This window comes from Coenobita brevimanus, chromosome 1, assembly GCF_032717465.1.
Source record: "Coenobita brevimanus isolate Jiangsu-jjx chromosome 1, ASM3271746v2, whole genome shotgun sequence".
NCBI classification, from domain to species: Eukaryota; Metazoa; Arthropoda; class Malacostraca; order Decapoda; family Coenobitidae; genus Coenobita; species Coenobita brevimanus.
Genome location: NC_136954.1, coordinates 27,769,583 through 27,841,671, shown reverse-complemented (window position 1 = coordinate 27,841,671; position 72,089 = coordinate 27,769,583). Strand labels below are relative to the sequence as shown.

The window sequence follows — 72,089 nt, the reverse complement described above, 5'->3', positions numbered from 1 at the left end:
GCGTAAAGACAACCATCGAAAGGAACAGAGGAAAAAGAAAGAAAAAAAGACCTTAATGGTAAATCATAAAAAGATCCTTCGATGTAATTTGTCTTCTTTTGGGTGTCTGAAGGATTTATTGGAAATTTTTTGAAAAGTTATGCCTGAAAAATCCACTGGCCTTCATTTCCCTCTGCCTTTCTTCTTTCTTCCCCTCTCCTCCACTTTTTCCCTTCCTCCATCCTTTCTTCCTCACTTTACTTATCAGCATTCTTTTTTTCCTTTATTCTGTTCTTTCTTTCCCCCTCCCTCCCTCCCTCCATCCTTCCTTTCCGCATCCCTTCCTTCAATCTTCATTTCTTCCTTCATTCTTCCCCATCTCTCCCGCTCCTTCCTTCTGTCTTTCATCCTTCTGTTCTCCTTCCTTCCATCCTTAGTTTCTTCCATTTTTCTTTACTTCTTTTTTTTTCTCTCCCTGTCCTCCTTCCTTCCTTCTTTCTCTCGGTCATCCCTCCCTCTATCTTAAGCTTCTTTCCTCCTCCTTCATTCTCCCTCTCCTCTCCTTTTCCTTTTTTCTTTCTTCCTATCTCTGTTGTCCTTCCTTCTCTTTATTCTCCCTGCTTTACTCCCAATCTCTCTTTCTCTCATCCATAATAACTCTACTTTTTCCTTAACACTTCCATGCCTTCTTTCCTTTCTCCCTACCTCCTTCGTATCTTTCTTCTTTCATTTCTTCCTCCCTCCCTCCCTCATTTCCTCACGTCCTTCCTTCCTCCCTCGTGTCCTGTCTTCTTTTCATCCTTCCTTTCATCCTCCCTTCCTCCCTTCCCCACTTCCTTCCTTTATCCGACGCTCTCATCCTTCCTTCTTTTCTTTCTTCCTTTCATTCTTCTCTCCCTTTCTTCCACCTTCATCGTAATCTTCTCAAAAAAAATTTCAAGAAAACCCAAACATTTTTCTGTCCAGTCGATCCTACATATGGGATGAGGAAAAGCATAATGTTAATACTATACGCAAAAATAATAATAATAATAATTATAATAATAATAATAATAAAAATACTAGTAAGTCGTAGTAGTAGCAGCAGTAGTAGTAGTAGTAGTAGTAGTAGTAGTAGTAGTAGTAGTAGTAGTAGTAGTAGTAGTAGTAGTAGTAGTAGCTGTTGTTGTTGTTGTTGTATAAGCAGCAGCAGTAACAACTAAAACAACAACAACAATAATACAAATAATAATAATAATAATAAAAATAAGAATGTTAAATATCTATCTACTGCCAGACGCCATAATCCCTTAAGAGGTGGCCATTTGACTTTGAGTTATTTGTTTTACGGGGAGGGGCACTAACCCTCCACCAACCCACTTGCTGACACGTAGGGAGCACGTATGATTTGGTTATATGGTTACCACCCAGCGTTGTAAATGGTTTCTTGGCTTACAGGAAACCATTTGGCTTGTCACTCAATGTAAAGCCACCTGTAAAGGAAAGAAAAGCAATAAGTGACAAGAGAGATTGGAGAAATAGGAAGAGAGGACGACAGGCACAGAAAAAGAATGATAAAGGCTAAGGAAGAAGTAGGCAGCACTACATCAAGTAAGTGGATGATGGTCGCCACCACCTGTTAACTATCATTACGATAAATCTAACCAATGCTTCTCACACATAAAGTGGGCTAGACGGGATGCAGAAACTGAAATAAAGATTTATATGAAGAAAATTGCTAGCATATCCTTATAACCTCGTGTGTGTGTGTGTGTGTGTGTGTGTGTGTGTGTGTGTGTGTGTGTGTGTGTGTGTGTGTGTGTGTGTGTGTGTGTGTGTGTGTGTGTGTGTGTGTGTGTGTGTGTGTGTGTGTGTGTGTGTGTGTGTGTGTGTGTGTGTGTGTGTGTGTGTGTGTGTGTGTGTGTGTGTGTGTGTGTGTGTGTGTGTGTGTGGAGCAATATTGGCTTCTTTATGACGTGGTGGTGCTGGCGGGGGGGGGGGAGACAAAGATGGTAGAAGAGAGAGAGATGTGGATGGGAAAATCGAAGGGGAGGGGAAGGGAGGGGAGGATAGGGAAAAATAAGAAAAGGGAATGGGAAGGAGAGAGCTGGGAGACACTGTGAGAGAGAGAGAGAGGGGGGGAGGGGGGTAAAAGCAAACAAGAGGAAGGAAGGAAGGGAAGAGGGAGAAGTAGAGACAGAAAAAAAAAAAAAAAGAGAGAAGATAGAAAAGAGGAGACAGAAAGGAGAAGGGGGGGGGGAGGGATCTGTGGCTCTATCCTATCACAGGTAAAAAAAAATAAGTCCCAGGCCCAAAGGAAAACATATCAGCGATTTTTCAATATACAGTACAGTATACTGTATAGGACCCATAAAATTTTTCACATTTTTTCCACATAACATTCCAACATTTTTTCCTATACTTTCATTCATGTCTTTCATACAGTTTCCTTATACTTAGTCTTACAATTTTTTTTCACTCATTTTCGTATTTAGTTTTTCATTTATTTTATATACATTTCCATATATTTCTTGGTATACTCTACAGTTTTAGATACATTATTCAAATACACTTTTCCATGCATTTTAATGTAGTTTTTTTTTTTTTTTTTTTTTTTGTCATTTTTTCGTAAGCAGGTAGTCACTGTTTTCATATGTGTCTATAAATTATTTCTATCAAGATACCTGTGTTGAATATAATTTCCAGTAATTTTTTTTTAATCTATCGTTGTCAGTAAATGTCCATAGGTTATCTTTTCCATGTATTTATTTCATATAATATTTTTCAGTATATAAACATGGCTTTCCATTCCTCGTTATAGGTTTAGATCTCATAAAAAACTGAGGTCCAATGACACACACACACATACACACACACACACACACACACACACAATCATCATCATCATCATCATCGTCATCACCAGCATTAAAACCCCAATTCCTACTATAAGTATTTAAACATTAAACTTTTTAAATAAAACGAGTATTAGTCAAATGCTAACGTATTCTCAATTTCCAGTAGACTTGTTTATCATCAGTAGAAAGCTTGATAGACTCTGGATAAGACTGAGAAAAAAATCAAAGGAGCAGATAAAAATTGGACAAAATGCTTAAGACATACATTAGATATAAGTTCATGTTAAAAGACTGGGAGACAAAGTAAGCGGTAACAGCCTATCCAATATTACCCTATCCATTTGCGTAGGTCCTGAGGCTAGGCTATGATGCTGTGGTCCAAGACTCGTATATATAAAGAATCCTGGCCATTCAATAGGATATAATCAGTCACCATAACAGTTCGATATTTTTAGTCAATCTTTTTTTTTTCCTATTTTGTCACTAATATTCACACGTACGGTAAATGGACTGCAAAGTACAGTATTTCGTACCTTCATTAAATATAAGGGTGAAGGAGTAAGTGTAAGGGTGAGAGGACAGGTGTAGGGGTGAAGGAGAGAGTGTAGGGGTGAAGGAATAAGTCCAGGGGTGAGAAGGAAGGTGTAGAGGTGAAAGAGTAAGTGCAGGGGTGAGAGGGCAGGTGTAAGGGTGAAGAAGCAAGTGTAGGGGTGAGAGGGCAGGTGTAGGGGTGAAGGAGTAAGTGTAGGGGTGAGAGGGCAGGTGTAGAGGTGATGCTGTAAGTGTAGCGATGAGAAAGCAGGTGTAAGTGTGAAGGAGTGTGTGGGGGTGAAGAAGCAAGTGTAGGGGTGAAGCAGCATGTGTAGGGGTCAAGGAGCAAGCGTAGGGACGAAGGAACAAGTGTAGGAGAGACAGGACAGGCGTAGGGATGACAGGGCAGGTGTAAGGGTGCTAGAAAAGTGTTGGGCAAATTATGGAGGTGAAGAGACAAGTATACGAGTAAAAGAGGAAGGCTACGATGGGTACGGATGCATGGGAGTGAGACGAAAAATCGCTAGAAAGTGCAAGAGCAAGGGCAAAAAGAAATAATTAAATAAATAAAGCGAGGAGACTGGGCACATTCAACAACGTCTCACATAATAACCAAAGTACACAATATACCGAGAAGAGCGAGACCGAGAAGAGAAAGCCCGGGACGAACGAGACCTAAAACATACATGAAGTCTGCCAATATTTCGTAACTCCAAGATGGTCAACACCCCAAGCTTCTCAAACTTTGGGGAGAAGCAGGAGTTTCTGCCAAGAAGTTTTCCACGATCACTCCGATGCGGCGACTTTTTTAATGGATGGAAATGATGGATATTCTCTCTCTCTCTCTCTCTCTCTCTCTCCACCCAAAGCCCATTACGGTATCACAGGGTCCAGATCACCCCATAAGCGTTGTATAAGAGTCCCAGCGCTGTGACAGACCCTCGCTGAAAACTGCAGGAGTAACTATGACTTGTACCTCTTTCCCCACCCCTTTCACACACACACACACACACACACACACACACACACACACATTTTAGGAGCTGAATAAAATCGTCCGTCGTTCAGGTGGAATAACATGTGGAGTTCATAAAGAAAATTATATTAATCGTGATGGCCTGTAACACATCTGGCAGGCGAGATTTTTTGTGAACACTAAAATCTGGCATTAGTTGAAGGACAAATGTTAGAAATTTGCATCTGTAAGGCTATTCTCTGCACAAAGTTCGTTTTTAAAGCAATAAGTGTCGATATTAATAAAACAACTACACTGTTTTCAAACTGGCCTAAAACTGCCATCTCTTCATATGCAGAGCTGCAACAATGGATAAACATTATAGTATGTTAGTCAAAAAGAAGTGCTTTTTAATAATGAACAGTAGAGCCACAGTACTTTCTTTTTCTGCCACGCGGCTATACAAAATAAGCTGCCAAAAGACGAAAATCCGGATCAAGTTACAGTAAAAAGGTAAGACATGGAAGAAAATCACTAGGTGTGGTATACAAAATAAATCGATAAATGAAACTCTTCTCATATAAATGTGCTTATTCTGATGATAACAACAGTTTCGGCCCGACTTGGACCCTCTCAAGGTTGTAGAGAGACGGGACATATATGAGTATTTACACAAAAACGTGAGAGTAAAAAGAGAGAGAGAGAGAGAGAGAGAGAGAGTGTGTGTGTGTGTGTGTGTGTGTGTGTGTGTGTGTGTGTGTGTGTGTGTGTGTGTGTGTGTGTGTGTGTGTGTGTGTGTGTGTTGATAGACTGATTTGATGGTGTAATGGGGATCTTTTACATAGTATGATTCTCTCTCTCTCTCTCTCTCTCTCTCTCTCTCTCTCTCTCTCTCTCAGGAACGAACTCTGTTAAATTCTTCAGTACCAAGACGTCTTTCGTTTGTTATTCTCATTACCGTCTGATATTTTAATACAATTTTGAAAGCCCTGTGGCAGTCAATGCGTTATTATATTTTTATCCATACTACCAGACGGGTTACAGTATTTTTATATCATTATCTTTTTATGCAGATTTTGAGACCTGTGCTTCGGTAGGGAATTACTATATTTAGTGTCATTCCATTCATACCTCACCAGACTGTTTCGTTTGATGAAGGAGTTAATTGTTGTCTTGTATTTTGCTTAAGGCGATCTTTGCTTGTGAAGGTGTTACTGTATTACCTGTGTTGTTGTTGTTGTTGTTGTTGTTGGTGGTGGTGGTGGTGGTGGTTGTGGTTGTGGATGTAGTAGTGATGGTGGATGTAGTGGTGGTGGTGATGGCGGTGATGGTGAATATAGTGGCGGTGGACGTGGTGGTGGTGGATGTAGTGGCGGTGGTGGTGAAAGTAATAGTGTTGGTGGTAGTGGTGGTGGATGTAGTGATGGTGGGGGATGTAGTGGTGGTGATGGGGGTTATAGTGGTAGTGGTGGTGGTTGGGGGGAAATAGGTGTGGTGGTGGATGTAGTGGGGGTGGAGGATGTAATGGTGGTGTTGGCGGATGTAATGGGGGTGGTGGTGGATGTGGTGGTGGTGGATGTAATGGGGGTGGTGGTGGATGTGGTGGTGGTGGATGTAATGGGGGTGGTGGTGGATGTGGTGGTGGTGGATGTTGTAGTTGTGGTGGTGGTGGTGGATGTAGTAGTTGTGGTGGTGTGGTGGGGTTGGTTATAGTTGTGGTGGTGGATGTGGCACATGTTGTTGTGGTGGTGGTGGATGAAGTGGCGGTGGTGGTGGATGCAGTGGTGATGGTGGTGGTGGTGGTGGATGTAGTGGTGCTGGTAGTGATGGTTTTGGTGCATGTGGTGGTGATGGTGGTTGTAGTGGTGGTGGTGGATGTAGTAGTGGTGGTAATGGATGCATTAGTGGTAGTGGTGGTGGATGTAGTGATAAAGGTAGCAGTGGCGTTGGTGGTGGTGGTGAATGAGATGGTGTAAAATCAATACTCCTTATTACAATCTCTTACAGCCAGACGATTTTACTAAGTTTATTAAGTCACACGATTTTACTTGGCTAATGAAGATTAATTATTTTGTGGTCTATATGAGGATCTTTATTTTAGAGTCCATTTTATTTTTACTTTTATTTTCGCACGTTATGCAAGTTAAATTTTTGCTGCCTGTGCTGATGAGTTTGTTGTTGTTGTAGTTGTTGTTTATCAGTAGCCATTAATTTTCTGTTACCGTACCTGATATGAAAACTTAATTATCGTATTTTGTTGCGGCTGATGGCATTGTTGTTGTTACTGTTGTTATTTATACCGACTATTATTTATACACACTGTCCATTCTTTCTACATTATTTACCGCCCTGTATATGCATTTAAATTGTAGCTATTATTATTATTACTGCTATTCATCATCATCATCATATTATTATTATTATTTTTATTATTATTATTGGTTATTATTATTGTTGTTGTTGCTGTTGGTGGTGGTGGTGATTCCCTTGTGTTCACTTTTATCATTTACGTTCAATATCTACAATTAATTATACTCCTAATTATTGCCTCACGTGTACTGATAAGCTACTGTTGATATATTGGTTGACGGTGTTGCAGGACGTCAGGACAACAGTTTTGCATAGTGGATGAACGAGCTCTCTGGCAGGGGTATGTGAGGTGCATCTATCAAGAAAAGAAACTGTACAAGTGATTAGGTTCATGAAATGGAGCCAGGATTCTGGGGGGTTGAATGAGCGATCTTTCATTTTCATTATTATTATTATTTAATCTGGATCCTCACTTGATGTAGTGCTGCCAACTTCTTCCTTCACCTTTATCATTCCCTTTCTCTGTCTGCTCCCCTCTCTTCCTATTTCTCAAATCATTCTTGTCACTTCTTATTACTCCTCTTTCCACTGCGAGTGGCTCTACACTGCGTGACAAGCCTAATGGTTTCCTGTAACCCACTAAACCATTTACAACATTGGCTGGTAACCATATATCCAAATAACGGAGCCTACAATGGTGCTCTTGTTAACTGGGTGGAGGCACAAATGCGGCGTCCATCCGGGAACCAAACCTCCACATGCATCCCCGCGCTCTTCTGTTGCGAGGCGCTGTCTATCGCAAAGAAACACTGATTCACTGAACCGGACGAGTCTGCAGGGGCGATTGCTTGCCTGCGGTGGATGGGTCCGCTCGGCCGGACAGACCTGTGTTACTTTTCAATAACAGTCTCACCTTATCCTTAGGTGAGAAAATGGCCAAGATAGTGAATTTCGTTTCAGCCGTTGTCGTAGGTTTTTGTTGTTTTTGATGTTATTGCCGTTTTTTGTTGTTTTTGATGTTGCTGTTTTTGATGTTGCTGCTTTTGATGTTGTAGCTGTTGTTGTTGTTGTTGTTGTTGTAGCTGTTGTTGTTGTTGTTGTTGTTGTAGCTGTTGTTGTTGTTGTTGTTGTTGTAGCTGTTGTTGTTGTTGTTGTTGTTGTAGCTGTTGTTGTTGTTGTTGTTGTTGTAGCTGTTGTTGTTGTTGTTGTTGGTGGTGGTGGTGGTGGTGGTGGTGGTGGTGGTGGTGGTGGCTGTGAGTGTGTGCGCGCTGCTGACTCTGCATCAATAACTTTCTGCACAACAACCCTAGATCAGTTTTCATAAATGTTGAACGCGTTTTTACGGGTGGGTCATTTGTGTTAGGAGGGTGATATGTGTTCTCATTAACGCCACGGTGTTATGTGTATCACCTGTATCACCCTGCGCCAGTATCATAAGGACCGTACTGACTGCGCCCTATCTATCTATCTATCTATCTATCTATTGCCAGACGCCTTAATCCCGTAAGGGGTGGCCACAAACAAATCGTCTCCATGTCGCCCTGTCCGCCGCCATTTCACTGTCCCGCTCCCAGCTCACACCCTTCCTCGCTCATATACCTCTCCACTACATCCCTCCATCTCGTCCTCGGCCTCCCCCTCCCTCTCCCCCCCTCCATCTCACTCACATACACTCTCCTCGTCAGTCCCTCACTCTCACTGCGCCCTAAATTGGTTTATAGTTATGAAAATACAGGACATTTAAAAGGCACGAGGCAGGGCCTAATTTGCAGCTACCAGTATAGATATTACCTCCAGGGGCAATATAGATTTCATTAAGCTACTTGGCTTTTTAATTAACACAGGTATATCAGTAAATTAGATGTACTATTGCGGCCAGGAGTTCTTAGCCACCCTCGTCCAGCCAACCCGTGTATGTGGCAGAGTCGCATTCACGAGCACAGAAGTTACCTTCGATGCATTTCTGTCGAAAAATATCTCTCCAGCTTTGGGCTTGTATTAATGGATAAAGGAATAGTAATATTTACTTTGAAGGTTTGACTCTGATAACACGAATATATCATATTCATTATTTAATAACTTATTTCTCGTATAGAGCCAAGCAAGTGACAAATATGTATATTTGGTTCCACTCCACGACCTCCTGTAGGATTGAACCAGCGAACACAGAGTGAACAAGTTCGAATCATTCTTTTGTTAACAGGAGAGAGAGAGAGAGAGTAGCGGGTGTCTGTGAATTGTAGAGGAATGAGGTGGAGAAATGAGGTGCTCAACACAAACAGGGATTTTTCCTTTCTATGCTTAAATTACTAAATGAAGGTAAATTATGAAATATAATAACTGGATGACGAAGTGGTAATAGGGTCGGGCTAATGGTTGTTTGGTCCAAGGTGTGCCGAGGTAAGCCTAATTCCAGGCAACGGTCGCTGTTAAAAGTGGGATATTTTAGGTCCCACTTACTTTAAATATCTCCATGTATATTGTTACGGAACAGAGAAAGATAATGTACACTTTAAGTGAGAATACTAAGAGTCACTACTGTCCCGTAAAGTTCCAGGTTCAAAACAAAAGAGTTAGGTAAAATTACAAGTTAAAGTTTAATGCTCAAACTAACAACAAAACATTCAGAACTCATAAGGATAATGTAATGGCAAATAAACAGGTTAAATATATGGTTAACTGCAATAGCCTCTATTAACACGAAATTAGCAAGAGTAAATTTATCTAAGTCAGCCCTGATAAATGAAAATACACCAGGTAATGCTCAGTTAATGCAAGATAAATTATTACAGATACAAAATATTATTTAAAATGACTGATATAAAACCCAACATTAATCACAAAGACCTCACTAGGCCTAAGAATCAACCCTATGCTACACAGTACAAGAAAAAATGCAACAACAGTTATACTCAAATTACACACAGCTGCTAGATGTTTGGAGATTTCTTGAGCACTCACAATAATAATATCTGTACAGGGGAGGACAGAGATGTGAACAAAATGAGGAGCAGATCTAAGTGGCAATGATGCAGAGACTGAGCTCATTATATAGGGGCCGGCAGAGCTTGATACAACTTGTAAGAAGGACGCGCAAATGAAGCCATGGGGACAAAGAGTTGACAATCCTACTCTGAACTCCAGAAATGACGACTTACTCTACTATAACGGTAGAAGGGGGGGACTGAGGCAGATCACGCTCGTGATCAAACATGCAGCATACTGTGCGTTAAAATTACACAAAGGATGATGAAATCAGAGGCTATGTAACATCTCCCCACAAAGAAAAAAGAAATTTACAAAGGAAATTTCTTATTACTCTAAAACAATCTGTATATGGCATTACAGAACATGCAAAAGTCTTTCCTAATGTTACAAAACATGAGATCTCCCTAGCACGTTCAGTCATAGGTACTTGCCAGTATCCCTTTAACAAATCAAACTTACTTATGTACCTGGCCTTTCCGATCTTGTCTATGCAATCTTCCACGCGAGGGAGAGGGTAAGTGTCTGTTTTGGTGATCTGATTAACACGTCTGTAGTCGATACAAAGCCGCTGTGACCCACCTGGCTTAGGGACTAGAGTGACAGGAGAACTCCACTCGCTCTGACAGGGCTCAATCATCTTGTGGTCCAACAGGTAGCCAAGCTCCTTCTGGATGAGAGGAACTTTCATCGGGTTCACACGGTAAGGAGGCAATTTAATTGGCTTTGCGTCTCCAACATCGACATCATGCATCAACACAGTGGTTCTTCCTGGAGTAGCACGGAACACTTGCGGGTACTCCTGCAGTAATGCCGAAAACTCCTGCCTTTCCTTGGGTGGTAGATGAGAAAGCTTAGTCTGGAGATCATTCATGATATCAGGATTCTTCCCCAAACTATCACTCAGGCTCATACTGCATGGGAGAGCTTCACTTGCAGACTCGGGTGGAACAGCTACAGTGCAGACTGGATTATTTTCGTCCCGCCTGTGATATAACTTTAGCATGTTGATGTGACATAGTTGCTTGTTCTTTCTACGATCTGGTGTGGCGATGACATAGTTGACATCACAGAGTTTCTTCTCCACGAAATAAGGACCACTTAACTTGGCTTGAAGAGGTTGCCCATGAACTGGTAGCAGAATCAAAACCTGATCTCCTGGCTGAAAGTGGCGTAACCTGGACTTCTTATCATACCAAGTCTTCATCTTCTCCTGAGCAGCTCCTAAATTCTCTCTCGCCAGCTGTAAAGCAGTGGACAGCCGTTCTTTGAAATTCATCACATACTCCAGCAGGTTGACGTCATCTTCCTCCGACAGCCAGCATTCCTTGAGTAACTTAAGGGGTCCTCTTACTTCATGGCCAAACAGTAGTTCAAAAGGTGAGAAGCCCAGTGATTCATTTGGAGATTCTCTTGCGGCAAACACAACGAATGGAAGAATTTTATCCCAGTCTTTCTGATGTTCCAAACAGTATTTCTTGAGCATCGATTTGAGTGTTTGATGATATCTCTCCAATGCTCCTTGGGTCTGGGGATGGTAAGCTGAAGACGTGATCTGGGTGATGCCCAACTCTTTCAGAGACTGCTTGAAAACATTCGACATGAAATTACTTCCCCGGTCTGACTGTACCTCCTTGGGCAGACCAAACTTTGTGAAGAACCTAGCATTTCCTTAACCACGTTCTTTGCTGAGATATTTCTAAGTGGAATGGCTTCAGGATAACGAGTAGCCATATCAATCAGGGTCAACACATAAGAAAATCCTGAAGAAGTCTTAGGAAGAGGGCCCACAATATCCACCAACACACGGGTGAAAGGCGCCTCAAAAGGAGGAATGGGAACTAGAGGTGCAACCTTTTCGGTCTGATTACACTTCCCCACAACTTGACAGGTGTGACAAGACTTACAATACCAGGAAACATCCCTGAAGATACCTGGCCAGTAGAAGTGTTTCAAAATGCGTGCCACAGTCTTCCTCACTCCAAGGTGTCCTGCCAAACTGGAATCATGAGCCACTCGAATGATATCCTGCCTACAAACACGAGGGATGACAACTTGATGTACAACCTCCCATTCACAGTCGGCTGATGCTGTTGGGGGTCTCCACTTCCTCATAAGTACTCCTGACTTTATATAATAACAAGTAGAAGCACCGGCTGACTCTTCTTCACTGTAAGCAGAGTTAGCTAGACCTTCAACTCAGGGTCAGCAACCTGCAACTCAACCAACTCTTGACGAGACAAATTATCAACACTACGGGGTACTGCCTCATCTGGTGAGTGGTCCAAATTAGCAAGAAAAGTGTCAGCTAGGATACCATCATCATCATCATTATCCTCTAAATCACCAGTAACTTTAGACTTAGCCCTAGTGACAGCACATGCAGGGAACACATCAGGGACATCACAATCCTGGGACGCAGCCACTGGCTCACTAGACAACTGAGGAGCTGGACACACTTGACTTCCACCAATATCATTTCCAAGTAAGAAAGTTACACCTGACATTGGGAGTGTCTCAACCAACCCAACCATAACGGAACCATTAACAAAACCAGACTCTAAATTCACTCTGCACAGAGGGACAGAGAAGTAATTATTCCCTACACCTTGTAAGCTTACAGTTTCATCAGAGGAATTAACATTAGAGCCTAGAACACTGGTCAGCATAAGGGATTGGCAAGCACCTGTATCACGATATATTTGAACTGATTTCCTGTCATTACTGTCCAGAGGACTGACAAAACCGTCAGACAGGAAATTAGCACATGAACTCTTGAGAGTGTCACCCACGTTACTGCTCAAAAGAGGAGCTCCATCATGAGAATTTAAGTTACCCCTCAAAGCAGGTTCAGTTAACTCAGTTAAAGAATTCTGGGAACTCTCAAGAGTGGACACTAGACCAATTGACTGAATATTTAAAGACTCCTTTTTGTTCACATCACGCTGTCTCCTGAAACATCTCTCCGTAGTATGACCAAGCTTACTACAATAAGTACATTTACTTTTCTGAAATCTAGAGGTGAAGCTGGTATTTACTTCCTGAGAAACATCATCTTTATTCTCTTTCCTGTTACCTGTACTCTGAGTAGAGGCAACGTACTTACTCTCAGCTTTCCCTTTTTCTTTAGAATATCTTTTGTGAGTGAGAACATATTCATCAGCTAAAACTGCAGCATCAGACAAATTATCTATTCTTTTCTCATCAAGATATAGGCTTACATCTTTATAAATACACCTTTTGAAATCCTCCAGCAAAATCATCTGCTTAAATTTACCAAAATCAGAATCCACATTCTTAGAATTTAACCACTGCTCTAACAGATCTTCTTTGATTTTTGCATACTCAACATGGGATTGCTTATCTTGCTTGTAAGTTGTCCTAAATTTTACTCTATAGGCTTCAGGAACAAGCTCATAGGCCTTGAGAATCAAGCTCTTAACTACATCATAATTATCACATTGATCCTGAGGCAAAGATGCATAAGTTACCTGAGCTTTACCGGTGAGAACAGTTTGAAGGAGTACTGGCCAATACTCCTTGGGCCAATTAAAACCTGTAGCTACCCTCTCAAACAACTGAGAATACTTTGTTAAATCAGATTCATTAAAAGGAGGGACAAGTTCAACATTTTTAGTCACATCAAAATCATCAGAGCTAGATGATCCAGTTCCACCTTGTTTCATGCGATACTCATGGTCTGCCTGAATCCTAGCAATTTCAACTTGTGCCTGTATCTGTGCTTCCTGAATACGAGCATTTGCCTGAAATTCAGCCTCCTTAGCTTTTGCCTCCTGCAGGGCTAGCTGTAACTTAGCTAATTTAATCTGCGTTTGCTCATTTGGAGGAGTTACATTAAACAAGCTTTCATTAATCATGTCAACAATTTGATCTTTAGAATGATGAGAGCGAACAGCAATTCCCAATTGTTGAGCAACAAGCTTAAGTTCATTCTTTGTTCTGTTTTCTATATCACACACTGTTTGCACATTTGACAAAAAATCTTTGGCTTCATCAAGTGTAGTAATAGTAGACATCATGAATAAATCACAGTCACAAAATATCAAGCAATATCCTTATGATAATATCCTGAATATCCTGATATGAGGTCGCCAAATTTATGTTACGGAACAGAGAAAGATAATGTACACTTTAAGTGAGAATACTAAGAGTCACTACTGTCCCGTAAAGTTCCAGGTTCAAAACAAAAGAGTTAGGTAAAATTACAAGTTAAAGTTTAATGCTCAAACTAACAACAAAACATTCAGAACTCATAAGGATAATGTAATGGCAAATAAACAGGTTAAATATATGGTTAACTGTAATAGCCTCTATTAACACGAAATTAGCAAGAGTAAATTTATCTAAGTCAGCCCTGATAAATGAAAATACACCGGGTAATGCTCAGTTAATGCAAGATAAATTATTACAGATACAAAATATTATTTAAAATGACTGATATAAAACCCAACATTAATCACAAAGACCTCACTAGGCCTAAGAATCAACCCTATGCTACACTGTACAAGAAAAAATGCAACAACAGTTATATTCAAATTACACACAGCTGCTAGATGTTTGGAGATTTCTTGAGCACTCACAATAATAATATCTGTACAGGGGAGGACAGAGATGTGAACAAAATGAGGAGCAGATCTAAGTGGCAATGATGCAGAGACTGAGCTCATTATATAGGGGCCGACAGAGCTTGATACAACTTGTAAGAAGGACGCGCAAATGAAGCCATGGGGACAAAGAGTTGACAATCCTACTCTGAACTCCAGAAATGACGACTTACTCTACTATAACGGTAGAAGGGGGGGACTGAGGCAGAACACGCTCGTGATCAAACATGCAGCATACTGTGCGTTAAAATTACACAAAGGATGATGAAATCATAGGCTATGTAACAATATTTACAGTACGTGTATGCCCCTATGGACCTATTTTCACCCCATGAATATTTTTATCAATGGACATTTTCACCACTCAGAGCATAATCCCATGTGGACCTATTTTCCTTAATGACTTTTTTTTTTTTCAAAGACGCCTACTTTTCTACGTAACCTATTTTCCCACAAACTAATTTTCCCCATTGATGTATTTTCTCCCCACGGACCAATTTTTCCGTCGACCTTGAATCTCTCCATGGATACAGGTTTCCTTCATGGTCGTATACCCATGGATGTATTTTTCACAATGAACCTATTTTCCCAATAAACCTGTTATCCGACGTGGTTATATCACCCACTGATGCGTGCAGTTGAAACACAGACCTCTTAACCAACAGAAGTATTGCACGATGGACCTGTTGTAACCCACCATATATATTTATACCTACTTCAGCATAATTCCAGAATAATATCTCCTGTGGACCGATTTTCCGCACACTAAACTCTTCCCAACTCGGACATTAACTCAGTTCACCTAATCCCAGTGGCCTGTTTTCCCACAATCCGTCCATCCACCTGTACACCCACCCATCAACGCACATACCCACAACCTTACTCACTACAGAATGTCTCAAAAGTAGGACGACACAAACCCGTCTCTTACCTTGTCCTACATGTAGCCTCACCACCCACCCCACTTAAACAATGCACGAACCCCACTCCACCCCACGGAACCAGCCCAACAACCCTTTCCCTCCCTCTCGCCCACGCACTCCACCTACTCTACCTGTGAAACAACCAGCCTACACTATCCAATCCACCCACACAGTCACCAAACTACCAACCCACATACCATGCTCCACAAGTCAGATGACTTGCAATTCAACACACACACACACACACACACACACACACACACACACACACACACACACACACACACACACACACAGAGGCGGGGTGGATTTCCTTACACGAAAGATGAGTCTCACGGCTTAACTTAGTCTGTCAGTAGACAATAGTACCGGGTACTCTTTACGGGGTTTGCCAGGCCGTAGATAAGGGGCTTCATTCCCGCTACATACACATGATTTTATGCGATACGAGTAAATAACGTGCTCGAGCTAAACAGGGAATTTTTCCTTTGGCTAATGACGAAGGAGTTTAATCCCAGGATAACGTCTCGTCGGACATAATGAAAGATGGGTTTTATTCTGGGTAACGCTAATTGACTTTGTCAGAATATTTGGCAGGCCGCGTAACTATTGTTAAATGCCTTATGTTCGTATTTTTCTCTCTCTCTCTGGTGGTTGGCACCTGGAGATTTTTGGCAAATTCATGAGTATTTTTCTCATTAACTGGATATCTCTCTCTGGACAAAGAGGCAAATTACTTTCTTAAGCACAGTTTTTTGTTAAATCAACAGCATTTATCTCATAATTCATTACTCCAACGAAAGCAATCATAAAAAAAATGTCTATCTATCTATCTCTACATCTATATCTATCTATCTATCTATCTATCTATATATATATATATATATATATATATATATATATATATATATCGCAAAGTAAGGCAAATTCTAGTGACTGATGTAAGAAATATTCACACTGTGGCCTGTTTTCAATGGATCACAGGAATCCAGGGTATCTCATGCCTTGAATTTCCCTGTGCCAGTCTGCATCCACCTCATTATTCCAAAATCACAGGCGCCCACTCTACTCTCTCTCTCTCTCTCTCTTTCTCTCCTGTTAACAAATGAATGTTTCGAACTTGTTCACTCTGTGTTCCCTGGTTCAAACCTACAGGAAGTCGTGGAGTGGAACCAAATATACATATTTGTCACTTGCTTGGCGTTATACGAGAAATAAGTTATTAAATAATCAGTATGATATATTCGTGTTATCAGAGTCAAACCTTCAAAGTAAATATTACTATTGCTTTATCCATTACTACAAGCCCAAAGCTGAAGGGACATTTTTCAACAGAAATGCATTGAAGGCAGCTTCTGTGCTCGTGAAAGCGACGCTGCCACATCTGGACGAGGGTGGCTAAGAACTCCTGGCCGCAATAGTACGCTCGCACCAGAAAATATCGGTGCACTGTGGGTGCGATGCCATCCGGAATGATTCGACCATGCAGCACTGACAGCCCGGTAACACCTGTATATATTATAACATTTACGGCCATTTCCTACACATTATGAAGGACACAAGAGTTATATCTGATATGGCTGTCATCTATCGCCTGGGATGTCTGCGTGTGGGAGGACAGAACCGAAATTTCCAGTTCCCTTTGTTCCGTGTGTCATAATATTTAACACATATTCTGCATCGATACTTTCTGGTGCGAGTGTACAGTCTCATGCAAAAGTTCCGCTCCTACTCCTGACATGCAGTATTACATTGCTTCATATTAGTGTGGGTATAGTTGCACACGTCACTATTATCAGTTTAGTTCGTTAAATACCGTAGTTACTTCCAGCTAAACCTTACTCTTAATTACTAAATCTTACTCTTAATTACGACATGGAGGCGATTTGTTTGTGGCCACCCCTTAAGGGTGCGTCTGGCAATAGACTAATAGAATAACTAGCTATCTATATCCCTAGGCTGCTAATATAATGTAATGAGCTACTGACATAAAGGAAGAGGAACTGAACTTTTGCAGGCACCTGTACAAGAGCACTGGACATGTACAGACAGTACTAACTACAGCATGTACTTTCACATTTCGTACATGATATTAGCACTCAGGCTCCTATGATTCAATCAATGATGAATAAAATCGTCCGGCTATGACTGGCATAGCATACTGGAGTTTTCCCGACAATGAGGGGGTTATATACCCCAGTATTAACACTCTCGGGCTCCTGTGACTCACCTCCACCTGAACTAAGTCGTCTGGAATTAGCTGGAACAAAATACATTGAGGTGGTTTGGACATGCGGAGACGATGGAGAGCGAGAGACTAACGAGAAGAGTGTATGCAAGTGAGGTGGAGGTGGGGAGAGTGAAGGAGAGGCCGAGGATGAGATGTAGGGATAGAGTGAAGAGGTATATGAGATGGGGGGGGGGGAGCTGGGAGCAAGGCAGTGACGTGGCATTGAACACGGCGACATGGAGGCGATCTGTTTGTGGCCACCCCTTACGGGAATGAGTCGTCTGGCATTAGACAGATAGAAAATACGATAAAATACGTGTGTGACAAGGCTAACCTCTTCACTACGATATACGGGGTGGTTCATATATAGAGCTGCACTGGACACTCACCTGGCAGTAGCTATCTCGTGTGTTGCGGGGACGGCTCAGTCTGCCGGTGTGGTATTGGGAACAGGGATTAATCATGATGTAAGTTAAACACTTAACTGTGCCGTCCCCGCAACACACAAGAAATCGCCCGGTTCAGTGTAAGAGTGGCGTTGTATATGGATCACTCTGTATTTTCTTCCCTTTCATTCTAACTACTACAAGACGATTTTCTTAAGATCAGGCAGGGTCTTTGCCACAGAGAGATAAGACCAACTTCTACCCCTCTGTCACCACGAAAATTCTTCTTAAAACCCTTCAATTCGTGAACGTACTTTTGATGTGGGGAGCATCTCTTGGACCGGCCCTGTCCGTCTGTTACTTATTAGCATCTTTTCGGAAACGAGGCACTTCACTCCCACAAACTTTAGCCACTATTGAGAAATCCCATATACTGAGCCCTGAAGTTCCCCCTTCTGTCTAGCATTTTTGTATGTGCTTTGTTTTTATTCTTGCTACCACCAGACGGTTTTATTCAGCGTAAGGGAAGGCCTGTAATTAGTGGAGGGGTTAATGAAGGCTGTATCTAACCCATACAATTCCACAAATCCCCCCTAAACAGAATAATATGCATTGGAGTTAGTAAAACTGAGAGAGAGAGAGGGGGGGGGGACGTCATCGAGATGGAGGGGTTAAACCTATGGTGCGCACCGTTCACAATCAAAAACTGTTCGACGTTCTCGCAAGTTGACACACAGAATATTCCAGAGGTTCTTGGCAAGAAGCCGGTAAGTGAAACGCAGTACGCTGAAGCCCTTTCCCTTATAAAACAAGAGGGGTGTGTGTTCTAGGCAAAATAAAATCAGCTGAATGTAACAAGAATATAGTATTGGTGCAAAAAAGGGCTAATTTAGTTCCTTCACCAAAAGCAGTCTCTTGCCTAGGCAAAGTAGCGTCATCTGGAGGTAACAGGATTTTATTATGAGGGATTAAAAACATATTAGCCTCTTTGCCTCCCATCATCCCGACCGCCTTTCCTGCTTAATGAGCCAAATTTAGATGGAAAATACGCCAGCTTAATTTCTTGAGGAGCTCCAGCCTTCAGGCCTTTTCCAGCCTCCCCCCCCCCCTCTCTCTCTCTCTCTCTCTCTCTCTCTTTCTAAACCTTCCTGCCCACCCTCCCTCCCATTCCCTCCTCCTCCTACTTCTCTCTGCGTTTCCAACTTATTTTTGCCTACCTTACTTCCTCTCCTTCTCCCTTCTTCCTTTTTACCTCCCTCCACCTCCCTCCCCACCTTTCCTCCACCTTTCAGTCTATCTTTCCTCCGCCTCCCTTTTCCTCCCTGACTATCCTCCCTCCACATCCATGTCTGTCTATTTCCTTCCTCCTACTTTTCATCCCATTCTTGCAGCTTCCACTCGATTTTATTCAGCTTTATGACAAACCTTTCGAATTTCAGGGTTAAATGTAGACTTTATAAATCCCTTCACTACAAGACATCACTTCTGAATTGAAAAAAATAATTGTGAGGAGCATTAAAAAAAAATATATATATTCCCTCTTACCTCCTTGCACACTCTCCCTCCCCACAACTCCACACCCTCCCCCTCTCCCTCCTCTTCTTTTCCCCCCTCTCTCCCCCCATCCTCTATTGCCTCCATCTCCCCGCCTACCTCATCCCCCCCTCATCCTTGAGTACCCCTTTCAAGTGAGAGAGGTGAGCAAACAAACAGGAGGCGAGAGTCTACCGTAATTATTTACTGGCATGCTACTCAATTCAACCACACCACACCATACCACACATTACATCACACCGCATCACATTACACCACACCACACATCACATCGCATAACATTATACCATCACACCACACTGAACTGTGCTATACGTACCCACCCGCACCAGGCAACACCACACCACACCAGACAACACACCAAAACATACAGCACACACCACATCCCACTACTACACACCACACCAACACTCTAAGCACACACACACACACACACACACACACACACACACACACACACACACACACACACCGTATAATTCTAGCTACCACGAGCTGGTTTTAATCAGCCGAGGGAACCCCCGCCGCAGCCAGCCCCCCACCCAGCCGTCCTTATCAATATTCACAGCGGCAGTTTTCAGCCTCTCAGCCGGCCACGTAGATCAGCCGCTGCGGGGAATCGGCTGCCGTATTCACAAACTTTCTTAATGGTAACCCCTTCACTACGCCGGCACCGATATGACTGTGTGGCTATACTGTCCGGTTATACACACGTCCCTCATCACCCTCCCTATACCCCGAAAGGAAGATGGATGGCTGCAGGAAAAGACCACCTTCGTCCTGCAGTCCACCGGGTTTACGTTCAAAAGGAGCCTGAGGTTGGAACTACCTCTACTACTACTACTACTACTTCTACTACTACTACTGCTGCTACAACTACTACTACTAAATTATAATATTATTAATAATAATAATAAATAATAATAATGATAACAATAATAATAATAATAATATACCTACTGATGCTAGTACTACTATTACTACTACTACAACTACTAATCATATTAATGACCATGACGATGATGATGATGATGATGATGATGATTATGATGACTGATGATGATAATGATAATAATAATAATAATAATAATAATAATAATAACACACATACTACTACTATTACTACTACTACAGCTAACACCGGTAATAATAATAATTTTAATAATAATAATAATAATACATCTACTTCAACAACTACGACTACTACTATATTGCTGCTGCTGCTGCTGTTCTCCTCCTCCTCCTGCTTCTACTACCATTACTACTACTACTACTACTATTAGTGATGGCTGTTTCTAAGGTCACAAGGCCGAAATATCTCCAAAACAAAAGGAGACTCTTTGGAGACAGCAAAAATATTTGTGTGGTAGGTGGTGGCGACAATCATCCACTCACTTGATGTAGTGCTGCCTACTTCTTCCTTAGCCTTTATCATTCTTTTTCTGTGCCTGCCCTCCTCTCTTCCTATTTCTCCCGTCTTTCCTGTCACTTCTTATTGCGTTTCTTTCCTTTACAGGTGGCTTTACATTGAGTAACATGCCAAATGATATCCTGTAAGCCAAGAAACCATTTACAACGTTGGGTGGTAACCATATAGCCAAATCATACGTGCTCCCTACGTGTCAGCAGGTGGGTTGGTGGAGGATTAGTGCCCCTTCCCGTAAACCAAATATCTCAAAGTCAAATGGACACCCCTTACGGGATTATGGCGTCTGGCAATAGATAGATAGATAGAATAATAAAATACGAACACTTTATCCTACTGAAGAAATTAAACACTATAAATGAGGCGGGAGGGGTTATGTTTCATCCCTGCTGCTGCCAGACGATTTTAGTCAGGTTGGGAGAGACTTCTCCAACTGGAGGGGTTACACACAGCCTTCACTAACCCCTTCACTCTTGGATGTCACTCCTGGCTGTTTATAAAATCGTCTGGTGGTAGTCTGTCGGAAATAAAAGCTGTCTTGGACCCATCTTCTGGCCCGTTATGGAAGTTCCCTAACACATCTTCCTAAGCGACTTATTTGGTTATTACAACTTGCTCTCCTCTTCTTACATAAATTATTCTATTATCACATTAACCTGCATAACGCGAAAAGTTATTTTAACCAGCCATATTAAAAAATAATTCGCTAAGGCAACGGTGCTAGGGAGCCACCATAACCGACAAGAGTACAGATCTTAAGAGTGAACCAGTTAAGAATCTTTATGAATACCTCAGGACGCTCGATATACACACACTCGGGATGGGGTCGAGAGGAGCACCCGACAGGAGGAAAAAATAATATAAACAAAAACTAAATAAATAAATAAATAAAACTAGAATAGCATTCAGCAGAGCGCATACCACCGCCAAGACGTAATCCTCACCTTTGTTATTAAGATACAGCTCTGCAAGTCTGTAGCCCTATTTGTTACTGTACGACAACTGGAAAAAGACTACCCCCCTATAAAAGCATATTTAAATTCGCTAGATCGGAACTTTTATTTGGATCCGCGCCAAACTACACATTCGTAGATACCAACATCCTAAATATGCCTAATATTTTTTATCAAGATCCATACAATATTCACTGAAAAATTTGCGAAAATGTCGAAAAACGTTCTATCTCGCAATGTTAAAGTGAAAAAAAATCCCTGGATCCTCACCTTTATCCGGATCCGCACCAAAATTTAATGGAGTCTATTCTGGGCCAAGGTACATTCTTCTACCACGTTTCGTGGAAATCCGTCCAGTAGTTTTTGTGTAATCTTGCTCACAAACCAACCAAACAACAAAGAAATGGACAGGGGTGAAAACATAACCTCCTTGGCGGAGGTAATAAATATCTAAATAAATAAAAACAACTAAAAGAAACAAACTAACAAATATATAAATAAATAAATAAACAAACAACTAAAACAAAGAAACAAACTAAATAAACAAATAAATAAATAAAAACTATCAATAAAGTAAATAAATATACAAATTAAAAAATAAAAACCTCCTTTACTGAGATGATGTCTTGTTTATTTTCTTCCTGTCTCCTCCAGACGTTATATTTAAAGGAAACGTCTTGCAGTAAAGGGGTCAGTCAAGGTTATATAGGGTCCTCCATCAATAACACTCAACTAGAAACTCAAGCTGGCCTTATCTTGTGTTGCGGGGATGGCTCAGTCTGCTGGTGAGGGCGTAGGTGTGACAGTGAGAGTAGGAAATGAATAAATGATGTAGAATACAAAGGGGTACAAAGGAAAGCAAGCAACAACGGACCTATTGGTGCTTTCGAGGCTGTCTGTTATAGGAAAGGTAATAACTAGTGTATCTGTGGGTCAAAGAAAAGGATTGGAATGCAGGAAGGGTGCTACCGTTGTGCCGTCCCAGAAACACACGAGATAACACCCGGGGGAGTGCGAGAGCAGCGTTATCTACGGACCACCTTGTATATGTCTTGCAGTGCGATGTCTCATAACCTGATAGTGGCATGGATATCAAGAAAATACATCTTATATTAGCAGTTAACCCCTTCATGGTAGGACCTAGTCTACTTTGTATTTTATAATGGGTAATGACGGACGATTTTCCTCAGCTTAGGGCAGACCTCATGGAGTATGTGGGCAGCAAAAATCCTTCAGTGAACCCCTTCGACTTCGGGAATCAACTGTATTTAATTCTGGCTAACTCCACACACCGTTATTCAGCCTGGGAGAACCTCGGGGTGAAAGTGTTAACCATTCATTATATTAGCCTTACTTCCAAAGGTGATCTACATATGGCAGTATTGTACCCTTCCATCCATTCATCTATCACCCAATCCTTTTGGTACCATCAGCAGAGTAGGGACCCAGGGCTAGTCTACTCAATCCAGACATTTAAGGCATGGGTGACCAGCCTCCCTCACCCCGGAGTGGCATTATGTGAGCGACAAACCCCAATCACCCTACAGATGGAAACCTTTACAGGCTACATCCAGTTGCAGCGCCTCAACCCACTAGATCACCAGGCGTCATATGGTTACATGTTTACTACCCAGCTTTTCCTGGGTTACAGGACACCATTTGACTTGTCACTCTGTGTAGAATCACCTGAAGACAACACTACATCGAGTGTGTGGATTTTATCATGTAGACCTCCTCGTTATGTGGGGAAGTACACGAAAAAAAAAAAAAAAAAATGCTTCGTGAAGATTTACCTGTGAAAAATGGAAGAAAGAGAATGAAGTAAACAGGCAAATGGACTGAGCTGTAAACAAGGAAAATAATATTGTAAACAGCGGGAGCCTCGGGGTTAAGAGGAAAGCAGAGGTGAATGCTGAGGAGGCTGGCAGGGGGAAAAAACAGAGTGGCTGAAAAATAGGAGGGAAGGTTATAAGAAAATGTGGATTACGAGAGAGAGAGAGAGAGAGGATGATGATGATAATAAATGATTTACGAGACATATTAAGGGAAAGTTCAGGATTTATTTGCCATTCTGTGTATGTCTCGAAGTATTAGCGTTACTGCGATGATCAGGACAGAAGAGTATTACCATCAAAGGAAATTCTTCCCCACTGGGAAATCTTTTATTGTGAACCGTTACAGAGTTTTACCATTATTACTATTATCATTACTACTACTACTACTACTACTACTACCACTACTACTATTACCTCTATTACTACTATTATTATTACATCTAGTACTACGACTACTATTACTTATTATTATTACTATTATTATTATTATTACTATTATTATTATCATCATCATCATCATCCAATCCCACATTGCCCCATGAGGAGCGTAGGAGCCCGGGGCTAAGCAGTTGGTCCCGACATTTAAGATGAGAGTGACCAGCCTCACTCATCCCTGAGTGGCATTACATGAGCAATCAACCCCAACCATCCCTTGGATATAAACCTTCACAGGCTCAATCCGACTGGAGCGTAATAATTACCCACTAAACCACCAGGCGCCAAAATTTGGTTATATGGTTACCACCCACCGTAGTAAATGGTTTCCTGGTGTACAGGAAACCATTTGGCTTATCACTCAGTGTAGAGTCACCCACAGGCAGAAGGAAGAGGAAAGAATGAAGGAAAGAAAGACAAGGGGGAGTGCAAATTATTATTATTATTATTATTATTATTATTATTATTATTCAGTGCGCCTAAACGCAAGGATGTTTGTGTCTGTCTTATCTGCCTGTCTGTCTTTCTGTCTGCCTGCCTACCTGTCTATCTGTCTGTCTGTCTATCTGAGACCAAGATTGCGGAAAAACTAATGGACAGACTTGCACGAAATTAAGGACCATCAGAAGAACTGATGATTAAATTAGGGGAGAAATAGGTAACAGGTCAGACCGATTCAACAGTCTCGACCCATTTCTGACTAAACTTGGTCACTGGACTGTTGGACAAGAAAGGGTGACATAATTCAGTTTCGACAACAATCGTCCGGAGGTAAAGGTCGCGGGGCAAGGGCAAATGTCTGGCCTATTACTCACGACACCTTTGATTCGATCTGGATAAAGCGTGGCGGACGGGTCTGACGTTAGTCAAGGATGGAATTATTTTACTCTCAGAACAGCAGGTCAAAAGTCATGACCATTGGTTAACGTCAACTTAACCACTCTTTATCTGATTTGAACTAAAATAGGTGGATGGGTTAAGGGTCAGGTAAGGATGGTGCAGACCGATTCTGGGAGCAATCGGTCAAGGGTTTATGCACGGTTACGAATTACAATATACACAGTGGATCAGAAGCAGGGAAGGAGTTTCAGTTCATCACGCCAATACGTCTATTTTCCAACAAACATTTTATTACCATACTACACAACAACAGCTGTTCGCTGATTGTGTGGATAGTCCATTAGACTGATTGTCCGACGCGGGTGTTGCACTTCTGATGGCTTCTTGTTTCAGGATGTTAAGTTGCCTTTTAGGTGAACTGTCGTATTCTCTCTCTCTCTCTCTCTCTCTCTCTCTCTCTCTCTCTCTCTCTCTCTCTCTTCCGTGATCCTCTCCTAATTAATTTTCGGGCTGCATATCATGACCCGCCTTTCTCCGGGAAGGTGAACCGGGCAGCAAAGTGAAAGAAAAAAGGCATATGGCATTCTTCATCGTTCACCAAAATATGGAAGGAGCCGATTATCTCTCAGACAGCCGTAGACAAAAACCACGATACCCTTTCTACTATAACTTGGCCTAAAACTGCCATCTCTCCCTCTTGAATGCCAAGTTGTAACAGAAAATCAAGGCTAGAATACAGTGCCAGTCATGAAGAAATGCTATGTAAAGGATGCTGAGCCGCGTTGTTGTGTTTTTCTCCTACTATCTCACGTGAAATGAGCTATGAAAGGACGATAATATTGGCCAAGTTTGAGTGAGGTGAGTATAGCCTCCAGACATCATGTGTGTGTTCACTGCTTAAAACTCTTACAACGATGGGAGGAACTTCTTGTGCTCAGCTCACGTCGGTATGGTGTTCATTTAATACTACTTCAGGACTGGGTATAATGCCACTCAAGGCGGTAGTATGTCATTATGTTCTCACACGTGCACACCGGGTAAGTTCCTTGATGACCTAAATTTATTACGGCAGTCTTTAACACAGCCACTCTAACATACACCTGTCACCCTAAGCTCCAAAAGCCTGTATCCGCGCGTGGGCAAAAGGCAGAGGTAAGTTACTTCTCCTAACGCTATCTATTATCTGTCGCCTGGCGCCTTAATCCCGTGAAGAGTGGCCGCAAACGAATCGCCTCCATTACACTCAGGCATTTGCTATTTGACAGCCCTTCCTTCAGCTCATGTCTCCTCTCATATATCTTTGGATCACATCACTTCATATCATCATCTCAATCCCTTCCCCTTTCACTCCTTCATTTCACTAACATACACTCCCACAGCCACTCTCTCATTGTCCATCCATTCCTCTCCACGTGGCCAAAGCATTCTGAAAATATTTCTTATAATTTTGAGCACATCCACATTAAGACCACAACGCTCCTGCAGTTCTTAATTTGTTTGTCAATCCTTCCACGTAACTCTACACGCTCCTCTCAGATCACTCATTTCCAGTGCTCTCACACCTGACTTGAGTCCTTCCAACAAGATCCAAGCTTGAGTTTCATATGTTTGAGTGGGGATTACAGTACACTCTGCGGCCACACTTGCTCCAAACATATGATTGACACGAGGAAACGAGACTCCGGGGTCCGACCAACCTTCAGACACTAGTGCTGCAGCGGTTCTACCCTTGTGCCTCGTTTCGTCTTGTTGATCACATGTTTAGAGAGAGTGAAGCCGCACCCTTATAGTGCCATTGTTTTTCACTTCCATGTTCACTTCCCGATTCCTTAATATTAATTTCCGTGAACCCAGCTTACACACACCTACGAAAAGTGTCTGTCTGCCCATGTTAGGCGTGTGCAAGCCGGCCGCTACAGTACACAAACACTATGAAGAGTCTCCCATGCCTACTGTGTTTGTGGAAAGAATAAAACACCATAGATGCCATCGTACTCAAGGAATTAACAGAAGCAGTGTCTTACTACTGTGACTTCTCTTTCATAGTAAAATATAATCTTTTGACAGCAGCATCAATAAAGCTAAATTGTGTCATCGTACTAAAGGAATTATGGGATCTATGCAACCTCTTTATCACCTGAATTTGCTGCAAGTGGGCTTTTGCTGAGACTTTACTTACCGTACCGCCCTTCGCCTACTGGCTCATGGTCACGCAGTATAAGGTCTATAATTTAAGGTTCCTCCCTTGATTAACTTCTGAAAATACATTAATCAGTTCTTTTGGGAGAAACAAAGTATAAATCTCCTTTCCTTTATCCTATCTATTCACTAGTTTTTATCTACATGCAATAAATAAATAAATAAACGGATATCATATCTATTATACAGACAAGCTATACCACTACTTGTTGTATACATTTTTTATAAGTTTATCGTCTCCCATCAGCTGACTAAAATCTCTCTCTCTCTCTCTCTCTCTCTCTCTCTCTCTCTTTCGACCATAAGCAGAGTAGGCTACCGTCTCTCTCTCTCTCTCTCTCTCTCTCTCTCTCTCTCTCTCTCTCTCTCTCTCTCATTCGACCACAAGCAGAGTAGGCTACCGTCTCTCTCTCTCTCTCTCTCTCTCTCTCTCTCTCTCTCTCTCTCTCTCATTCAGCCACAACCAGCATACCGTCATGGCTGGCTTCATCCCTTGCAACAGCAGCAGCTCAACAAAATTCTGTGATATAATAATTGACTTGGCTCTCAGTTGCCTCGTTAAATAATCCAATCTGTTTTTGTCTGTTTGATTCTTTCCGTCCTCGACATCAAAACACATCTCGTACAGTTAAAAAAAAAAAAAAAAAAAAATTAAATTAGGCGACGCGAAATGGTAACCAATGTGGCGAAGCGAAATTTCAACTAATCTGATTACTTTTGAGGTACAGAATTAATAATGGTAAACACCAGCCCATAAGAGGCTTGGAATCTATAATAATGCAAAACTCAGCCCATAAGAGGTTTGGAATCTATAACAACACAAAACTCTAGCCCATAGGAGGTTTGGAATCTATAACAATACAAAACTCCAGCCCATAACAGGTTTGGAATCTATAATAATGCAAATTACGAGCCCATAAGAGGTTTGGAATCTATAATAATGAAAATTCCAGCCCCTAAGAAGTTTGGAATCAATAATAATGCAAATCTCCAGTCCATCACAGCTTTGGAATCTATGAGACGAAATTCCATCCTGTTTGATTACTTCGCACGTGTTAAGTTCTAAAAAGGAAATTTAAACTCAACTGAATACCTGTGACATTCGAATATATTAAAAAGATATTACAACTCGCCTCTTTCTTTCTAAGATTTTGAATGAAGTCAGTGATATGTTGTAATATATCGCCACAGTCTTGCTATGTTGTAAAATATCACAATGTTCTCAATATGTTGTAAATATCACCACATTCTCCCTATGTTGTAAATATCACCATATTCTCGATATAGTGTAAAATATCACCACATTCTCAATACAACTGGTACTGTTAGCCAGGGAAACGTGTTATGCAGCTTTATAGGCAGAACTGGAAGCGTAAGTCTTTCAGTACTAAGTCTAATATTCTGCTTTACTTGCGCTATATTTTGTTCAACTCACAGTGCATCATACGGGTCTGAAAAAGCTAAAGGAAGAGGTGAAAAGCGCGTAAAAAAAGAGTAACTAGAAGAGAGAAACTGCAGTGAAGAAACGAACTGCATGTAAATTAGTGCAAAGTTGAAAGACACCACGGGGAAAAAAATAAAAGCCAAAATATAAAAGTAAAAAACAAGCTTAATGTGAAGAAATTAATGTTAGAAAAATAATTATTTCAAACTCAAAATATATTCCAGTGACAGGGGGACTTCCAAGGCCTTTACAGATCATCATCTATTTCACATTACCGTTAGTGAAAGTGAAATGAAAAACGAAGAAAAAAGCTTAAAGAGAAGTAGAGAGATTTTAAAAACTTGAAATGAAGGAAATGAACATATAAGAAAAGGGCTGAAAAGGTAAGCAAATTACTAAAAAGCTGATATGGAAAAAATAAAAAGAAGACAATAGAAATTTAGGACATGGAAGCAGTTGAGAATAAACAAAAAAAGAAGCTGAAGCTTAGAAAAGAAAGAAGAAAAAAGCCGTTAAAAGCGAAGCAAAGACAATACGAATTAAAAGATTAAATTAATGATGTAAAAGAAGACGCTGTAAATACGAATAGAGAAGAAGGGGGGAGTTTTAAGCGAAAACTTAAAAAAGGGAAATTTACAGGTAAGAAAAGGAAACTAGAAAAGGGTCAGTATAAGATAATAAAACAACAGAAGAGGACAAACTGAACTTAAGGCAATAATTATAAATCACAAAAGCCCAAAATTACGAAAAAAAACAAAAAAAACAAAAGTTGAAAGCATAGGGACGAAAGTTGACTAGTTGAAAAGTATGATTTGAAAATGAAAGAAAAAGTGAAAGTAGAGGAAAGATTCAAAGATGAGAAAGAAATTTAAGAAAATAATAAAACAAAGAAATAAAAACAAGAAACTGAAAGTAGAACAAATGTGAGTTACGAGAGAGAGAGAGAGAGAGAGAGAGAGAGAGAGAGAGAGAGAGAGAGAGACGGAGTAAAATTGGACAGGCTGAAAGTTGTGAGAAAACATTTAGGAAAAAAGAATAGGAAGTAGAAAAAGCTGAAAATTAAGGTTTTTAAAAAGTTGAAAGCGACAACATTAGTCCAAAAACTGCATTTTAAATGTGAGAATGGTAATATCTCCCCAAGTCAAATAATCTTAACTTGTATTGCCGCTCTCTTTGTGTCTCATAATTAGATTCCACAGGCTGAGTTTCTTTCTTTCTTTTTTTTTTTCAAGATATTTAGCAGGAGGACAACAGGTTTTTCTCAGCGCAATTTTTCATTCGTGTTTGTGTTTGGAGAGAATCATTTGAATCTTATAATAGTGCGTAAGATAGTCCAGAGGCTCTGAAATTACTCGACCTACGTCCAAACAGCGTTCGTAACTATACTCTTTTTACTTTAACTTGGCCTAGATTTTCGTTCTATTTCTGCTTATTACAGGCAGCTCCATAGCGGAATAAGATACTGTGGTGGCTGTACACCCTTTCCATATAGCTTCTTCCTCACTAGCACTATATTATAGAGTGAATTGTTGAGCTATTGTTACAATTCAACATTAAAGATAGAGATATAACAATTTTAGGACAAGTTAGAATGAATGGAACAGAGAACACTCATTTTTCTTGTACTAAATGCGTCCAGTCGACTTTACTCACCTTAAAAAAGGCAAGTGGAAATGGAGAGTTTAAAGGTAACCTTTTAAGAACTCGTGAAAATGGAGGGTGTAAAGGTAACTTTTTAAGAACTCGAGGGGTCCCAAATTGCTTATAATCGTCTAAGAGCAGCAGGAATGGGTTTATAATAAATCACCATCATGAGGAGTCAGTCGAATCAGGGTGTGCCATTGGGGCCTCGTGTTAAGTGTGTTATACTCAGTTTTCCTCAGCTTGACACTCATTTTTTTAATTATGCAAACTTATTTCACATTTGCTTACTGGCAGAATAAAGGTAAAACTGCGTCTCTAAATCAGACTCAGAGCATTTCTTCGTGACTAGGATCATATTCCTGTGTTTAACTATTGCTAGGCACACGATTCAAGGCGGAGAGAGGACAATATTAAGCCAAGTTAGAGTAAGAAGGGTTTAGTGATGTTCTGAGGCTCTGACAGGACCAGACCCATCTCCAACCATTCTAGGTACGAGTTACATTGGACGTATCGTAGCACCTCTTCCTGAGCGATTAATTTCATATCCTCCCCTTTAGCCTTCCCTTGTATGTCATCTCTATCGTTTTAATATTGACAAAGTTTACATCAATTGCATACAAGAGGATACAGAGGATTAATGTACAGATTAATCGCTAAGGAGGTGTTACGAAATCTCAGGGGCTATTTACAATATGAACATGGTCTTTCAGGTCAGTTTTTTTTTTTTTCTTTTCTTTTTTTTCTTTTTTTTCATTTATCTAATTGCTACTTGAGAAACGTAACCTACCCTGATCAAACTTAATCACAGAACTTTAACTACTTCTGTCTTTATTAATGTGCTTAATTATTTTTCTGGCTACTGTAAAACATTATTATCTATCCAACCTAATTATTAACGCACTGAAGAGGTGAATGAATCGCTTGAAAGTGGCAAAATAATAATAATAATAATACATAATAATAATAATAATAATAATAATAATAATAATAATAATTCATCCTTCCATCCATCATCCAATCCTTCATTGCCCCATGAGGAGCGTAGAAGCCCTGGGCTAAGCAGTTGGTCCCGGCATTTAAGATGAGAGTGACTAGCCTCACTCATCCCTGAGTGGCGTTACATGAGCAATCAACCCCAACCAGCCCTTGGATATAAACCTTCACCGGTTCAATCCGATTGGAGCGCAATAATTACTCACTAAACCACCAGGCGCCAATATTTGGTTATATGGTTACCACCCAGCGTAGTAAATGGTTTCCTGGTGTATAGGAAGCCATTTGGCATGTCACTCAGTGTAAAGTCACCCACAGGCAGAAGGAAGAGGAAAGAATGAAGGAAAGAAAGACAGAAGAGGAAGTGTATAGTTACCCGTAGGCAGAAGGACAAGGAAAGAATGAAGTAAAGGAAGACAGAAAAGGATGGAAGGAAAGAAAGATGGAGGAGAGGAAAGGGCAGACACCCGACAGCAGCACTACATCGAGTGAGTGGATGGTGAGCGCCCCCACCTACCACAATAATAATAATAATAATAATAATAATAATATGAAGAAGAAGAAGAAAAAAAAAAGAGAAAATTAAAAAGGAAAAGTAATAAAAAAGGAAAAAGAGAAGAAAAAGAAAAAAAAAACGAATTCGAAGTTGAAGTCAAGTCGAGGAAGAAGAAGTTAATGATGATGATGATGACAATGATGATGAAGCTCATTTACAAAGAAAATAATTAAAAACGGAGAGCGTATGATTATTCCTAAGAGTGGAGTAATTAGTTCTCTCTATATATAATTTTTCTGGCTTCCTGACCATCACAATCGCTTCAAGAATCGTCTGAAATATACGAAAAAATCGAACCGTAGGAGCTAGGGTTTAAAAAATCTGATATTAAAATAAATAAATAAATAAATCACTGCAGGGTCTGCCTAATGGGTCGGAACTTTGAATGATGGCAACCGTAACACCACACAAATGTTTAACTACTTTTGAACCCGTCACAGTACATCACCAACACGTGGCTGGCTGTGAAATATGACGATACACTTTTGCGCGTATTCCAGTAGAGAGAGGAAGCTTTCTAACACCTCTTTCTTAGCTATTCATTTTACATGTTAGTCCTTACCAGTCTCTTCTTTCATATTTACTTCTTTGTATCATCGACGCAGATTGCATAGATAAGATAAAAGCGATGATTAAAATGCCACAAGCGAGAACAAATCAGTAAGAAAAAGGTGTAACGGAGCTTCCTCAACCTGTGACAAAACTGGCCTCTGTCATTGCGGGTGTACTCATTAATTCCCCTGCATTCCCCCCCCCCCTCCTGTTTCTGTTTCTTAAGATTTCCATTCCATGTATTTTGGTGAGAAAAAAGTGTTGGAACTGATACCCGTACATACAGTATTTAACCAATGGGCTGATTAAGTAAATGAATGTGAGAAAATACTAAATGGAAGGTGAGAAAACGAAGAAATAAAGAAGGAATCTAAATGGATGAATAACAGGCACTGAGACACATAAGACAACGACTGAACACCTTTTGAACTTGGTAACTGACATTCTCTCTCTCTCTCTCTCTCTCTCTCTCCGTGTGTGTGTGTGTGTGTGTGTGTGTGTGTGTGTGTGTGTGTGTGTACATAAAAACAGCCTCCACAATATACATTCACAACATATGGTATCTGTCAGCACTGAAATAAAATCTCTGATAATCACACGCATAATACCGGATGTGCAGTGTCTTCCTGAGCATTCAAAGAAAACATGGAAACTGCATAACTAAGTCTGTGGTATACCGATTTGAAAGAATGTCAACATAATATTAGTATGATATACATGAATCGTTCGCCGAGAACTCGGGCCCCGAGCGTCGCTAGGTATGCCGCTGCCAAGCCTTGCGCACGGACTGGCAGGGTTCATTGTGAGTTGAAATTACACTAAAGATGAAATAAGTCGTCCCCATATGACAATGACCTTTGACCCCCTGACCGTGCTGACCTAATATATTCATTGACCCTTCGTCCTGTATCACTGACAAAAGTTTGGTCGAAATCCACAGAGGTTCAGGAGATACTGCGCACAGAAGGATAAACTAAGTCGAATGATCTTGACCCGTAACCCCCTTGACCCTGCTTACCTGATCAGTTCATCGTCCCTTCATAAAGTATCACGACAAATGTTTGGTCGAAATCCGCTGAGGGGTTCAGGAGATATCGCACCCACAAGGATAAACCAAGTCGATTGACCCTGGCCTTTGAACCCCTTGACCTTGCTGACCTAATCAATTCATTGTAAGTTCACACTGTGTCACTGACAAAAGTTTGGTCGAAATCTGTCGAGTGGTTCAAGAGATATTTTGCCCACAAGAATAAAGTAACTCGACCCCATGTAACCTTCACTTTTAAGCCTTGACCTAGGTGACCTAATCAGTTCATCATCTCATACTACATCACTGACAAAAGTTTGGTGGAAATCCGTCAATGGGTCCAGGAGATATCGCGCCCAGAAAAGTGTTATGGACACACGCACAGACGAACAAACCTACTTGATGCCACCTCCACCATGAGGCATAAAGAAGCTAGTATCCCGATGTAAAGGCCACTTGATCGCAGTTGTGGTATATGCGAAGAGGTTATGTCCCAGGATACACTAAGTAGAGTTAGTAGTACTAGCAACAACAGTTAGCAGATGGCAGCCCATTCTACATGCACTGATATATCAAAATGATATCTGCCCTCCTTCCCCTATTTTTGTATCCTTTGTAAGTTCTGAAGGAGGGCAAACCCCCTTAAAAATAAGTGAAAATTTTTAAATAGCAGATAACACGAGCAACATGACCTGACCTGAGGAGTTTTGTTTAAATCCATATGTTCACTTTCCCCTATTTGTTTTTATTTTTGGGAGAGGGGGCTGACCCCCCAAATAATTATTGGGAATCACACTTCCCAAATATCGAGTTATGGATGAGAGTCCATTGCACATGTTCTAAGATAACAACGCTATATCTGCCCTCCGTTCACTATTTCTGACAATTTTTAATTTGGTTGGGGGGCTGACTCCCCTTAAAAATCACTGCTGGAAAACTGTATAGTGGAAGGCTTTCAGAGTAACCAGACAAACTCATTTGGGAAGTGTCATTCCAATCCATCAAAATAGCCTTGGAGTAGTTAAGGTACAAACAGAGACAGGTTGAATACCGTGCAAAGGTATTAAGGTGAGCTGCTGCAAATGATGCCAACCTGCTTCAGGGGATTGATAAAAACAAGCACTGGCAGGGGTGGCGGGGGAACTAACTACACCTACAATCGAGCCAGCCATTTTTTACGACTAACCATTAAAGAGGGTTGTTAATTCTGGCATCAATGGCAGTGCCCGGCCTCATCCCAGTCCACACACTATCAACAACAACACAATGGAGGAAATCCAATTGTACGCGAAATTTCCCTCCCTCTTAATGCGTTTTTAATGTGCCTCTTTTCAGTGATGTTGCCAGATAACAAGGTCCCCTAACATCTCCCGCACATTACCTCGCACCCAAAACAAATATGCTACTCTTACTCGGATGCAAATTACCTGTCCGGCAGAGCAGAGGAAAATATTTGGAGACGAGCCTTTTTCTTTCCTTTTTTTCTTTTTTTTTCCCATGGCAATTTGTATATTGTGCCCAGATCCGGCTTCAGTGATGTTTATATCCTGTTCACTTTTTGTCTAAAAATGCAGTCTCACCATCTCTTGATAGCCGCAGCGGTTAAATGGTTAGCATCGCTGACTGAGAAGCTGCCGACATCTTAACGTCAGGGTTCGAATCCTGGTGCGGGCAGCTGGCGTCACTCGACTCAGATTGGGTGCCTAAATGGCTCGCTTGGTAAGCTGCTGTACTCACGCAGTTGCAAGCGCTGGTTCGAATCCTTGAAACGGCCATACCACGTTGAGTACACTGCTTTCTGTCCGACCAGCGAAGTTAAGCAACGTTGGGTCTGGTTAGTACTTGGATGGGTGACCGCCTGGGAACACCAGATGCTGTTGGCATCCCTACGTGTCAAGTGGGGTTGGCGGAGGATTAGTGCCCCTCCCTGTAAAACAATTAACTCTAAGCCCTTGGCCAACCCGTTTGGGATACATGGCGTCTGGCAATGAATGAATGAAAATGAATGGAACCATCTTGTATGTTGTGTTACAATAATTGATTAACACTGTAATATGGTGACAGTCACGAAGAATTACTATGGAAAACATGTAGAGCCGCAGTATGGTTTAATTTTGCCATTCAACTACAAAAGGAGGAAAAAAAAAAACTTGCCAACAAGATAAGATGAACGAACAACAGTCACAAAGAAGTGTTATGGAAAAGATGTAGAGCTGCACTACTGTCTTCTCCTTCCACTTTGTCACAGAAAATGGACAGCAAAGGGACGAAACTCTCCGCCAAATTAAGGTGAACAAACTAGAGGAAGCACCACCAGCATCAAAGACCAGTTTGAAGATTTTTACTCAGGTTGTCAGATGCCGGGAAAAGTAGGCTATTTATTAGAAACCCTTACTTTTTTTTTTCTTGCGATAAGTCTCCATATCATTTAAATAATATCAACAATCGCCCTTTTATATTTATTTATTTTTATTGTTTGCCTTACTAATAACTCTAAACTGACTGAAGTACTTGGTACCAGATACAGAAATAAAACTAATTAGCGAGAGGTGGTGGGGAAAGTCGAAGAGAATACAGCATGACCCCTGTTCTATCGCTTTCCATCCCATTCTATCCTTTTCACTTTCATTCCCATCCCATTCTCCCAGTATCGAATCCATGCCATCCCCCCTTTCCAATCATAACTCTGAACAACGCTCTGCCTCCCTCAATCGCAAATCTTCTCCCACTCTAACTCGAAATTGTCCCTATCCCATCGTTCCATTTTGTGCTCTGCTGTAGCTCAGTTTAGGCTTACTTTTAAAACCATTACACCATTTCTTTATGTTATTCTGACTACGATCAGACGATCTTTTCCAGTCTTAGGGATGTCTGGCAGTGAAATTATTTTATGTCTACAGTACTTTCCCCTTCAGTTCCAAGACGTCTTGTACATGTAATTTTCACTGCCACGGACGATTTTATTCAGCCCAAAAGTTTCACGCAATCTTTATAAATAGCCTATAAAACGATAAAGGCTTTTTATATACGGGGTGACATCTCAAGCACCGGCCCCGTCAGTCAGTAACACCCTAAAGATTTTCATGCGCAAGGTGCCTCACTGTAGTAAAGTTCCAGATGGTGCTTCACTGTATCTACAATGGAGTCTCTTTTATCAGAATTTCTTTTAACCGTAATATGCCAATAACCGTAAGTTTTACTAAAACGCTCTCATTTCGATTAACCGCAAAAATCTGAAATCTATAAGAAAATTCAAACACGGCGGGCTTGTTTCGCGCCACTAGCGTTAGTTTACGGTTGCTCCGCTAGTCACTAGAGCGAGCGTTGTTGCGCCAGCCCCCATCCACCACCTCGGAAGTCGGAAGATCTGGATGATGTGGGAGATGATGTGGATGATGTGGAAATGATTGAATAAGGAAACAGAAAATATGAAAAAACAACTAGTTTAAGACTGTATTTGTTCGAACTGCTTACAGTGAACTAAGTAATTGTTTTGGTGAAGGTTTATTTACGTTTATTTGGGTGAAGATTTATCTGACAGTTCTATTACACTTACAAGAGTGCTGTTACATACGTAGTTACTACAGTGTATTAAGTGTTCTGGTGATGGCTGAGTGGCTTTTGGGGTCCTGGTGGTGGTGGTGGGCTAGACGTTGCCAGAAATGGGTGATGGGTGAGTACAATACTGTTCCCTTGTATCCTACATAATATTACAGTATCTTTTATCCGAAAAAAAAAAATCGATTAAATGAAACTTTGAAAGTCCCATGATTTTCGGATAAAAGAGACTCCACTGTATCTTGATTTTTCTTTATTTTTTTTCTTCAAATCTACAGCCAGATGAGTGTATTCAGCTTTGAAGAAAATCCAAGTAGACATGGGGTTCATAAAGACTACATCCAATCTCAGCAGCTCGAAGGTTCTAACAAAAATAAATAAAACAAAAAAACTGGCAGACATCAAACGAAAATACAAATCATCATGGAAGTGGAAGCGTTAAATCATTCACCCCAATGACGTACTTTACTATAAACTCCTACTACCTTTACATAATATAAGAGTTAAAGAAAATTGTCAAGGTGGAGAGAACAAATATAGCCTTCCCTCCACGCTAACATAACCGTCTGTCGTCTGCTTCAATAAAAGAGCCGACTAGAAATGCTCGTCCGTGAGATGATTAATGGTGCCGGATTAACACTTTCAGGCTCCTATGACCGACCCTCAGCTGAATAAAGTCGTCTGGCGTTACCTGGCATGAAATACTGAAGATATGACCATTAGAGAGTTAGTCCAGCAGTGACGATGCTCTTTTTCCGACCCATTTAACTATTTCTATACATGGACGTCGTTTGGTATTTTACTCTTGCTGATAACAAGTGATTTCATTTAACTTGACAGCCAATTAGTGGTGAAGGAACAATAAAAGCTGTATCTACCCCCCCCCCTTTTCTAGTTCCAAAGATTTCTCCTTAACATAACACAATCGTTTGGTGCAGTGCTTCCTAAACTATACTCCTTTTACGCTAACATGACCTAAAATTGTCACCTCTCCATCCTGAATACTGAGCAATAACATGAGACTGATACGTGACTATGAGCCTAAATCATGAAAAAATGATATGCAACTTTCTGACAATTTTCTTCAGTTTGAGATAAAGGGGATTAATGAAGGCTATTTTTTACTCTTCGTTTCCAAAGCGTCTTCTATGCTGAAAAAATAGTGTTGAGACAGGAAGAAAAGGGTAGAAATTGCCATCGTTTGAAGTGTTAGCAAATGACCACAACACCAATCCCAAAATAACTGGACCTTTTATCCACTGGCATAGGAAATCTCCCGTCCCAGTCTTCCTATTTCACTCATGCTGTACGTCTTTCTTGCATCTGTATTACCCCGGCCATCACAAAACCCAAATACAGCCTTGAGAGTCGAAGCGAGCAGTATTTAAAGTCACACACATATACACACTGTTACATAGCCTATGATCTCATCATCCTTCGTATAATTCTAACGTACAGTATGCTGCATGTTTGATCACGATTCGCCTCGTGGCTTCCATAGTGACCAAGCTTCCGTTGTTCTATCTCACTCCCCCCTTCTCCTCCCTTATAGTAGAGTAAGTCGTTCTTTCTGTTGTTCAGAGCTGGAGTGTCAACTCTTTGTCCCCTATGGCTTCATTTGCGCGTCCTTCTTACAAGTTGTATCAAGCTCTGCCGGCCCCTATATAATGAGCTCAGTCTCTGCATTAATTGCCACTTAGATCTACTCCTCATTTTGTTCACATCTCTGTCCTCCCCTGTACAGTTGTTATTATTTTTGTGAGTGCTCAGGAAGTCTCCAACCATCTAGCAGCTGTGTAATTTGAGTATAAGTGTTGTTGCATTTTTTTTGTACTGTATAGCATAAGGTGTTAATTCGTAGGCCTGGTAAGGTTTTTGTGGTTCATGTGGGGTTTTTGATGTCAGCCATCATTAATAATATTTTGTATCTGTAATAATATATCTTGCATTAACTGAGCATTATCCGGTTTTCTCATTTTATCAGGGCTGACTTAGATAAATTTACTCTTGCTAATTTCGTGTTACTAGAGGCAATTGCAGTTAACCATATATTTAACCTGTTTTTGCCATTACATTATCCTCATGAGTCCTGAATGTTTAGTTGTTAGTTTGAGCATTAAACTTTAACTTGTAATTTTACCTAACTCTTTTGTTTTGAACCTAGAACTTTGTGGGACAGTAGTGATTTTAGTATTCTCACTTGAAGTGTTCATTATCTCTCTTCCGTAACATAAATTTGGCGACCTCTTATCAGGATATTCAGGATATTATCATAAGGATATTGCTTAATATTTTGTGACTGTGATTTATTCATGATGTCTACTATCACTACGTTTGATGAAGCCAAAGATTTTTTGTCAAATGTGCAAACAGTGTGTGATGTAGAAAACAGAACAAAGAATGAACTTAAGCTTGTTGATCAACAATTGGGAATTGCTGTTCGCTCTCATCATTCTAAAGATCAAATTGTTGGCATGATTAATAAAAGCTTGTTTGATGTAACTCCTCCAGATGAGCAAACGCAGATTGAAATAGCTAAGTTACAGCTAGCCCTGCAGGAGGCTCGTGCTAAGGAGGCTGAGTTTCAGGCACGTTCTAAGGAGGCTGAGTCTCGGGCTCGTATTCAGGAGGCACAGGCACAGGCTCAGGCACAAATTGAACTAGCTAGGATTCAGGCAGACCATGAGTATCGCATGAAACAAGGTGGAACTGGATCATCTAGCTCTGATGATTTTGATGTGGCTAAAAATGTTAAACTTGTCCCTCCTTTTAATGAATCTGATTTAACAAAGTATTTTCAGTTGTTTGAGAGGGTAGCTACAGGTTTTAATTGGCCCAAAAAGTATTGGCCAGTACTCCTACAGAGTGTTCTCACCGGTAAAGCTCAAGTAACTTATGCATCTTTGCCTCAGGATCAATCTGATAATTATGATGTAGTTAAGAGCTTGATTCTTAAGGCCTATGAGCTTGTTGCTGAAGCCTATAGAGTAAAATTTAGGACAACTTATAAGCAAGATAAGCAATCCCATGTTGAGTATGCAAAAATCAAAGAAGATCTGTTAGAGCAGTGGTTAAATTCTAAGAATGTAAATTCTGATTTTGATAAATTTAAGATGATTTTGCTGGAGGACTTCAAAAGGTGTATTAATAAAGATGTAAGCCTATATCTTGAGAAAAGATAATTTGTCTGATGCTGCAGTTTTAGCTGATGAATATCTTCTCACTCACAAGAGATATTCTAAAGAAAAAAGGAAAGCTGAGAGTAAGTACGTTGCCTCTACTCAGAGTACAGGTAACAGGAAATAGAATAAAGAAGATGTTTCTCAGGAAGTAAATGCCAGCTTCACCACTAGATTTCAGAAAAGTAAATGTACTTATTGTAGTAAGCTTGGTCATACTACGGAGAAATGTTTCAGGAGACAGTGTGATGTGAACAAAAAGGAGTCTTTAAATATTCAGACAATTGGTATAGTGTCCACCCTTGAGAGTTCCCAGAATTCTTTAACCGAGTTAAATGAACCTGCTTTGAGGGGTAAATTAAATTCTCATGATGGAGCTCCTCTTTTGAGCAGTAACGTGGGTGACACTCTCAAGAGTTCATATGCTAATTTCCTGGCTGATGGTTTTGTCAGTCCTCTGGACAGTAATAACAGGAAATCAGTTAAAATATATCGTGATACAGGTGCTTGCCAATCCCTTATGCTGACCAGTGTTATAGGCTCTAATGTTAATTCCTCTGATGAAACTGTAATCTTACAAGGTGTAGGGAATAATTACTTCTCTGTCCCTCTGTGCAGAGTGAATTTAGAGTCTGGTTTTGTTAATGGTTCCATTATGGTTGGGTTGGTTGAGACACTCCCAATGTCAGGTGTAACTTTCTTACTTGGAAATTATATTGGTGGAAGTCAAGTGTGTCCAGCTCCTCAGTTGTCTAGTGAACCAGTGACTGCGACCCAGGATTGTGATATCCCTGAGGTGTTCTCTGCATGTGCTGTCACTAGGGCTAAGTCTAAAGTTACTGGTGACTTAGAGGATAATGATGATGATGATGTTATCCTAGCTGACAATTTTCTTGCTAATTTGGACCACTCACCAGATGAGGCAGTACCCCGTAGTGTTGATAATTTGTCTCGTCAAGAGTTGGTTGAGTTGCAGGTTGCTGACCCTGAGTTGAAAGGTCTAGCTATCTCTGCTTGCAGTGAGGAAGAGTCAGCTGGTGCTTCTACTTGTTATTATATAAAGTCAGGAGTACTTATGAGAAAGTGGAGACCCCCAACAGCATCAGCCGACTGTGAATGGGAGGTTGTACATCAAGTTGTCATCCCTCGTGTTTGTAGGCAGGATATCATTAGAGTGGCTCATGATTCCAGTTTGGCAGGACACCTTGGAGTGAGGAAGAATGTGGCACGCATTTTAAAACACTTCTACTGGCCAGGTATCTTCAGAGATGTTTCCTGGTGTTGTAAGTCTTGTCACACGTCAAGTTGTGGGGAAGTGTAATCAGACCGAAAAGGTTGCACCTCTAGTTCCCATTCCTCCTTTTGAGGCGCCATTCACCCGTGTGTTGGTGGATATTGTGGGCCCTCTTCCTAAGACTTCTTCAGGATTTTCTTATGTGTTGACCCTGATTGATATGGCTACTCGTTATCCTGAAGCCATTCCACTTAGAAATATCTCAGCAAAGAACGTGGTTAAGGAAATGCTAGGGTTCTTCACAAAGTTTGGTCTGCCCAAGGAGGTACAGTCAGACCGGGGAAGTAATTTCATGTCAAATGTTTTCAAGCAGTCTCTGAAAGAGTTGGGCATCACCCAGATCACGTCTTCAGCTTACCATCCCCAGACCCAAGAAGCGTTGGAGAGATATCATCAAACACTCAAATCGATGCTCAAGAAATACTGTTTGGAACATCAGAAAGACTGGGATAAAGGTCTTCCATTTGTTGTATTTGCCGCGAGAATCTCCAAATGAATCACTGGGCTTCTCACCCTTTGAACTACTGTTTGGCCATGAAGTAAGAGGACCCCTTAAGCTACTCAAGGAATGCTGGCTGTCGGAGGAAGATGACGTCAACCTGCTGGAGTATGTGATGAAGTTCAAAGAACGGCTGTCCACTGCTTTACAGCTGGTGAGAGAGAATTTAGGAGCTGCTCAGGAAAAGATGAAGACTTGGTATGATAAGAAGTCCAGGTTACGCCACTTTCAGCCAGGAGATCAGGTTTTGATTCTGCTACCAGTGCATGGGCAACCTCTTCAAGCCAAGTTTAGTGGTCCATATTTCGTGGAGAAGAAACTCAGTGATGTCAACTATGTCATCGCCACACCAGATCGTAGGAAGAACAAGCAACTATGTCACATCAACATGCTAAAGTTATATCAGAGGCGGGACGAAAATAACCCAGTCTGCACTGTAGCTGTTCCACCCGAGTCTGCAAGTGAAGTTCTCCCATGCAGCATAAGCCTGAGTGATAGTTTGGGGAAGAATCCTGATATCATGAATGATCTCCAGACTAAGCTTTCTCATCTACCACCCAAGGAAAGGCAGGAGTTTTCGGCATTACTGCAGGAGTACCCGCAAGTGTTCCGTGCCACTCCAGGAAGAACCACTGTGTTGATGCATGATGTGGATGTTGGAGATGCAAAGCCAATTAAACTGCCTCCTTACCGTGTGAACCCAGTGAAAGTTCCTCTCATCCAGAAGGAGCTTGGCTACCTGTTGGACCACAAGATGATTGAGCCCTTTCAGAGTGAGTGGAGTTCTCCTGTCACTCTAGTCCCTAAGCCAGGTGGGTCACAGCGGCTTTGCATCGACTACAGACGTGTTAATCAGATAACCAAAACAGACACTTACCCTCTCCCTCGCGTGGAAGATTGCATAGACAAGATCGGAAAGGCTAGGTACATAAGTAAGTTTGATTTGTTAAAGGGATACTGGCAAGTACCTATGACTGAACATGCTAGGGAGATCTCATGTTTTGTAACACTAGGAAAGACTTTTGCATGTTCTGTAATGCCATATGGTATGAAGAATGCTCCAGCCACATTTTAGAAGCTCATGAATGTTGTAACAGAGGGTTTGGCAGAGTGTGTTGTTTATATTGATGATGTATTAATCTTCAGTGACAACTGGAAAGATCACCTATGCCATGTCGGTAAATTTCTTGAGCATTTGGTTCAGGCTAATCTTGTAGCTAATTTATCAAAGTGTGAGTTTGGTCAAGCTAAAGTTCAGTACCTTGGGTACGTAATTGGTGATGGACACGTTGCACCACCAGCAGCTAAGGTTCAGGTTATAAGTGATCTTCCCAGACCTAAGAGTAGGAAAGAGCTACAAAGATTTTTGGGAATGGTAGGTTATTACAGGAGATTTGTTCTTAACTTTTCAATTCTTGTATCACCACTTACAGACCTACTGAAAAAGGGAGTTAAATTTGTCTGGACCGATAACTGTGAATCCTCTTTCAGCAAACTTAAAGCTATCCTATTAAGTCAGCCAGTGCTCGCTACTCCAAATTTTGCTAAGCCTTTTAAGATGGCTGTTGACGCAAGTGATACAGGAACTGGGGCTGTTTTGCTGCAAGAGGATGATCAGGGTATTGAACACCCTGTATCTTATTACAGTAAGAAGTTCACTCCACCTCAAAAGAACTACTCAACTATTGAGAAAGAGCTTTTGGCCCTGATTTTGGGTTTACAGCATTTTTCATTTTATTTGTGTTCTGGTTTTGACCCCATAGTCATTTATACCGATCATAACCCACTGAAATTCCTTAGTAAGTTTAAAGATAAAAATCAGCGATTGACAAGATGGAGTCTACTTCTTCAGGAGTATTCGTTAGACATCCAACATGTCAAGGTAAAGAAAATGTTATTGCAGATTGCTTATCTAGACTTTAGACAGATTGTTTTAGAGTAATAAGAAATTTCCTTTGTAAATTTTTTTTTTTTTTGTGGGGAGGTGTTACATAGCCTATGATTTCATCATCCTTTGTATAATTCTAACGTACAGTATGCTGCATGATTGATCACGATTCGCCTCGTGGCTTCCATAGTGACCAAGCTTCCGTTGTTCTACCTCACTCCCCCCTTCTCCTCCCTTATAGTAGAGTAAGTAGTTCTTTCTGTTGTTCAGAGCAGGAGTGTCAACTCTTTGTCCCCTATGGCTTCATTTGCGCGTCCTTCTTACAAGTTGTATCAAGCTCTGCCGGCCCCTATATAATGAGCTCAGTCTCTGCATTAATTGCCACTTAGATCTACTCCTCATTTTGTTCACATCTCTGTCCTCCCCTGTACAGTTGTTATTATTTTTGTGAGTGCTCAGGAAGTCTCCAACCATCTAGCTGCTGTGTAATTTGAGTATAAGTGTTGTTGCATTTTTTTTGTACTGTATAGCATAAGGTGTTAATTCGTAGGCCTGGTAAGGTTTTTGTGGTTCATGTGGGGTTTTTGATGTCAGCCATCATTAATAATATTTTGTATCTGTAATAATATATCTTGCATTAACTGAGCATTATCCGGTTTTCTCATTTTATCAGGGCTGACTTAGATAAATTTACTCTTGCTAATTTCGTGTTACTAGAGGCTATTGCAGTTAACCATATATTTAACCTGTTTTTGCCATTACATTATCCTTATGAGTCCTGAATGTTTAGTTGTTAGTTTGAGCATTAAACTTTAACTTGTAATTTTACCTAAGTCTTTTGTTTTGAACCTGGAACTTTGCGGGACAGTAGTGATTTTAGTATTCTCACTTGAAGTGTTCATTATCTTTCTCTGTTTCGTAACAACACACTTGTCACAGTTTCAAGTCTAATGACGCCGAACCTGATCATCTGGGCAAACTGACAAACGCCAGAAGGAGAAGGAACGGGGAGAGGGGGAGTGGATCACGGAGGAGGGGGGGCAAGACATCATGGGTAACACGAAACGGTAAACATTGCAATAATATCTCTTTTGAAGGCAATGCAAGGCCTCATGATACCGCTCTTGGCAAGAATAAAATACACATAACCTCCCACATGTGTAACAATCGTGGATGATTTAATGAAGAAAAATGAGGATGCACCAAGAGATGGCTTTGAGGAACCAGTTGCTCCGGATCAACCAATCACAACGCTTCCTCGCCCGGGCCATGTCAGTATCCCACCACATTTACCAGATGTATGATGTTACAAATACAACTGATCGTAAATGTTTTGAATGGGTGATGTGATGGGCATTTAGAACTGCAACATATTCCTTTTCTCTCTGTTTCCGGCTAAGAAAAATCTCACAAATATGGAGCATGGCATATCTTGCAACTCTCTCTGTCTATCTCTCTAAGCCCTGCGAATGAAAAGGTAATATAAGATGGCAGAGGCGTTCAAACAATCACAAAATCAACAGAAACAAAAACGAGGGAACTAAATTATTAGGTCGACCTTTAGTGGGTTTTAACTGGCTCTCTCGCACCTCCTCCCCAGGGATTTAATTTTGCGTATTAAATGACCATAAACTCGCGGGGTTTAAACTTCCCGTGGTCACGTGTTTTCTTGCATTCTATTCTACCAAATGCGAGGCAATCATTAGAATATTAGAGTTCTCCTAACCTTGGGAGAATTGATGGTCTTATCCTCTGTTCACTTTGCCTTGGCCTAAAACTGCCATCCCACCATCTTGAATGTTGGGTTAGAACAACAGACTAACATTAGCATATGCCAGTCACGAAGAAATGCTACAGAATGGATGTAAGCCACAGTATTGTCTTTTTCTGCCACTCAGCTACGTGATATATGCTGCAAAAGGATGAAAATTTGGGCCAAGTTAACGTGAATGAACTATATTGATAATTATCTGTGACTCTAATTATTCACTTTCAGCTGAGGAAAATCGTCTGATTTTAATTATATTACAATACTACCAGAGCTGTCCTGACCATGAGAGGATATATGGTACCATAAAACACCATAATTCGGTCACTTTTTATGTGTTTTAATGAATAACTCTGTGTAAAATGGTGCAATTTTATCCCTGTTGGTGTTATGTGGTAGCCAGGGACAGTGCCTACAAAAACAATAAAAAAAAAAAAAAATAGCCACAACTTTTTTTTTTTTTTTTTTTTTTTTAGTGTCCGAAGTTAGGAACAAATTTCCTAATTTCGGACACCTCTTCCAAACTTCGGACATCCAGGAATCTGCCCTTTAAACATGAGAATGGTTAATAGCACCTGTCTCTGGACACACTGGCCAAACTTCGGACACTTCAGAAGTTTTTAAAAAATGTAAAAAAAAAAAATATATTGGGCACTCGTGGCCCAAGTTATACATATATAAAGAGAAATATCCAAAAATATCTTCTTTTTTGAGCTCATAATTTGAGATCACATTAAGATGCATCATATCATTTTGTAGTGAGGTATTCTGGCCATAAATATAACAAGAACTCTTCAGAAACTTTTTTCAGAAGAAAAAATTATATAAAAATGCATTGCATATATTCCAAACTGTAAGGGGAACTGATCTCTTTTTTCTAAATCAAACTTCACTTAATTATCAAGTAGCTACCTCACTGGCTCAACAAATGCATACTGAATTAACATAATACAGTACAATGTTAAACACTTCTTACTGGTTCTAATGACACCCACACACCCACTAACACGCACACAAATCAACAGACACACGCACACACAGGCACATGTTATAAAGGCGCCCTGGAATGTATTAACGAGCTACACACTTTGGTCTTATACACACACACACATACATACTATACATACACACACACACACACACACACACACACACACACACACACACACACACACACACACACACACACTTTCTTAATAGGCCTGTGCTTGTAAACACACACACACACACACACACACACACACACTTTCTTAATAGGCCTGTGCTTGTAAACACACACACACACACACACACACACACACACACACACACACACACACACACTTTCGTAATAGCCCTGTGCTTGTAAAACACACACACACACACACACACACACACACACACACACACACACACACACACACACAGAAACACCTATAGTCTGTATTTTTCCAGTAATATGTCTGTCCGAATTTAGGATTTTTTTCTGAAAAATACAGAGATATTCATTACAAGAGTCATAGCAAGATTATGCATGTATATATTTTAAAACAGTTTACTGCCCAGTACTTATAACACTTTTCCACATATAATCGTACTAATCACGTTCTCACAACTGAAACTGTTTGTTCTGTGTGAACAAAGTTTTGCAGGGTTAAAAAATGTTGATTTTTTTTTTCCATTTGATTCATTAATTTTTTTCACGCACACATATTCAAGCTAGTTTAATAGGACTTATACATAATAATCTTTAAAGATTACCCTACCTACCTATACCATTATTTTTTGCAAGTATCGCACTCTTCCAATAAATTTCAATTATTACATTTTTTCGCAAAATGTGCGAAGTTACGGTGTTTTACGGTACCAGTATTAACATTCTCAAGCTGCCTTGACTCACTCTAAACTGAATGTAATTATTTGGCGGTAACTGAAAGAAATTTTGAAAAAAAGAACGCAATCACGAAGAGATTTGTATTTATATCACCACATTTCCTCTCCTCTATTCCTACTCTCTTCCTTCCTAAATTACCTTTTCCTTCCATACCCCTCTTCCCTCACGCCCCCACCAACCTGCCCCTCCTTTTCTCCCTCTCCCCCTCTTCCCTCCCATTATCTTTTCCTTCCCTACCCCTCTTCCCTCACACCTCCACCAACCTCCCCCTCCTCTTCTCCCTCTCCCCTCTCCAATCCTCTTCTTTTTCCTTCCCTTTTTTTCACACAGTCTTCCCTCTCTCTTCACCTCTTTTTTTTTTCTCCTTTCCATCTTCCCTCTCCCCTCTCCATTCCCCTTCTTCCGAACACTCTTTTCTCCCCTTTTCTCGCTCTCCCCCATCTCTTCCCCGACAATATGCAGCATTCACGAAGTAAAACACCAGCATCCTACAAATGATCTAAAGGCCGAGTATTTGAAATGGCGCTTTTGGCTTGACATTCAACTTTTTACCTTCACTTCTACCGACTTCTCAAAAAATGAATTACTTCGTTCTTGCCTGACCCGCAACATTTCCACTATGTTTGATCCAAATCAGATGATTGCTGTCTAAGGTGACAGTGATCTTTGAAACAGTTTTCAAAACTGAATCTTTATCTTTAGCTGACCTTAAGTCTTTCCAGTTTTGTCAGCAAGAAAATAAAGTTTAAGTTACAGTTTTAAATATCTGGCCTTAACCTATGGCCTGGACTTGAGATGGATTTTTCTGTAAATCGAATCTCTTCATCCCTACACTATCCTGAATCCTCCCACAAAATTTGGCATAAATTAAATCAAATCAAAACTGATGTAACTGATCTTGCCACATGACCTTGGCTTTTGACCTATTAATCTCCAAAATACAGACCAACATCTTGGCTGACCCTTAAACTTTTCACCGAATTTGGGTGAAATGAGGTATAAACTTTTAGTTTTTCACTTCATTTACAAGCACAGCTTTTATCTTGTCCTGTGACTGTCATCCTTGACCAAGTTTTTTTTAATCCCTTCGTCCTTGCATTACCTCCAACCATTCCACCAACAATGGTCCAGGGGCGAACAAAGCTGTTCATATTATCCTTGCCATATTATCTTTACCTCTGACTTTTCCTGAGACCTTGACCTTTGTTACACCTGCGCTCGTGGAGCAAACGCGGGCGTTGTTTTAAGCAGTGTGTGTGTGTGTGTGTGTGTGTGTGTGTGTGTGTGTGTGTGTGTGTGTGTGTGTGTGTGTGTGTGTGTGTGTGTGTGTGTGTGTGTGTGTGTGTGTGTGTGTGTTCTACTTGTTATGTGTTCCGTGTTCCGCCTTCAGGCGCTCAGACACAGTCACAAAGGGGCAGGAGAGGATTAAATGAGGAGGAGGAGGAGAAGGAGGAGGAGGAGGAGTTGAGTGGGTGAGGAGAAAGGTAACAGGCATGATGAGAGGGGAGGAAGGTGATAAGGGGAATAAGTAGGAGGAAGAAAGACAAGACAGTAGAGGAGAAGGGAAGGGAAAGGAGAAGAGAGGAGGAGTAGAGAGGGATAAACAGAGAGGAAGAGGACAGACGAGGGAAGAGGGGTAGGTTGACAGGAAAGGAGTGAGGTGGATGTGTAGGAGAGAAGAGGAAGAGAGAGAGGCAGGGAATGGAAAGGGAGAGAAAAAAAGAGGAGGGTAAAAGTGAGGAAAAGAGTGGAGAAAGAACGAGAAGAGAGCAGGAGAGAAAAAAATTAAGAGGAATGAAGTGTGGGAGAAACCACAGAAGCGTGAATGAACGTGAGAGGGGAAAAAGAAGAGGAGAGAGGAGTGACTGAGGAAAGAAAGAAACTGGCGAAGAAAAGAAACGGGGAAATAAGTAAAGAAGGCGGAAGAGAAGAAAGAAACGTGATGGAGAAAGTGGAGAGATGATGATGATGATGAAAGGTAAGAGAAGAGAGAGAAAGGGGGGAAAAGAAGAGTAGTGGATGGGGAAGAAATCAAGAGGAAGAGAAGGACGACGATCATGATAATAATGAGGAGGAGGAGAGAGAGAGAGAGAGAGACAGACAGACAGACAGACAGACAGAGAGAGAGAGAGAGAGTTGTGAGCGCGTTAATGCAGACTGTTCCCAACTCCATCACTAAATTTTCTCTCTCCTAAACTTGAGGAAATCGTGAAGAGCAGCGAGAATACAGCCACACACACACGTCATGGGGGTGAAGTGGTTAGCCCCGTAAGAGCCGTATTCCCGTCAGCGTAGTGATATTCTGTTGTGCATATTACGCCTTGATATTCTGTTCTGCATATTACGCCTTGATATTCTGTTCTGCATATTACGCCTTGATATTCTGTTCTGCATATTACGCCTCGATATTGTGTTCTGCATATTACATCCTGATATTCTGTTCTGCATATTACGCCTTGATATTCTGTTCTGCAGATTACGCCTTGATATTCTGTTCTGCATATTACGCCTTGATACACCATCCATCCATCCATTGCCAGACGCCATGTATCCCAAACGGGGTGGTCAAGGGCTTAGAGTTAATTGTTTTACAGGGAGGGGCACTAATCCTCCACCAACCCCACTTGACACGTAGGGATGCCAACAGCATCTGGTGTTCCCAGGCGGTCACCCATCCAAGTACTAACCAGACCCAACGTTGCTCTGTTCTGCATATTACATCCTGATATTCTGTTCTGCATATTATATCCTGATATTCTGTTCTGCATATTACGCCTTGATACACTGTTCTGCATATTACACCTTGATATTCTCTGTCGGTTAAGGAAGTTCCCTAGCACCTGTTCCTTGGCGATTTGTTTTTTAGTATGGTTGGATAATATCACTTTGTATGTTATTTATGAAGAGTAGGGTGATTTCTGATGAAGTAACACAGATGTGGACAGTAAGAAGTAATAACCAAAATAAATCGCTTACGAAGAGACGTTTTAGGGAGCTCCCTTTACCGACGAGAATACGAGCCTAAGTGACTTTGGAGATTTCGTATTATATCTTTTTGAGCGATTTATTGTGCATATTAATCCTTAGCACCTTTTTATGGGTTATTGCGGGAAGGTACTTTGATGTAACAACGATATCATCAACATACAAGCGATGGTGAATGTGTAACAAGCAAAATAAATCGGTAAGAAACAGGCGCTACGGATATTAACAGAGATACTGAAACAAAATGCAAGAACATCAGACAGGTGAACATACAAATGCAATATGGAGAGAGAAACTGATAAGGAGAGAGTGATACAGGCCCGTATTCTGAAAGCTCCCTAACACCGCTTCTTAAGCGATTTATTTTGTTTATTACACCTAGCCGTCCACCATACACCACCATACACCGCATAAATAGTGTACAAAACAATATTAGCCAGCCCTACCTAAAAATAAATCGATATGATACAGGTGTTAGGGAGCTTCCTTATTCGACATGAAGACGGGCCAGGGCCACCAAATGTAAGAATACTGTCCATTTAACCACTTCAGTCCGGCGGCGTGGTTTCAGTTTTATCTTTACTGCTATAAAGATAATTCAGGTTAGGAGTCCCCCTCCCCCGAATAGTTAAGAGGCCAATGAATCTATAATTAACTCCTCCAATTCGGTAAGTTTATGAGAAGGTGAATTAAATCGTCTAGAAAAAGCAAGAAGAAAAATACTACGGATCAACCTACTCTGTACTGAACAAAAAAGGTACGAAGGTACCCACGTGAAAATTCAAAGTTGGCACAGCACTCAAAAGGAAAGAGGATGTTGATAGAGATGCTGGGAGTTGTAATGGTCGTGGTGATGACGGTGAGAACCTGACAAGGAAAGCGTACGAGACTGGCTTGGAGAGAAGGATAGGGAGAGCGAGGACGAAGTGGAGAGATGAGGTAAAAACTGGGTATTTTTTAGTCCTCGATATCTGGTTAGTCCTTTATGAGCTGAAGAAAAAAATAATGTCCAGATGAAGCCAGAATATAACGAAGACGACCTTATCGTACTGAAAGGGTATGTTTTTTATATCTTTCTAACACGGACAAAAACTACGAATCGGCACAGATAACACAGAAGTTACTATTACCTCTCAGTCGGGGTCTTCCGCTCTTGTTCACCTCCTACGCATACACTGCAAACTCCTGTTCGATCCCTTCCAAATTCTCGGGCCCAGTCACACACGCTAATTGTCAAGACGTCTCAGTACACAAACCAAACAATCGGGCTCACCAGTGTCACACCCTCGTGTAATGCATCCCTTCACATAAATAAAAACTGTAAGTTTACCCGTGCACAGACTTTACAACCTGCAAACGTATTGGGTAAGAACAACAACAGAATCTATCCACGTACAACACACACGCCCCTTACACACTGACAAAGGAGCCTAAGCCACCCTCTCACCATCCACATCAAACAACTTAACAGAGCACAGGCTAACTCAACACAACTTAATCTAATTCAACACAACACAGTTTAACCTTCCCAAATGAACACAACACAGTCTAACCTAATTCAGCACAACCTACCCTAACCCAACAAGCTAATCCAACTCAACACAACCTAACCAAACTTAACCAAACCCATCACAACCTAACCTTGCTCAACACAACACAACCAAACCCATCACGACCTAATCTAAGTGACAAAACCTAACTAAACCGACAAACTACAGGGACAACACAACAACAGAACCTTCTCATGTACTGACCTAAGAGAGAGCCTACCCACGGGCGCAACACATGCTCTCTTCCCACTGGTTGATAAAACAAAATATCCACAGCCCTAACTATTAAACTGACTATGCAGCTTACCTACGTACCATACCGTCATCACAACCCGACAAAATACACAGCCCCTCATCACTCACATCATATATGACGACCTGATGAACATAATCTAATCTAAACCGAACCCTACCTAACCCAAACCAACCTAACTCAATCTAACCTAACCGAACGTAACATAGTTCAATCAACCTAACCTACAGTAACCTGATCTATTCAAGGGCAGTCTGCAGAACCTAACCACAAGCCTTACCTACTCTTTCACTTTAGCGTAACCTAAAACTGCCACTTTTCCATCGTGAATGCTCAGACGTAACAATATAATAATAGTAGAATATAGCGCTGGTCACGAGGAAATGCTACGGATAGATGTAGAGCAGCAGCAGGCTCTTCTAGTGCCACTGAACTACGCGAAATGATGTAAAAGTACGAAAATCTGGGCCAAGTTAAGGGGAACAGAGCATAGCCACCAAGACAATAGGACTACCCAGCACGGAGACAAAGGGTTCTAAGCCAGCACCGTAGTCCACACACAGCGTCCCTCAGCACTCACATCAAACAGCACAACAGAGGCGGAGGTAGAGCAGTTGAAGCTGCCGATATGCGTACTAGTGGACAGCCAATCCGCGACCCAACATGGAAGCGTTAATTCGTTGCAAGGAAAGTTGAGAGGGAGGGGAAGGGGAAGGGATGCAGGAAACTCTGCCTTTACAGCCAAAACGTGTTATATTCCATTCTTGCTGCCGACAGACGATTTTATTAAGCTTAGGAAATCTTGAAGGAAGGATGCAGGACACTATGTCTTTACTTCCATGACAACTGTTTTATTTATGGACGGTTGTAGCGAAATTACTAGAAGTCTTATTTTATTCTTGTTACCGACAGACGATTTCATTAATCTTAGTAAATATTCAGGGAAGAATCCAAGACTGGCTTACTCTACCATGATGCCTGCTTTACCCTCCTCTTGCTACCAACAGACGATTTTCCTCAAGTTACGAAACTATACTGTTTTTAACCTAATTTGGCCCAGATTCTCATCTTTTCGCTGCTTTTTTCACATAGCTCAGTGGCAGGAACAGACACTGCTATACAATAGCTCTGAATCCTGTTCACAGCACTTTTTTGTAACTAGCACCTTATTATAGTGCTAATCTATTGTTCCAATGCAGTATTCAAGATGGAAAGATGGCAATTTTAGGACAACTTCGTATAAAGAAAGTACATTACAGCAGGATACTAACGTCATTATTACGATGATGTGTGTTAGTTTATTCCTGCTACCGACGAACGATTAGAAGCATAGAAAATACCCCATTGGTATTTACAGGACCAGTGAACGTAATATCTACCCTCGTCAGTTCTAAATCTCTCTTCTGGACTGAGTAAAATGTTCTGAAGATTGCAAGACTAGCTAAGAAGTCATTGCGTTGGTGTTATTTCCTTCACTACGTGCTGGGAGGTTAATCAGGACTTGCAATCTGATAAGTAACTTGTGGTGGTGTTGTGGTTAGAATGCGCCAATCGTTGTTATGACCATGCACTGGTTCGAGCACCACAAGGTGACTGGAGTTTATCAAGTAATGCCATCAAGGAAACTTGACTGATCCTCTGTCAATAAATGTACTCGATTAGGGAAGCCTACCCTCGAGGCTCTTCGGTACAACTCAAGGCTCTACGTTACAACTCGAGGCTCTACGGTACAACTTGAGGCTCTACGGTACAACTCTAAGAGGGTACACTCGACAAGAGTTCCACCTGGACCACCTAGTTGCGGGATATGGCTAACGTGGCAACAGCGCATGTGTGTGTGTTCGTGTGTACATGCCCGAGAATTTTCCGAATCGCCAAGCTCTCTCCTCTGTGCCGTATTATATTATTATGTGGTCACTGCATTATGCAGTGAAATTGGCTAATAAATATTGTGTAATTGTTTGGGATAATGAACTATGCATTATGCTATTTGTAAAGTCTGAGATATATAAAATAATTCTTCTCTTGTCTTGTGGCGTGAACCACGATACAGGTTGAGATGTGGTTCAGGAACAGTGAACAAGTTCACCCACAAATGACGCGATGTAGGGGGAATATGAAACTATGGGAGTGGGCAGGAGCTTGGCAGGTGAAGGGAAGGGGGATGAAGTTGGGTCACGTCATTTTCTCCAACAGTTATACTTTCTTTGACATTACAGTATATTTATTAAGGCGTCAATGATATCCTGTATCCTAAATAATAATAAACCTATTTCTTGCATTTATTATTTATTATTATAGACAACTGATTACACGCTTCAAATTGCACCAAACATAGGATACCCCGTCTCTCGTTAATGGACAACATGCAGCCTGCTCCATCACCTCGACACACTCACTCTCTCTCTACTCGTCAGCTGTTTATGAGTAGACACACACACACATTATCAGTTTGTGCTAAAGAGCAATGTCGTTGCATATAATATGTTTACCTACAATTTAATACTGTGTCAAAATACACGTGCAGTACATTACCAGCTCACTTTACGGATTACGTTAGCCAATAAACAATAGTTATGTGCATAGCCTACGTTTCAGTAATAGTCGTTGGGTAGCCATACTCACAGAGATGTTTTCGTTAATGTTTTAGGTAATCACGTGTTCAGTGTCTAACACCAGTTAGAGGGGAGGTGGCCGCCGAAACCCCCAATCCCGATAGCTGCTCTGGTGCGTTATAGTATCACTGTAGAGGTTCCTGTTCATCCAGTTATGTCAGTTATTTATAGTGATGGACTGCAACTTCTTATGAAAAATACAAACAGCCATTTATGAACTCTCAAAATATATTATGGAGCATATTCTGGGAGCGTTGCAGCTCCCACGCATCAGTCCCAGTCCTAGTCCATTTGTTTCAGTACTGTATTGCCAGCATGACAGTGTGGTGTTAATGGACATGATATTAATGTTACAACTCTTTATGCTTATGTTCATTTGGAACAACAGAACTCATAAAAGGATTTAATTCAGTACATAGAATGTCAAGTACAGTGTGTGGAGGGAGGGGGGACAATATGTGTGGTGGGGGTGGGCTGTAGTATGTGATGTGGGTGTGTCATAATGATATTGTTGCTGTGTGCATACGTGGCTAAGGACGTCCACGACTAATATACGTAATCTGAGCCATTCACACTTGATGACACACACACAGTAGTAATTAGGTTCCACTGATAAGTTTGTAGCATATTACATAATTATATTATATGTGATTATGTTTTCGAGGTGGAACCTGAAACATCGTATAAAGACAAACACTGAAATATTAGAAAAATGCATTATGAGTGGCATAATACATGATTAACAATAGTTCAGGAAGAAATATTACCGTATTATTACATCCATTTAACAAATAACGTTGTAGGTGTAGCGTTTCTTAAGCTTAGCTTATCGGATTTCCTTTGATCAGTATATTACGTTATACTGTAGTTTTGAGTTTAGTAATATAAATGTTATATATAAGTGATGTCACGGTGGTTCACGCAGTGGACGTTCACTTAAAGCTACATCGAACAGACTGCAAGTGCAGTTGTTAGTAGTTTACCAGTAGGCCTATTTGTTATTGATCACACACTTACCAACTTATTCCTCAGCAGTATTATCAAATCTTGATCACAATTGGGAAACAGCACCTTAGGCCTGTCAGCAGATGGCAAGATGTCTAGCGAATTGGCGAGATGTCTAGAGTTGTCATTGTGCCAGTCAAGGAAGCATCATATTATAATCGAAAAAAAAAAAAGTGTCATTGTAACTGGAAAGTTCCTTTACGAAATGCGCATGAACCTGTCTAAATCCTGTACAAGTGCACCCAGATGCAAAGCATGTCAGTGAGCAAAATATATAATATAGTGTTGTATCAGTCATATTCTCACATAAGTTTATTAAGCTATTAAAGTCACTGTTAGGTTGTTATACTGTATGGAGTAATATCCTTTATAATCAGAGGATAATCAAAACACATAAGATTTATTGCAACTCATTTATTAGAGTGAAGTCCACCCACCTTCCTTCTCGATCACCTCCCGCAGTCTGTTTGGCAAAGACGAAATGGTTTCCGTATGAGCTGCTACTGGTTTGTGATGTGAGCATGGATGTGGGCCAGTAGTTCATCTGGTGTTCGTTCACTCTCAGGCTCCCAACAGTTAACCATATTTCCCCCTACATTTTCGATGAGGTTCGTGTCTGCTCCCTTACTGAGCCAGTCGAGCAGCTGCAGGTCCTGTCGACCTCTAAATTATTCCGAGCCTCTTCTTGCCGTGTGGATGGGGCTGCGATCCTGAACAAAAATTATAGGGCCGAGAGGAAACGGATAGTTCCGCCCCTGAACTGAGGGTAGGGAAAAAAATCCTGCAAAATTTCATTAAATTTTTCAGCAGTGAATCTCCCCTCTATCCTGGTGACCCATGCCGTGGATGCACACCCATCCCCAGACACTGACGGTGACGTGTCCACATCTGTCCTCCTCGTAGATGTTCCTACTGTCATATCTGTATTTGAACAGAATATTGACACATCGTTCAGATGGTATAGTTTTTAATATTTGTGATGTTCCGGGAAAAGCTGGCGTTTTTCATGTTATGGTTCATTACGCACTATTTCTATGGTGTATTTTACGGGGATTGTAAGGCTTAATAGACAGTCGTGCAAGTGTTGGTAATATACGTTCATCTAGACACACTGTTACTATGAATGTCAATTGATCTGCAAGTGTTTAATATTAAATTTGTTTAGTGTTACAGTATAAAAGTAAGTTTATATTATACATACCATCAGTAAATTTTTACACATGCGTTTGAGTATTGTCGCCTCCAGAAATCTTTTCTCTGTCATTCAATTTTATGAATACAAAACACCTGGTAACGGTCTAGCTACTGTACTTCCACAGTCTCCAATCAGTTCTCTCTCTCTCTCTCTCTTTGAGGGAAGGAGAGAGAGAGAGAGAGAGAGAGAGAGAGAGACAGACACACACACACACACACACACACACACACACACACACACACACACACACACACAACTGATCGGAGTGTGTGGAAGAACAGTAGGTAGATAAAGGCCAGAGAACAGAGCTGCGTTGACAGTATGCATGACATTTCTCTTTATGACCGATTTCTGGAGGCGACAATACTCAAACGCATGTGTAAAAATTTACTGATGGTATGTATAACATAAACTTACTTTTATACTGTAACACTAAACAAATTTAATATTAAACACTTGCAGATCAACTGACATTCATGGTAACAGTGTGTCTAGATGAACGTATATTACCAACACTTGCACGACTGTTTATTAAGCCTTAAAATCCCCGTAAAATACACCATAGAAATAGTGCGTAATGAACCATAACATGAAAAACGCCAGCTTTTCCCGGAACATCACAAATATTAAAAACTATACCATCTGAACGATGTGTTAATATTCTGTTCAAATACAGATATGACAGTAGGAACATCTACGAGGAGGACAGATGTGGACACGTCACCGTCAGTGTCTGGGGATGGGTGTGCATCCACGGCATGGGTCACCAGGATAGAGGGGAGATTCACTGCTGAAAAATTTAATGAAATTTTGCAGGATTTTTTTCCCTACCCTCAGTTCAGGAGCGGAACTATCCGTTTCCTCTCGGCCCTATAATTTTTGTTCAGGATCGCAGCCCCATCCACACGGCAAGAAGAGGCTCGGAATAATTTAGAGGTCGACAGGACCTGCAGCTGCTCGACTGGCTCAGTAAGGGAGCAGACACGAACCTCATCGAAAATGTAGGGGGAAATATGGTTAACTGTTGGGAGCCTGAGAGTGAACGAACACCAGATGAACTACTGGCCCACATCCATGCTCACATCACAAACCAGTAGCAGCTCATACGGAAACCATTTCGTCTTTGCCAAACAGACTGCGGGAGGTGATCGAGAAGGAAGGTGGGTGGACTTCACTCTAATAAATGAGTTGCAATAAATCTTATGTGTTTTGATTATCCTCTGATTATAATGGATATTACTCCATACAGTATAACAACCTAACAGTGACTTTAATAGCTTAATAAACTTATGTGAGAATATGACTGATACAACACTATATTATATATTTTGCTCACTGACATGCTTTGCATCTGGGTGCACTTGTACAGGATTTAGACAGGTTCATGCTCATTTCGTAAAGGAACTTTCCAGTTACAATGACACTTTTTTTTTTTCGATTTTAATATGATGCTTCCTTGACTGGCACAATGACAACTCTAGACATCTCGCCAATTCGCTAGACATCTTGCCATCTGCTGACAGGCCTAAGGTGCTGTTTCCCAATTGTGATCAAGATTTGATAATACTGCTGAGGAATAAGTTGGTAAGTGTGTGATCAATAACAAATAGGCCTACTGGTAAACTACTAACAACTGCACTTGCTGTCTGTTCGATGTAGCTTTAAGTGAACATCCACTGGGTGAACCACCGTGACATCACTTATATATAACATTTATATTACTAAACTCAAAACTACAGTATAACGTAATATACTGATCAAAGGAAATCCGATAAGCTAAGCTTAAGAAACGCTACACCTACAACGTTATTTGTTAAATGGATGTAATAATACGGTAATATTTCTTCCTAAACTATTGTTAATTATGTATTATGCCACTCATAATGCATTTTTCTAATATTTCAGTGTTTGTCTTTATACGATGTTTCAGGTTCCACCTCGAAAACATAATCACATATAATATAATTATGTAATATGCTACAACCTTATCAGTGGAACCTAATTACTACTGTGTGTGTGTCATCAAGTGTGAATGGCTCAGATTACGTATATTAGTCGTGGACGTCCTTAGCCACGTATGCACACAGCAACAATATCATTATGACACACCCACATCACATACTACAGCCCACCCCCACCACACATATTGTCCCCCCTCCCTCCACACACTGTACTTGACATTCTATGTACTGAATTAAATCCTTTTATGAGTTCTGTTGTTCCAAATGAACATAAGCATAAAGAGTTGTAACATTAATATCATGTCCATTAACACCACACTGTCATGCTGGCAATACAGTACTGAAACAAATGGACTAGGACTGGGACTGATGCGTGGGAGCTGCAACGCTCCCAGAATATGCTCCATAGTATATTTTGAGAGTTCATAAATGGCTGTTTGTATTTTTCATAAGAAGTTGCAGTCCATCACTATAAATAACTGACATAACTGGATGAACAGGAACCTCTACAGTGATACTATAACGCACCAGAGCAGCTATCGGGATTGGGGGTTTCGGCGGCCACCTCCCCTCTAACTGGTGTTAGACACTGAACACGTGATTACCTAAAGCATTAACGAAAACATATCTGTGAGTATGGCTACCCAACGACTATTACTGAAACGTAGGCTATGCACATAACTATTGTTTATTGGCTAACGTAATCCGTAAAGTGAGCTGGTAATGTACTGCACGTGTATTTTGACACAGTATTAAATTGTAGGTAAACATATTATATGCAACGACATTGCTCATTAGCACAAACTGATAATGTGTGTGTGTGTCTACTGACAGGCTGCTGACAAGAGAGAGAGAGAGAGAGAGAGAGAGAGAGAGAGACAGACAGACAGACAGACAGACAGAGTCGAGGTGATGGAGCAGGCTGCATGTTGTCCATTAACGAGAGACGGGGTATCCTATGTTTGGTGCAATTTGAAGCGTGTAATCAGTTGTCTATAATAATAAATAATAAATGCAAGAAATAGGTTTATTATTATTTAGGATACAGGATATCATTGACGCCTTAATAAATATACTGTAATGTCAAAGAAAGTATAACTGTTGGAGAAAATGACGTGACCCAACTTCATCCCCCTTCCCTTCACCTGCCAAGCTCCTGCCCACTCCCATAGTTTCATATTCCCCCTACATCGCGCCATTTGTGGGTGAACTTGTTCACTGTTCCTGAACCACATCTCAACCTGTATCGTGGTTCACGCCACAAGACAAGAGAAGAATTATTTTATATATCTCAGACTTTACAAATAGCATAATGCATAGTTCATTATCCCAAACAATTACACAATATTTATTAGCCAATTTCACAGCATAATACAATGACCACATAATACGACACAGAGGAGAAAGTTTGGCGATTAGAAAAATTCTCGGGCATGTACGCACAAACACACAAACAGGCGCGCTGTTGCCACGTTAGCCATATCCCGCAACTTAGTGGTCCAGGTGGAACTCTTGTTGACTGTACATTGGGACTGGCTGTTACGATTTACATGTTCTAAGCTAAGGTGGAATATCCAATCCAGTGTCCCCTTTTCAACAGGATCCCTGTTTGTGTTCCATTATTAACTATCTCCTGGTCGGCACAACTCTAGCATTTTATCACAGCTAACACTAGATGATTCCTTTTAGCTGAGAGAAAATCAAGGAAGCCGGAGTGCTGATACTGTCACCACTAAGCTTCTCACGGAACAGTTCTTCGCAACACCATTTTATTCAGCTAGAAGTGAATCATAAGCTTCTAAGTGTTAACATTATCGTCATTAGCTTTCTCAAGGCCAGGTTAGCCATATTTCACTTCTACTGATACCAGTTTATTTCAGTTAATGGTGTTATTAAAGCATAAATGTTGTAACATCAAAAGACCAATTGCCACAGCTATTCACAGTCAAGGTAAATTGGAACTATATACCTGGTTCACACCAACCGAAAGCCAAATATAATAGCAAATTATGCGAGTGTTAGATAAAAAAAAAAAAAAAAAAAATAGCATCTCGTTGTCTGTCCATGTGCACTTTTCTGTGATTCACAGACCAAACCACCATCACTACATCCACCATCAATCAACCACTGAAACCATTCACTACTACAACCACCCAGACCATCATTAGTCAACCAGCACCAACAGTCACTAGCCTATCACAATTACCCACAACCAAGACTACAATCCACTACCATCTTCTTCCTAATATTACTGCAACAACTACTACTACTACTGCTGCTGCTACTATGAATACTACTACTACAAACAATAATAACATACCACCACCACCACAACCACCACACAAAATACATTCATGGCGATAAAGACGAAGATACAATAGTTACCGTTTGTGTGTGTGTGTGTGTGTGTGTGTGTGTGTGTGTGTGTGTGTGTGTGTGTGTGTGTGTGTGTGTGTGTGTGTGTGTGTGTGTGTTAACCCAAACCAACTCCATTTCCCATGCTGGCCGAATATCCAAAGGGAGGTTTAATACCGTTAGACCCAGAGATGTAATATTCAGAAGGTAGCCGCCAATACTGGAGCGTGAGGGCTAGAACTATCGCCTCTTCACCCATGCTGGCTAGGTACTCATCGGGTTAGGTCGTGTGTAATACTCTTAAATCCATTCCAGTAATATTCGAGAGATGATTGGATTATTACAGTGTTTATGTAGTGTACTGCTTGACTCTCTCTCTCTCTCTCTCTCTCTCTCTCTCTCTCTCTCTCTCTCTGGCAGTTCTATTAAGCCTTACACACACATGACCGCCCTAATCCCCAATACAGGCCAGTCCACACCAACCAAACTATCGCATCTCGCTTTTATCACACTAATCCACCGACCTGATAATGTAAAATTCCTGTTACCTGTTAACACTCTTATGGCTGGGATAACTCTAGCACATTAATACACCTCTATCTAAATCCTTTATCTCGATAAGTTTCCCCCACGTCAAATAGATCAGTTCAGAGACAGCAAAAAAAAAAAAAAAATGTAGAAAAGGTGTGTTGTGGCGATGGCTCTGTCAACGTTATCAATGTTCAGCTTGAATCATACATTCATTTCTTACTCCCACCACAGCATCCACGCCACATCAGCAGACTGAGTCGTCCCACGAACACAAAAGATAACATCAGGCGAGTTTCTAGTGGAGAGCTATTTACGGACCACCTCTAACTTGGCCCAGATTTTCGTCCTTTGGTAGTTTATTCCACGTAGCTCAGTGGCGGGAAAACACATTGCTACAACTCTGCGTCCTCTCCACAGCACTTCTGCATGACTAGCATCATATTCTAGTGTTAATCTATTGTTATAACTCAGCATTCAACATGGAGAGGTGATAATTTTAAGCCAAGTTATACTAAAAAGAGTTCAGGATAATGCTCTTTTACTAGACGTTTCCTACCAACAGACGAAATTTCTTAACTTGAAACATCTATAGTCCATTAACCTTAACACAGATTTTCATCCATTTGCTGTTTACTTCAGCTAGCTCATTGGCAGAAAATAACACTACGACTCTACATTCTTTCCAAAGCACTTCTTCGTGACTAGGATCATATTCTAGCATTAATCCACTGCTACAGCTCAGTATTTAAAATGGAGAGATGGTACTTTTAGGTCATGTTAAAGTGAACAGAGTATAAGAAGTCGAAGCTTGAAATCGCCTGCTGGTAATTGGGGTGAATGACATAAGACATTTATGTTCAAGGGGTAGGTGGAGACGATTTTAAGCCCCATGACGTGGTCTCTTATAAGCTGAATAAAATCGTGTGGAGGCAGCACAGGGCTTCAAATGACAACACCGCACTGCAAGGGGTGGGGGAGATGAAAACTGAGGCTCGTTCTTAAGTGACAATAATTGTTCCGTAGCACCAATTCCTTAGCGATTTATTTTCCATATTACACCTTAGCGTTCTCTTGTATGTTCTTTATATCGTTTCAGCTCTGATACAAAGGATACTAAGGCGTAATGTGCATAAGTCGCAAAAGAAAAGCTGTTAGGAAATCTCCATCCCATCACTAAACCATCTGAAGGCGTCAAGAATACATCGTAAAATATAACATTGTACTGAAGGGCTTAAGAGGAAATAAGTGGCGTGATTCGATATACGACTGGACCTTATAACGCGAGATTCCTATAGTCTGTTCACCTGTTCAGTACGAGGAATTTATTTTTCGTTTTAATTTAGCTACAAGACGATTTTTATTCACCTGACAAGAATGACCAGGTAACACAGGATTAATTAAAGGTATACCTAGCACCTTCAGTACGAAAAGTCCCTCAGAGTAAGAGAAAAAATAAGTGAAAAAAAAAAAAGGTCATCGGTCTCAAGGGGTTAAACTGACTATAAGTATATTTAAAGGAGGGTTATTTTTGCCTTTCTAACCCTTTCTAGTTCTCTCTCTCTCTCTCTCTCTCTCTGGTCGGTCAGTATTCTATTCCTGGACTAAAGCGAGCTGACTCCTAAGAAGCTGAGTGTGTTAACTAACAAGAAAAAGGAGAGGAAAGTTACAACATGAAACTAACATTCTAAACTCACTCGAACAATACACACACACACACACACACACACACACACACACACACACACATATACACACACACACACACACACGTACAAAACCCTGCCAAAGAGTAGGAGCCCGCAAAACAGAACAAAAACAAAAACAATACAAAAGAGAGCCAAATTCAAGATCCGTTCATTTCGAGATGCCTGGACACACTGCGTCTGAAAGACTGGAGATCATAGGAAGTAGGAAATACAGACAAAGGGAGACAGTTCCAGAGCTGACCTGTCGCACAAATGAAGGACAGGGAGTAACGGTTAACCAAGTCATAAGTTGAGAGAAAATCTGCCAGTTCCATCGGGTGTAAGCAGAACGATCTGCACTTACATCGATTAACGTTACATGTACAGTCGCCGTCAAAACTCCTGTCGCCTCCACTGCTATTCTCTCCATGGACTTTCAAAATCAGTGGTGGTGAATCCGCAGCAACGAAGCTGATGATACTGATCTGTGGCCAAGTAAATTCATCAGTGTCGGTTGCTACGAATTCACCACCCTGATTATCAAACTCCAAAGAGGGAAAAAAAAAAAAAAAAAAAAAAGGGGGGGATAGAACTTTGGACACCGGCTGTACCACTGTCTATACTTCATTCACTTTAACTTGGCCCAAATTTTCATCCTTTTGGCGCTTAGTTCACGGAGCTCAGAGGCAGAAAAAAAAAAGTACCGTGATTCTACATGTTTTCTGTAGCACTTCTTCGTGACTAGCATCATATTCTGTTGCTAATCGATTGTTAAAACTCAGCATTCAAGACGGAAGGATGGCAATTTTACGTCCAGGTAAAGTGAAAAGAGTACAGGATGTGTAAGCCATTACTGTTAAGATAAATTATTTAGTGTTATATTAAATGTGCCTTCATACTTACAACTCTTTCAGTATGGCCAGAAGAGAACATGACCTACCTGCAAAAAATAATTAAATAAATAAATAAATAAATAATAAATGTCTAGTGTTAATTATAATAACTAGTAAATATGCGAATAATAATAAGTCTAATACCATATATGCTAATTATAATAAGTCTAGTAACATATATGCTAATTATAATAAGTCCGGTAAATATATATTTATGAGGTGGTTTGGCCATGTGGAGAGGATGGAGAGTGAGAGACTGACGAGGAGAATGTCTGTAGGTGAGGTGGAGGGAGTGAGAGGGAGGGGGAGGCCAAGGATGAGATGGAGGGTTGGAGTGAGGAGGTATATGAGAGAGGGTGGTGTGAGCTGGGAGCAGGGCAGCGAAATGGCGGGGGATAGGGCGACATGGAAGCGATTTGTTTGTGGCCACCTCTTACGGGATTAAGGCGTCTGGCAATAGACTGATACCGGTAGATAATAAATCTAATAACATATGTTAATTATAATAAGTCCTGAAATTATATATGCTAATTATAATAAATCTAGTATTATATGCTAATTATAAGTCCAGTAAATATAAATATTAACTATAATAATCTAGTAAACATATATGCTAATTAAAATAAGTCTAGTAAATAATAAGTCTAGTAAAGATGCTAATTATAATAACTCTAGTAACAGAAATAACAGACATTTACTCCCTTACCAGAAGAAGTAAAAAAAAAAAAAATGTGTAAAAATTATCTGTATGTTCAAATAACCCTGTTTAGCGTACCACTTAGACTTGTCTTTCGCTGGTTACGGCAGATCCCTAACATCTTTTCCTTAGTGATTTATTTTTTCATATGGGTGGTTTAATATTCCTTTTTACGTTACTGATGTACAGTATGGCGATACTGGAAGGATATATGTAACATAGAAAAGTAGAGTATGGTGCAATAAGCAAAAAAAATCGCTTAAGAAAAGCTATTAGGGACCTTTCTTAACCAACGAGAATACGGTCTTTGCTATGTCTCACATTTAGCTAAACGAAAACTTATCTAGAAAGAAAACTCCACAATGTACAGGGATTATATGTAGCCTTCATTAAACTATCTTCTAAAGGCCTCTCATAAAGTGAACAGTCCGAAGCTGGCTGGAACACAGAAAAATACCGTCCCCCGGTTGAAGGGATTACTGTATATAAAAGGGGGGTGTGTAGAGCTAAGTGTGACGTGTGCAAGCTAAGTGTGAGGTGTGTAGGAGTTAAGTGTGAGGTGTGCAAGCTAAGTGTGAGGTGTGTAGCAGTTAAGTATGAGGTGTGTAGATGTCAAGTGTGGGGTGTGTAGGCCAGTGGTTTCCAAAAAAAAACTGTGGGGCTCGCCCCCTTAGGGGGGCAAGACAGGCTGCCTTGGGGTACGCGAAGGCTTGATAAAGAGGGTAATTATATTTGAAAACTATGAATTAAGTTGGAATTCAGTAATTTCTAAATATGGAGAAAATATTTCTGATATGAATTAGAAATCTAGTTACCTGAATATATAAACAATTTCAAAGATTAAGAATCTATGATATTTATTGACATGTGCCAACTATGCCAGTAAAATACAGTATTTGAGGAAGGGGGGCGCAGGGAACGTGTCATTCAGTGAGGGGGGGCGAGAATTAGAAAATGCTGGAAACCACTGGTGTAGGCTAATTACGTGAGGGTGTGTTGAAGTTAAGTGTGGGGTGTGTAGACGATAAGAATGAGGTGTGTAGAAGTTAAAGTGTGATGTGTATAGACGTTAAGTGTGGGGTGTGTTGACGATAAGTGTGGGGTGTGTTGTTAAGTGTGGGGTGTGTAGTTAATTGTGGGATGTGTAGAGTTAAGTGTGAGGTGTGTAGGCTTGCTAAGTGTGGGGTGTGTAGAAGTTAAATGTGGGGTGTGTAGACGTTAAGTATGGGGTGTGTAAGCTAGTTAAGTATGGGGTATGTTGAAGTAACGTGTGGGATGTGTAGTTAAGTGTGGGATGTGTAGTTAAGTGTGGGGTGTGTAGGAGTTAAGTGTGAGGTTTGCAGACGTTAAGTGTGAGGCGTGTAGAAGTGTGGAGTGCGTAGATGTCAAGTGTGCAGTGTGTAGAAAATACGGGTGAGGTGTGTAGAAGCTAAGTGTGAGGTGTGTAGACGTTAAGTGTGAGGTTTGTAGACGTTAAGTGTGAGGTGTGTAGAAGCAGAAGTTAAGTGTGGGGTGTGTAGAAGTGTGGGGTGTGTAGAAGTGTGGGGTGTGTAGAAGTTAAGTGTGAGGTGTGTAGAAGTTAAGTGTGAGGTGTGTAGAAGTTAAGTGTGAGGTGTGTAGAAGTTGTGGAGTGTGTAGATGTCAAGTGTGCAGTGTGCAGAAGATACGACTCAGGTATGTAGAAGCTTAGTGTGAGGTGTGTAGAAGCTAAGTGTGAGGTGTGTAGAAGTCAAGTGTGAAGTGTGTAGAAGTCAAGTGTGAGGTGTGCAGCCAAGTGTGAGATGTGTAGACGTAACGTGTGGAGTGTGTAAAAATTAAGTGTGGTGTGTGTAGATGCTAAGTGTTCACAGGATAGTCAAGCCCAGTGTTGGTGTCAGCCTTTACTTCATCTACGCCACATCCCAGTCACATTACCTCCACCACCACCGTCACAGCCACCGCCAATGTGACTGCTGAGAGGCAGGTGGGGTGTCAGCAGGGATCAGTGTCGGCCTGATTTACCCCACAACACGAAGCAGGTTTTGGCGTATAAATGAAAACTGTGGCAGAATATCTGATGCAGGTTTTTGGTGTATATATAAAAACTGTGGCGGAATATTTGATGCAGGCTTGATGGAAACTGTCGCTAATAATGTGGACGCTTTTGATACTGAGTGAAACAGTAAACAGAAAAATATTAAAGTTTTGAAATACACGGGAATGACTGGTAAATCTGGACATTACTTGATATAGATGGAGCTGCGCCTACTGATTTAAAAACTAGTCCTGATTCCCTTCACATTTTTTCATAACTGCTGTAGGGAAAAGACAATAGGTCATATGACGCACTATTTTTTTGTTTACGTACTCCGACTCTGGGCAAAGGCTGCACGGCCTATTTCTCGGGGGTAGTGACCTATCCCAAGGCTCAGTAGTCCTCCTACACCTCCACATGTCACCACTTCGGCGCTAACATCCACCGTCCATATTGAATACATGCTAAGGCTGTCTCATAAAGGACTGGTGTATTGGTATTAGCGGGGGTATTTTTACGACATGTCGGCCGATCATCTGGTAGATCAGGAAAGTCTGGTTTTTAGGAAATTCAAATCCTTAAACTGTTTCCTGCCCCAGCCGGGATTCGATCCTGGGTCCATTAGGACTGCAGGTCGCCTCTCTGCCGATTCAGCCACCGCCTAAAAATTTAATAAAATAAAAGTAAAAACACAGATGTATCTATAGAGTTTGTGGTAGGTGGGGGAGCTCACCATCCACTCACCTGATGTTGTGCTGCTCTCAGGTGTCTGACCTTTCCTCTCCTCCATCCTTCTTTCCTTTCAACCTCTTCTGTTTTTCTTTCCTTCATTCTTTCCTCGTCCTTCTGCCTCCGGGTGACTTTAATATACTATAGCACTAGCCGTGTGTCTGTGTGTGTGGGTGTGTGGGTGTGTATTTTGGGCAGCCGAAACTACACATTCAAGTCGCACCAAAATTGGCACAAAAATCGAAAAAATTCGCTGATGTGAAAAAACTTGGTCCCATCACGACTGAAAAACTTTTGCGATATTTAATGAGCGATCAAATTTTGACCAAAAACACAGCTCCCGGCGCCCGGTCAGTTGCCGTGGCCGAGTGGTTAATATCTCGGACTTGCGTTCGGACAAGTTGGGTTCCATTCCCGAAGCGAGGTGAGGGCGCCTTTCTTCGGTACGGAGGCGTCCTGGTGCACCAAAATTGGCATGAAAATCGCAAATATTCGCTGATGTCGAAAAACTTGGTCCCATCTCGATTGATGATTTTTTTTAGAGTTAAGAGCGATCAAAGTTAGGTTCGGAAAACAGTTCATTCGGTACCAGAACTTTTAGAAATCGAGTCTACTGGAGCCACGAGAAAGCGAGTGTGCAGCGAGAAAGCCCTCCCCAGGAGCAAGTGCGAGAGTGCCCGAAGGGCCAACGAGCACTTGTGCTCCCTATTCTGTCGTTCTTTCCTTCATTCTTTCCTCTTCCAACTGCCTGTGGGTGACTCTGAGTGACAAGCCAAATGGTTTCCTGTACACCAGAAAGCCATTTACTATGCTGGGTGGTAACCGTATAACCAAATTTTGGTGCTTGGTGGTTTAGTGGGTAATACGGCGCTCCAACTGGATTGAGAGGTGAAGGTTTATATCCAAGGGATGGTTGGGGTTTACTGCTCACGTAATGCCACTCAGGGATGAGTGAGGCTGGGCACTCTCATCTTAAATGTCAGGACCAACTTGCCTACCCCCAGGCTCCTATGCTCCTCATGGGACAACATAGGATTGGATGATGGATGGATGGATTTCTATAAAGTCAAACATTATGGCGAAATAGAAATGTTTGATGGAGAAAATTTGGGCATAAAATGAGGTTATTTGCATGAAGTTAAGAATCTTGAAGGGTTTTCTTCCATCTATTCCTCAGCTATTTATTTCGCATATTAGAGCTTACTTCTCTCTCTCTCTCTCTCTCTCTCTCTCTCTCTCTCTCTCTCTCTCTCTCTCTCCATAATATTGCATCAGATACTAAAATAAACTAATAAGGGTGAAGTGCCCGAGTCTCGCTGGCCATCCAAAACACGGCTTTAATTCCCCAGTGTATAGAGGCGGTAAATAAGCTTCGTTCAATACCACTCCTATTACAATAAAGATCAATGGCTTGCCTTATTATTAAAGTGTGTCTTATCTTTCATCATCATCATCAATCGTAAACTTATCATCATCATCAATCGTAAAATCATCATCATCATCATCAATCGTAAATTCATCATCATCATCAATCATCGCTGTCGTCGTCATCAGTCATCATCATCATCATTACTCTCATCCTCGCCTTCTTCCTTCTACTAATCATCATCCTGTTAAGGGAATCAGCATCAATATTCAAGCTCCAAAGACTCATACTCAAAAAATAAATAAAAATATATATATATATATATCGTCAGTCATTACACGGAACGGAGTACGAGAGTTATCCTGACCATGAGAAGGTAAATGGTAACTGTATGAAAGTTAAAGCTCCTATGACCCACTCTCTGCTGAATAAAATTGTCTGGCTTTAGAACAGCATACCAGAATGACATACTGAAAGGGTTACGCTACTGCCACAACTTCCATTATTTTTTCCCTTATGTCTTCTTAAATGGGTAGCAGAAGGATGACTGTGTGTGTGTGTGTGTGTGTGTGTGTGTGTGTGTGTGTGTGTGTGTGTGTGTGTGTGTGTGTGTGTGTGTGTGTGTGTGTGTGTGTGTGTGTGTGTGTCCTAGTAATGAACACAATCTTTCATAAACAAAAATACTCTTTATTTATGGCTGCTGTGACACTAAAGCTGGAGCAACACGGAAATGAGTTTCATGACTAATGGATGATGCCGCTAAAAACGGGTCAGCATTTCATTTAACTATTTCATCGTGTACTTTTGTTTTTCTTCATTACCCCTACAGTCCTTGCTATAATTCCCACGTGGTAGATTGAGAGTCCACCATCCACTCACTTGATAGCGTTAACACCACGTGACATGGTTTCTTGTGGCTCAGGATACCACTTCATACGTTGGGTGATAATCATACGACCAAATAGGCGCCTGGTGGTACAGTGGGTTAAGTTGCTCCAGTCGTATGGAAACCCATTAGGACTTACATCCGAGGAGTGGTTGTGGTTTGGTGCTTATATAAGACCACTCAAAAGTAAAAGACTGCTCACTCTCACCTATCAAGCCAGTACCGGTACCATAGGCTTTTTTACACTGGCCTAAAATTGACATCTCTCCATCATGAACACTGAAACAAAACACTATATTAATACTAGAACATGGTGCTAGTCACGAAGAAGTAGTCTACTAAAAGAAGAACGTAAAGCCGTAGTACCGGTACTGTCTTATTCTGCCACTGAGCTACATGACAGGTTGCAAAAGGACGAAAATCTGGGCCAAGCTGAAGTGAAAAGACCAGAGCAGCTTAGCGCCGGGCCCCTCACTCTCCTTAGGCGAGTAACAAATGATTGGTTGACAGATAACTCGCCAGACAGACTAAAGATTTGTCGATAGATAGCGAGATAGACTAAAGTTTATTCAAGTCAGGATAATTCTTCCATGTGAACAATTTGTGGCAAGTATGACGGGCAAACCAGCTGGCAGTCCGTGCCCGTTGTTGAGAGAAATCACCAGATACTGCCCGGTTTTTTAACTCTTGATTTCTTTTTCACTAGTCTGGCAATTGTTGTGTGCTATTTTTCTCGTACGAACTGTGCTTGCCATTGTCATACTGCATTCAAGCGCTGCCGACTACCTACTCACCGACCATCTTGTCAGTCTGGACATCAAAGTCGTCCCCAACAGACTCAGCCCGGTGCGGACAGAGTCCGCGAGTCACAGCCCGCTAGTGTTTATCCAAAGGTCAGCATATTTCTTCCACCTGAACAATTCACGGCACTTTTATATCGTCATACTAGGACATTCTGTATATTTCTTTTGTAGGATGGCCAAGGAAAGAATAGTGTTTTGTTGTGTTTCATGTTGCTGCATGTATTTGAGACCAAACAATTACAACTCTCTCTCTCTCTCTCTCTCTCTCTCTCTCTCTCTCTCTCTCTCTCTCTTCAATACAGAAATAAACTAACAAGGTTGAAGTGCCTGAGTCTCGGTAGCCATCCAGAACACTGAATTATTTCCACAGTGTACACAGGCCGTGAATTAGCCTCGTTCAGTTTCACTTCTATTACAATAAAGATCAATGGTTTGCCTCCCTGTTTGATATTAGAGTGTGTCTGTTATCTTTCATCATCATCATCATCATCATCGTCATTCGTAAAATCATCAGCATCGTTGCTATCGTCATTCGTAAAATCAATATCATCATCAATCATCGTTGTCGTCGTCGTCGTCATCAATCATCAATAGTCATCATCATTACTCTCACCCTCGCCCTCTTCCTTCAACTAACCATCATCCTGTTAAGAGTATCAGTAATAACATTCAAGCTCCTAAGACTTTCAGAAAAAGAAAAGAAAAAAGAAAGCAAGAAGAAAAATGAAAAATGTCGTCTGTCATTAGCTGGGCCAGAGTACTAGAGCTATCCTGACCATGAGAACGTAATGGCAACAGTATCAAAGCGAAGGCTCCTATGACCCACTCTCAGCTGAATGAAATCGTCTGGCTTTAGTTACAATAAATAGCATACCAGAGTTCCTTATACTGAAAAGTTTACGCTATTGACGCAACTTCCACATTTTTTTCTTATTAAATTAGGCTACTTGGGTAGCGGAAGGGTGACTGTGTGTGTGTGTGTGTGTGTGTGTGTGTGTGTGTGTGTGTGTGTGTGTGTGTGTGTGTGTGTGTGTGTGTGTGTGTGTGTGTGTGTGTGTGTGTGTGTGTGTGTGTGTGTGTGTGTGTGTGTGTGTGTGTGTGTGTGAATTAATCGAGAGAATCTTCACCACTGGATTAACCATTTTCCTATAATGATATACGATATACTTCAATCTTCCAACGTCCTGGTGATTTAATTCAGCTCAGTACAGGGAGCTGCCAATATCCTTCACACTCCCCGCCAGTAAAAACGATAATATCTAAGGAGACCGGTCGTAAAATCGTCTGG

General features: G+C 41.0%; 1 pseudogene; it reads left to right on the top strand.

Annotated features, from left to right (window-relative positions):
• Positions 1 to 34,983: 34,983 nt before the first annotated feature.
• Positions 34,984 to 35,102, top strand: LOC145415601 (5S ribosomal RNA; annotated as a pseudogene).
• The last annotated feature ends 36,987 nt before the right edge of the window (positions 35,103 to 72,089 follow it).